This window comes from Colletotrichum karsti, assembly GCF_011947395.1.
Source record: "Colletotrichum karsti strain CkLH20 chromosome Unknown Scaffold51, whole genome shotgun sequence".
In the NCBI taxonomy this organism is placed as follows: Eukaryota; Fungi; Ascomycota; class Sordariomycetes; order Glomerellales; family Glomerellaceae; genus Colletotrichum; species Colletotrichum karsti.
The window spans coordinates 244,119-295,920 of NW_024065951.1; the positions used below are offsets into that span (position 1 = coordinate 244,119).

A 51,802-nucleotide genomic window follows, 5' to 3' on the forward strand; every position below is an offset into this window, starting at 1 on the left:
TACAGGCTGGCATCTGTGGTTACTCAGCTATCCAGGCACTCAGCCTCAGTCTGGGGTTCTACTCTGTGCTTCCCTGATCTTCCACGAAATCGACGAATGGCTGCGCTGGTGACAGACAGGGCAGCTTGCCATCTTCACCAAGTCCATGTCGCATCCGCCCAAGAACTAAGTCACCTTTGCATCTGTATTTGCTGCACTTCGTCCCTCTTGATCCTCCGGCCCGGCATCTCATCCAGAATCAACCAGGATGGCAACGTGAGGTGACCACAAGACCGGCCATACAAGCAACACTCTTCAGCCTGTATCTGACGCATGCGGCAAATCCCCAGAGCGGCCTCCCTTCCTAGATAATTAGCCCGTCACTAATAAACAATGCCAGCAGTAATTGCAGATAGAAGTGACACCCGACTGTCTAAATCGCCCATCATCTCTGGATACCTTCTTCGGCTTCAACGCTACCCCAGGACAACTTTCTCAGGACACATTGCATCTGCCATCCCATTGCCAGCCCGGCAATGACGTCCATCTGTCCCATCGGACCGAGCTCGATACATCGTCAGGCACCAACAGACGCCTGAAGCTTCATGTACCTCGCCATCAGTCCACTCCAACATCCCAACCCGAGTCTGAACTCTGTGCCGGCTACTGCCGAACAGTATTCCAGATACGAGGAAGCATCTCCCTGTCACGTTTCAATTCTCCAACGCCGCTACTGCTGCAGCCCGGCATCTTCCATCTTCCACAAGTCATGATCTTCGCCTCTGCATATTGTGGCTGTGCTTCCCCGGAGAGCCTCATCCTACGGAGCCGACAACCCAGAGATCCATTACTCAGATGTAGTCAACATGTTGCACTGATTACAGATCATGCAGACCCTGTGTCTCTGAATGTTCGGGAGTCACATCTACACAGTAACTAGCATAGAGCTTCATCGAGACGGCCAAACAGCAACTCTCCGCGGCGACGACGTCATTCGCCGACACCGGGTCCTTATGTAATCCTCCCGCTCTGACCTCTGACCAATGAGACAGCATCGAGATTGTGCCTCGGATGCTACTCGGGACGCTTACCGGCGGGGTGCGCTTCGGGGTCGGCACTTGGACGGCAACACTCCCATCATGATGCCTTCATTATTTCCGCCCAAACCACCCTGAGAACGAGTCAATCGGCATATTCTCAAAATGTATCGCCCCGCCCTGAGGACTTGCGCAAGGCAATGCGTCGCCAGGCGCGCCGTTCCCGCAGCGAGGTCTTTCGCCTCGTCGTCCAGCGGCCCGGTCTTTGACTGGGAGGACCCCCTGAACTCCAAGAACCTCTTGACCGAGGAGGAGCTCGCCATTTCAGAGACCGCCGAGCGGTACTGCCAGGAGCGCATGCTCCCGCGCGTGCTCCGTAAGTTCGCAAGATGCCATCCCAATAGACAGCTCTAATCATGTGCAGAGGCCTACAGGGACGAGAACTACGACAAGAAGATCCTCGAAGAAATGGGTGAGCTTGGTCTTCTCGGAGCGACGATCGAAGGGTACGGCTGCGCGGGCATCTCCACCGTCGCCGGAGGCCTCATCACGAAGGCCGTCGAGAGGGTAGACAGCGGCTACCGCTCCGGCATGTCCGTCCAGTCTTCCTTGGTCATGGGCGGCATCGCAGAGTTCGGCACGGAGGAGCAAAAGGAGAAATACCTACCCCAGATGGCCCAGGGCAAGCTCCTCGGCGCCTTCGGCCTGACGGAGCCGAACCACGGTAGCGACCCGGGCTCCATGGAAACGACGGCCAAACCCCACCCGACCAAGAAGGGCTACTACTCCCTCTCCGGCGCCAAGACGTGGATCACAAACTCCCCCATCGCCGACGTGCTGATGGTCTGGGCCAAGCTCCAGGAGACGGGCAAGATCCGCGGCTTCCTCGTCGAGCGCTCCCAGTGCCCGCCCGGAACCCTCGAGACCCCGGCCATCAAGAACAAGAACGGCCTGCGCGCCTCCATCACCGGCATGATCCAGCTCGACGACTGCCCCGTCCCCGCGGCCAACATGTTCCCCTCCGTCGAGGGCCTGCGCGGGCCCTTCTCCTGCCTCAACAGCGCCCGCTACGGCATCTCCCTCGGCGTCATCGGCGCCCTCGAGGACTGCGTCGCCCGCGCCCGCGCCTACGCCCTCGAGCGCAGGCAGTTCAAGAACAACCCCATCGCCAAGTACCAGCTCGTGCAGAAGAAGCTCGCCGACGCCGCCACGGACGCCGCCTACGGCACCGTCGCCGCCATCCAGGTCGGCCGCCTCAAGGACGAGGGCAAGGCCACGCCCGAGATGATCAGCATGGTCAAGCGCCAGAACTGCGACCGCGCGCTGCAGAACGCGCGCGTGCTGCAGGAGATCTTTGGCGGGAACGCCGTCAGCGACGAGTACGGCATCGGGCGGCACGTGGCGAACCTTTTCGTGACGCAGACCTACGAGGGACAGAGTGATATCCATAGTAAGTTATACGAGAGAGGTGGCTGCGTTGAGGGTTTGGTGCTGACGTTGAACAGGTCTCATTATCGGCCGTGCCATCACAGGCATCCAGGCTTTCGTATAAGTGATGAGGGGCTGGCTTCGATGTACTCAATATTTGAGCCGGGAGACGGATACGGCCTGTTTGAACATAACAAAATGACCTACTTCATGAGATGTCCCAGCGTGAGAAAGAACAATGTTGCAATCGTCGAGCTTGCAGATGCTTCAAAAAAGAAAAATTGATCAGAGTGAACGGGAGCAAAATGAAAGGTCCATCCAGGATTCGAACCTGGGCTTACGGAAGGAACTGATGGTGAATCAGAATCCGACGTCCTAACCAACTAGACTAATAGACCGGTGATGATAGGCTGGTTGATGGTGGAGGCAGGCCGGCAAGCCGCTCTTGTGGGGCGGGCACGACTCACGATGCTCCCAGCGAGATCCCGAATCCAAGTGTTGCATTTGTGAGCTTGTTTGCGCGAGGTTTTTCAGCTTCTTCAGGTTGAAGTTTTGTGTGATGCTCTGTATAGTTTTGGAGTGGAATGTCGCGAGGTTCAACGTTTGCTATGGTTCATTCAACAACAGTCCTTTCCAACTAACGGCCGAGTTGCCCGTTCATCTCAGCAGATCTACCAGCTCGTCGTTCACATCATCTTATTTCTGTAATTTTTATCTCGGTTATTCCTTTTCTCACTAGTTAGTGATGTTGAAGTCGCTGTCCGTGCCGTTTCCGAAGTCTTATGTCTAAACCTATTTCCCTTTACCAGGCTAAGAAGAATCCTGAGAAGACTACCTGTGTGTATCCCGAGGGATCGCCTGGCCTTGTGAACATTTGAGAACAATGCGGGAAGGTGATGTGATATGCTTTCCTCCTCGTGTGGATGAAGTCGAGGATGGGTGTGTGTGAAGCGCGTTCGGAGATGAACGAAGCATGTGGTCTTTAGTACCTAGAAGCTGACTTGCGAGCGATGTGTGGATGTGATGATCGGTTTTGTTCTGTTTAACTGAGTCGCTTTCGTATGTTTATTCGGATTAGGAGTGGCATGGGAACTCCGACGGTTGTTCAGCACAGTTACGGCTACGACGTAAGTGAGTATTCTTACTGCCTTTATCTCTCCTGGTGTTTATCCCGAGGAGATGGACACAATAGATATCACTTCATTGGAAAAAAGACATGGTGGTTCCGTTGGTTGGTCGTACATGTGCCTTGTCTCCATTCTCTCATACGTGAAGGGTCTAATAGATCTGATGGCCAAGCTAGGTGGAGAGGCGTAGTCTTACTTATGAAGCTGGTTAAGGGTTGCTTGATGATATCTTGCAAATTGTTGGAGTGGAGGCTGAGCGAAGGCCAAGTTGAGACTATCTCGCGATATATAGGATTGACAACCGGGTCGCGTTTAGAAATGTGTAGTTCACGCAATGGACATGTACCTCTGTCCCTCAACTGGAGTGGGAGACATGGCTCACACAAAAAGCTCCCACGGTGTATGGCGAGACGGATGGCTGGACGACCAAGAATGCCCTGAACATCACCGAATTCTTTAACAAAACGTCAATGAAGATTCCGCCCCGTTGACATTGTGGGAGACGTCACTTATAGAGAGCGGTAGAAGCGTGCAGACGCTATAGGAGAAGTTATGTAAGTTTCTCAACCCCCTACGCATGAGTTCCATATGGGCAATCAAGACATTCGATGTGCCGGTGTTCCTCCGAAGCATGCTATCTCATTAAGAGTCCCGATGTCGTGCATGACTGGCCGTTCCTTCAAGATATCCAGCCTAACAGCTACCATTTAAGTTTTCGAAGGGCTTAACGGGCGTGATTTGACTCGTACATCTTATTCCTCTTTATCGAAACAATCTGAGTGTTATGTGCAGTATGGTATCAGATATTCCAAAGAGTCAATGGACGTGATTTCACTGGTGAACCCTATCCCTCCAAACCAACTGAGTTCGGGTGTTATATGCAGTATAACATGAGTCCCAGTCTGATCACATTCCGTCTCATAAGCGAAGAACGCTCCTGAACTTGGGTAACCCCCCCCCTTTTCGGTCGTGAGTTGCCGTCGTCTGATATGGCAGCCGTCCCGGCCGCGCTTATTGGGCACGTCGTCCCGAGAGCTTCTTATGCAGCGGGCGAGGTCTAAGGTCTAAGAATGTTTTGTCTGTGTAGCTAATAGCGTTTTCTTCTATTTTTTTACGCAGCTTGAGGAGAGATAGCCTGCTTGTATGCATGACGAGAGGCGCGTTTGGATGCTGGTTCTAGATATGCACTGGATAGTATGACCCGGCGACTTCCCAGCATTGAGAGTTTTCCTCGTTTATGTAACAGGAGGGCTTGGAGGATTCTTTAGCTGGTACCTGTGTAAGTGCATGAAACCCGAGAAGACGATGGCGCATTGCAACAGACGACGTCCCAACTTTAAACGGACTTAATCGGGCGAGATGGTGCCTTTTTGATTCATTTCTCAAGACTTTGGCGTGTTCTCTGTAAAGAAAGTCCATACTTCAAGGTGATTTGCCATTATGGTTTGTTTTCGTGCTTGCTTATGACAGTAACACCGGGGAAGGTGATGGGGTGATGTTGAATGCGATCACGAGAACGACAACGAGGATATTGGACACCGCCGGGAATGGGTATCAAAACTACGACAAATAGGAAGGGAATATTAAGGGAAATGAAGAAAGAGAAGCTTAAATCGTTCTAGACGACATGATATCTGTAGTCTTTACCTGTACCACGAGGACTGGTGCGTGTGGTCAGCTTCGACGATGGCTGGTCCGGTGCAGAAGCATCACTCATCATAGAATGCTCCAATCCTTCTGGCCCAGCAGAGCTTATTCAGACCGGAGTCCAGAGCTCCAAGATCTGCAGACGAACCGCTTCGAAAATTACTCGATAGGGCTGGCTGCGTGCCCGGGTCCTCCGCATGTAAGGATTCCCTTGGCGCATGAGAGACAGTAAAGCGTCACTCAGTCTTCCCATTAAAAATCGGGAATATTCCGACGAAGTGAAAAAAAACCAACCACTTGCAGAGATTTTCTTCCTCTCTTCCAAGCCTGCGCGAACTGGGCCGCGGACGGAGTTAGCCTCCAGCCATGATCCCATCCCCTCCCCTCCGTGCCGCGCCGCGAAGGGTGGGCGGCGGCGGCGGCGGCGGTCTTTTCTCTCGGCAGCCCGCTTGGCGGGTTGATGCGATGGGGGTTCATCCCAGGCGCGGGATGGTGGAAAGAAAGGGGGTGCGGGTGGGTGGACATGGGGGTTGGGTTGGTTTGCGATGTTCGGTAACCATTCCACGTCATGTTGTGAGAGATTGCTTTAGAGGGGTTGGAAAGCTGGTTTAGGGACGTTGGATGGAGATGGATGGCATCGTCATATGGACTGTTGGCGATGAGGTGGCATGGCATGGCACGGAGGCGAAATGGAGACCGGTTTTGACTGCTTGCTTGCAGTATGGTACCATAAGAAAATGAACTGCTGGTCTTTCCAATGGAAAACAACGTTCAAAAAGGGAAGGGACCTTGGGATGCCAGGACTGATTCATGAGGATGGACGACAATGACCTCATTGCATGTTTGGGGGTCTTCCCGCGTCGCGGAAGCAGCAAAATGTTCTGACGATCCAGGAATTCAGGGAAAACCACCGAGTAAAAAAAAAAAAAGCGTGGTTGCGTGGCCGGGATGGAGCTAGACGATTCGGCGGTGCGACGTCACGGATCGGCTCTGGTTGGGCTTATCACCGCCGTACCACTTGTACATCGTTATTTTTTCTGGCGGTCTGAGGGATGCGGCCATTTCGACTGCCGCTTTGGAGAGGTGTGATACTGATGATGAGGACGAGTTGTCTTAATAGATGCCCTGGTGGTCACCACGCAGAGGCGGGCATTTACTAGAGTATTTTCATCACCGAGTGCGTGGTTGTGTTTAGCGGTTGCAGGGCGTGCTAGGTTGTACGGCACATCTCGACTGGATCTGATGGCGCGGTAGGTAATATGGAGCTATCATTTTTGTCATCCGCAAGAAGTATCTCCTCGCTTTCTTCGAGAAGAGGACGATGGAAGCTGTGGATGGAAATTAGAGACCGGTTCGGTTCAGGGGTTTTCGGGGTGTTGGTGAGGCGCGTGCTGGGTTGATGCTGTATTCAGCTCGGATGACGATCTCATTGGCCTGTGTGTCCGTCTGTCTCCCCTACCTACCGTGATACGTGTATCCAGGTGAAGGGACGACAGAGAGAGAGTGTGTTCACTGCCCCCCCCGATGCAAGGCAAGGAGGGTAAAAGGACGACGACCGAACGGCCGGGCTACGGGGCTCTCGGGTTCCCCGTGCCCCGCGGCTGCGCTAGCGATGGCGGCTTACGGATACACCTGATTGTATCTGAGATTTGATGTGAAATAATATTGGACGGTATCGCTCTGTTCGGGATGGAGAAGTTTGAGTGGCCGTGTTTTGAGGATGGTCTGGATTTGATTTGGCTTGTGGGTTGATGTGCCTTGGTAGGGGCTTGTCGACTATTTTGAGACCGGATACTGACGAATACACTCCCGCATTTTCGTGTGTACAGTATACTCTTTGATTGCTGGCGTACAGAAGTCAGGAGTGACTGCGACGAGCAAAGGGCGGTGGGATAGTGAGGAGAGACTGTGAGGCCCAGTTACCAAGAGCGTTCCGTACCTTACCGTAGTGTTGTAATGATGGCCCCCGCTCCGCAGGAGTTTCCAGCTGCGCAGGGGTCGAAGAGGCCGGCTTCTGAGGGGGGTGGAATGCAGGTCGTTGATATTAAGGTGCGGGCATGATGGGATTTGGCGAGGGGTGATTGTCACACGTACATACAGATACCGTACGGACCGCGGGAGGCTTCGATTGCGGCTCCCTTTCGAGCTTTCCCCCCCTGTGATTGTGATTCAGGCAGAGAAGCGCCTGGACGGTTCATCTCATTATGAACATGCTGGTTTGTTATGTGAGGCAGATGAGATGAGATATGCATAACGTGCGGCGAGTGAGAGTGATGCCGCAAGTTGGCTGAGCGAAGCAGGGAACGGGCACGCCAGCATCAAGACATGAAGCCACTCTGCGGCCGCCAACTCTGTGATATTGGAAAAAAGGGCGCGACGGGAGACAGTGTCGTAGCCGTTGGCTAATTAGCTGCGTCTCCTGAGGCTCAGTCGAGTGAGCGATGGCACCCGGGGTCGGTATGCAGACATGCTATGAATAGCGACACTAGGACGACGATGAGAATGGAACCGCATATGCATGTACATACGTAGTGTACAGAGCAGGTACCTTGAGGCGCGCGGGGTGGTCCGTCTTATGTGGAGGTCGGCGTACGTACATACAGATCTTCAACGTCTGGTTGAGCTGATGACAGCAAGTCTTTGAATACCGAGTTTTTACATAATAAATCGGGGTGACGAGGACGGCATTGATAACACTGCCATTGTGGGTTTGTTCATCCCCACGACGATGTTGAGGATTCAAGACCCAAGATCAAGTCAGGCAGGGCCTCGACAAGGGGCGTCAAGGGGGAGTTCCAAAGGGCTTCTTTATCCGTCGACGATGGCGGTGGCTTGTCCGAATTTGACCCAGTCGACCGGAAACACGGCGTCGACCGCGTCTTGGGGCCTGGGCTGGGCGGGACTCTGTACGAATAGTGAGTGGCCACGGGACCTGCAATATCTGTTGGTCGCCGACGTGAGCGACACTGACACTCGGGAGAGGTTTGTATTCTGTACATAGGACTTGGCAGGTCCGGTGCAGGTCTCTTGTCTTTTTCTACCTTGCCGATAGGAGTCAACTAGCGAAAGAGCTTAGCTGAGTTGGCGGAGGTTGGTGTGAAGATCGCAAGCTAGGTGACGGCTGGCTTGCCTCCCGGGAGCCCAAATGACGGATGACCTTTTCATCTCTGGATACGTGTATTGGTTCTCGGACCGGAATGTCGACGACGCAACAGACACAGAGAGAGAGAGAGGGATTTGGAAGGTGAAGTGAGGTTTCTCTGGTGAAGACGGAAGAGCTCATTTCCAATTTCCAGCCCCCCAAAAAAGACCCAAGGGACAGTGGACGGCCAAGCCCCATTTGACCCGGGTTTATGGCCAATCACGACCGTCCATATGCCCCTTCATTTGGTTTTTGCGGGTCTACAAGTATCTCCCTGCGACGTTAATATGGGGGGGTACCTTGGCTGATTATCAAGACTCATCTTGCAGCTGCCCTCCACGTCCCTGCCACAGCGCCTGCCCTGGTCGCTCTTGCCTGGCACCTGCCTCTGCTGCTGATTGCTGGTGTACCGTGTTGCTGCTTGCTGGCAGGTGCACCTTCTTCACCTTCTGTCTTCTGTCTCCTTCCCGAGTAAGGCACCCAGGTGCCGGGTACGTACTTCTCTCCCTCCTGAGATTGCCCGGCTGGGTCCCGTCGTTCCCTGCTCAGGGCAGTGTCCACGACGGGCCTTCAGTGGCTCTCAGTGGCTCTCGTCGACTTCTCAGTGGACGCACCGGGTCCTGTTCCTGTCGCTCAGCGTGCCCAGCCCCTGTACCTTGGCCCGGTCTTCTCTCGTAACCACGCAACAACGCGCCCTCATCGTCAAAACCTCTCTCCCCCAGCTTTTTCCCTCCCGTCACATTTGCCAGTCGTCCACCACCACCACCATCACCACCACAACCACCACCAACACTCCTACCACCAACTCCTCCTCTCGCCAGCGTCAAAGGAGCCATGCGTCACGTCGCCGCAGAGACATGCCCGATCCATTGAATTACTTCCCTCCGTCTCGACTTTCAATCCGCTCCGACTTTACCATTGCTCCCGCTGCCATCGCCGCCCAGTCTATCCCGACCACGACCAACAAGGCGACGCAGTCAGGAGCACCTTTCGACGATCCTCTCCTCCATCTCCATCTGCATCCCCATCTCTAATCTCCCGCCCTCTACTCTATCTCTCCCTTTGGCTCTAGCCTCTCGCAATCGAAAAGTAGTCGACCAGCACAGGACGGGCTCATTCGACCACCCCAATCTGCTCCTAGCGACAAAGATACCCAGACGAACGAACGAAACGAACCGAACGGCCGCCTTTCCTGTCTTATTATTCCCTTCGTTTTTCAGTCTTCGAAGCATGTGCTGAGGGCCTCGCTCAGCGTTTTTTTCTTACTTGTGTCGACCAAACCGAACGAAGCCATAGAAACGATCAACATTCATCACACACCTCTCCTCACCTCCTCCACTCCCGACGACGGACCGGGGACAGACACCAAAAACGACATCGCCCAGAATAGCCGTAGCGGTCGACCCCCGTCACATCCACTCCTACTCTCCCTCCGTTGTTTGTCCTCCCGAGCGTCTCGAACCCCGGCCGACCGACCATGCCCACGTATCTAACCCGCGAGAACTCCCCCATCTACTCGCCCAACTCGGACTTTTTGGATCTCGACCCAAACAACACGCTCGACCTCTCCGGTCACAAGCACCACCCAATTAATGGGCTAACACACTCCCTGCCGCTTCGTCCGTCGCGCTCAAACAACCTCCATGATAGCTTCGACGAAAGCTCCACCTCATCGTCAACACACGCCTCCGACGTCTCTGATTCCATACCCACACAGATGAATGGGACGAGACCGACTAGCATGAGCTCGTTGCCCAACGGCTCGGCAGGGGCCGGAGGAGGCCAAGACTTTGATTATCACGACGCCGACTCCCGACACGATTATCAAAACAACCACGCAGACTACATCAACCACAAGCACCCGCTGCAAAATGGAGGAACCGTCGCCATGCCCGACCGTACGGCGCCGCCGCCCCCAATCAGGGTGATAAGGAAACCTGCCTCCGAGACAGACAACTCGAGTCCGGATGCGTACCTCACGCCCCCCTCAATCGCGTCGCCCGCAGCCGGTTCGATCGATCACACAATAAAGACCAATGGAACCAGCTCGCCCAACTATGCACCTCCTCCGATCCCATCCCAGAGCAACGCGAATGGCTCGACGACCCCGGTACCCGCCGTCAGCACCACGTCGCTGTCTCCCAACCCCAATAACAACCCTCAATCGCCGCAGCGATTCTCTTCTCCGCCGCTGTACCAATCCGCTGGTGCGACGCCCAATGCATCCACGTCGACGGGGCTGCAACCGCCAAACGGCGGCCTCAAGCATCGCCATACCCTCGAAGTGCCGGGCTCCCAGTCCAATCGCGGTTCCAAGGATGGCTCTGATGCCGCCTTCTCGAGCGGTCGATTCTCCCCCACATCACACACGAGTACCACGCAAAGAGTGCGTAGGGCGTCGCTCAATCTGGTGCGGAGAGACACTCGCTCGATGCAATCCGACGCGCCTCGCGATGAGGTCGTTCCCGACGACGATGCCCTCCGCTGGGCCGAACATTATCGGCAAAAACGTGCGAGCAAGAGGAAGAGGAAGGAAGAGGAGGATGACGACAGGGTAGTGGTCGGAACGAAAGTGGACGAACATCACGCAAATTGGGTTACTGCCTACAATATGCTGACGGGTATCCGCGTTTCCGTGTCTCGAACCAATGCAAAGCTAGACCGGCCTCTGACGGATGCTGATTTTGACGCGAAGCAAAAGTCGACTTTCGACATGTAAGTCACATCCTTCGAGCAGTGCGCCGAGATATGCTAACCATCGCAGTGCTGGCAACGAGTTGGTTCCCTCGGCGAAGTACGATTTCAAATTTAAGGATTACGCGCCGTGGGTATTCCGACATCTGCGCAATTTGTTCCGCCTGGATCCCGCCGACTACCTGATGTCGTTGACGGGCAAGTACATTCTGTCGGAGCTCGGGTCTCCTGGAAAGAGCGGCAGCTTCTTCTACTTCTCCAGAGACTACAAGTACATCATCAAGACGATCCACCACGCCGAGCACAAGTTCCTGCGCAAGATCCTCAAGGACTACTACCATCACGTCACCGAGAACCCGAACACTTTGCTGTCACAATTCTACGGTCTTCACAGGGTCAAGATGCCGTACGGAAAGAAGATTCACTTTGTCGTCATGAACAACCTCTTCCCTCCGCACCGCGACATCCACACCACGTTCGACTTGAAGGGATCTACGATTGGTCGCGACTATAAGGAAGACGACCTGGATAAGAACCCGAGAGCGACGTTGAAGGACCTGAACTGGCTGCGAAGGCAGCGGCATCTTGAGCTGGGCATCCAGAAGAAGAAGCTGTTCCTGGAGCAGCTGCAGAGGGATGTGGTGCTGATGAAGAAACTCCAGATTATGGACTACTCTCTTCTGATTGGTATCCATGACCTTAGCCGCGGCAACGAGGAGAACCTCCGTGGTAAGACCCTCCAGGTCTTCAACCCGGGTAGTGGCAACTCGCCGGAAGACGGCGAGCCTCCCTCGGTGCTTCTGCGAACTCCATCCAAGCTCGAGAACGCTCGCAAGGCCAGGGAACTGAGGCAAATGATTCGACACGAACGACCCATTCCCATGGGCGAGACGGCAACACAAATGCCGAACGAGCTCGACGAGGGACACAGCCGTTCGGGGTACATCTTCAACCAGGACGACGGCGGTTTCCAGGCAACCCACGAGGACAACTCGCCTGCCGACGAGATCTACTACCTCGGCGTCATTGACTGCCTGACCCACGTAAGTCGAGCGTGACCATCCGCTGATCCATTGCTAATTTGTCATAGTACGGAATGATCAAAAAGATTGAACACTTCTGGAAGGGTCTCACCAGCGACAGGAAGCAGATTTCGGCTCTACCGCCCGAACAGTATGGTGACCGATTCTACAACTTCGTTGAAGGCATCACGATGTCGCCAGAAGAAGCGCGAAGGGAGGCGCAGCGGAAGGATCAGGAGCAAGCCGAGGCCGCAGCGGCCGCAGAGCGACAACGCGTTGCTAGCTGGAGCTCGAGCCTGCGCCGCCGATCCACGACGGCTAACATCCCGCCGATGCCGAACTACCAACCGCCTCCGACCCCACCCGATGGCGCGACATCGCCGGAAGCCCGGGAAACTGTTGAGCGAGCCAACCGGGAGGCTCGAAGGACGGAGAGACACGGGGCTTCGGAGGCAGCCGTGCCTGAAGTGGTGTTAAGCACCAAGACTGGAGAGCGCCGCGAGTCTGGCGGCCAGGGAGCCCCTATTCTGCCGGTGGTGGAAGAGGCGGGAGAGGCCTCGTCTCTAGGTGGCCGTAGCCGGGATGGCGACGACTACCGACCGGCAACCCCAGCCAAGACGAGCATGGAACGCAGGTTCGCCGGCCTCCGCGACTACGCGCCGCCGACGCCGCCCAAGGGCCACCACCTCAAGCCCGAGAGCCAGGACAGCGGTTACGGAGCGCTGCCCAACGGCAATGGCTCCACGATGAGTCGAGAAGACTCGCTCCGGCTGAACGCCCGAATCAGCAAGGAGTCGCTCAACAAGGACCTGCCGCCGCTTCCCAAGGAGGCTGCTGGGGAGAGCCAATTCCGTGTGGGGCTTGCGTAGGGCGCAACCTTGCTACGGAAGAAGAACAGGGGAATACGTGTCGTTACGAAGGAGGAGGATTCGAAAACAGGGAACGAAGCAGCTGAAGCAGCGGAGGGATCAACAAAATCACAATTGCATCAACGGGGTCTATGACAATTCTGCAAGCTCGTTCAAGGAGGTCTCACAGCGACCAGAGGCAACAGAGAGCCGAGACGAGCCACAGAGCTTTTTACTAGTGTTTTCTCACATGGATGATACCACCATTGCATTGAGCATGCTTCTTTTTTTTCTTACTTTTCTTTATCAGTTGTTTCTTTGTTTCTCATACAGATACATAAAGGTCATCACGTAAAAATCATTGTCAGTGACGACCCGAGGTGGACAAGGGATGATGGAGCTCATGGGAAGGGAAAGACTAGTCAACTAAAGGGTTATTCAGAGGCGCTTTCCTCCCATGTCACCGGGTTGGTTTCGCCCAGGTAGCAAAGTAGAAGAGTTGGTTCTCATTCGTCTTCGTGCCCGGTGTCTAGATACAGCCCAGCGTGGGGTATGTGTCCAGGTCGACGGCTTTTGTGTGTTGCTCATGAATATTCGTACATAAAATTACAAACGTGTCCCCCGACCCGGGTGTGGTCTATATTGTGTTGTTACATGGGATATGGTATCAAGTTCAAATTGCCTGGGTCGTTGTGGTGGTCTGCCGTCCGCGTCTTTTACTTTCGTTTCGACGCCAGCATGTCCTGCAGGTCCATCTTGCTCGTGCCCTTTGGTACGCTGGAGGCGTCGGTGAAGGATGTGGTCACGTCCATCTTGACGGCGTTCTCGGCCTCGAGCTGGGCTATGCGCTCCTTCTTCTGGATGTCCGCGACGCGCCACTGCTTGAAGTATTTCACCTGCGTTGCGTCGGTGTTAGTCATTCGGGTCTCTTTTTGGTTGTCTTTTCAATTGATTCACTCCTCGTCGTGTTGTTCGATCGTTTTTCCAAACAACAACAACGACAAAGAAGAACCACAACCATCAATCTCGAACGTACCCATGCGGCGGCGCAGTCCCTCTCGAAATCCGTATTCTCGGCGCCGCAGGCCTTGCGGGCCTGGCGGTCGTCCTTGAGGGCGTCGACGATGTTGTTGCGGTCGAGGCAGCCGAAGTAGGCGTCGCGGGCGTCCCAGCACTTGCGGCGCTCGTTGCGCTTCGGGGCGACGGCGCCGGAGCGGACTTCCTCGGCGCGGCGGTCCTCGTCTGATTTCGCGGAGAAGAAGCCCATCGTGTGTGTTTTGTCTCTCTTGTTCGGTGGAACGGGGTGAGAGAGGTGGCTTTCGGATTCGAGAAGCGGTGTTGGAGGAAATTTCGATGTCAGGTGTTTTTCGTTTTACTCGACTTTGGTGGCGACGGAACGGGGACTGGTATCTAGCTTGAGGTAAGGTAGATGACGCTGCTGGTGCGAAAGAAAGCGACGGAGGGGGGCAGAATTTCCTCGGGCGGTGAAGAAGCGCTTGCTCTCAGTTAGACGGCATAGGTAGCGCGGGCAGGGGTTCCCGTTGCATTCGCGCGCCCTTTTTTTCAGCCTCAGCCTTGCCTCATGCGGACATAGCGTCATTTTTTCTCGCTGTGGCTCCGCCTTGACGTGGCAGGAGCTCTCTCTCTTGTTTCTTTAATTGCTGCTGCTACGGCTACGGTTGCCAATACCTTACCTAAGGTACCTAGCTTCCCTCCCCCGGGTGTGGCGCAAAATATCTGGCCTTGGACCTGACGATCTGCTTTTTTGATCCTCCTACCTACTACACAGGTCAACACTGCGACGACAACTTTGCTTACTTTTCTTACTCTTGAAATTCTTAGAGAAAAGGGATTTTTTGTTTTTTTAAGGCAGTTGTTAAGAGACCGGGTTCGGTTATTGCCGTTATTTGAAGGCACGAGCACACGCAGCTTGAGGTGCATTTGCGACGGCCGGTAGCGAGATTCGGACTGGCGCATCCGCATCTTAATCCCCCGGTCCCGTCCGTCCACCTTACCTTACTCTCTGCCTTCTACTCCCTGTCTGGAAAAGGGAAACTACAGAAACAACACACCCACGATTCGCACAACGAGCCCGAAGAATATCGCTCGCACCACCACCTAGCTTCCCCAAACACAACACAAAATCCGACCTCGGTGCTTCCGCGCAACGACAGGACACCACCGCTTGAACTAGGACGACGACGACGACGATGCCCCGCCGTCGCAAGCCGCCCCGGCCGGGCGCCCTCGCCGACCTGCCCCCCCTCCGGATCGCCTCGCAAATCGCCGCGCTGCAGGGTCTCTACTACGCCGCGGCGCTGGTGCTCATGCTCTTCACGGCGCTCGTGGCCGGCACGGGTTTCAGCATGGAGCTGGTGTTCGGGTGGGAGGGCGTCCGCGGGGACACGACGCAGGGATGGCTGGGTGCTTTCGTCTGGGTTCTCGATGGGGGGCTTTGCATGTGAGTTTTTCTTCTCTTCTTGTTCTTGTTCTCCTGGTTCGTGGGAGTGAGTGCTTCGGGTTGGATGTGTTAGAGAGAGAGAGAAAGACACGAACAACGGCTGACGCAGACACGACCACAGGGCCGTCGCGATCATCATCCTTATAGGCCGCTCCAAGCTCGTCCCCGACTTCGCCCTCACGATGCACGGGATCCACCTCGTCGTCACCTCGCTCTACACGGGCCGCGTGCCGCGGAACATGATGTGGTGGGGCGCCATGGCCACCAGCGCGGCCGTGTGCGTGGCGCTCGCGATCTGGGGGTCGCAGTACCGCGAGCTGAGGCCGATATCGTTCGGGGGCCACGGCGGGAACGCCGCGGCGGCCGCTGCTGCCGGGAATGCGGAGGCGCAGAACGGTGGTGCCGTCGGGGACGAGGAGGAGGGAGGCGTCGGGTTCGGGAGGGGTAGAGGGAGGGGGAGGGGGAGGGACGGGGAAGGAGGGTATGAGATGGTCGGGATCGAGAGGAGGGATTCTTGATCGCGTTGAGGGATGAGTGGTATCGGCATTGGGCGGCGTTTTCGTGCTTTGATGGGGTTTGTATGATATTGTTTGTTTGGCTGGTGATGAGAATAGACATCCTTCTCTGGTTCGAAGCTCCGTGGTGGCTGGTGAAGGAATGGTGTCCACGTCGAGGATCTGATTCAGCGACTACGTTTACTCACGACGGCGTCGGGGAGATGGCGTGGGAAGTTGCCTTCGAAGCTCCTCTTCGAGTCGAGTTATGGGAGGGAACATCGGAATGAGCGACTATCGTTATTCTATTCGTACTGCCTACCACACCTCACAGCCCTCGTCGTAGAAAGGTATCTGCTTGCCTTCCCCTTGTGGTCTTAATCTCAGCAAATCGACCACCATGACCAGAACTACAAAAGAACGGCTTATTAAAGCTGACCACAAACTCATCTAAATCCCAGCAGAGGACGGACGACACAAGTTATAGTGATACCAAGCGCTCAATCCATACTTCCGGCACCAGCAAGTCATGTTCTGTCCTATGTCCTGGTGGAGATCCTGTGAATTGAAAAAGGAGTGTAATAGCCACTGGTACGAGGGGTTGATAGCAGCCAAAACCGGGTTGGAAGAGAACTTTGGGATAATTCAACAGTAGTTTCGATATTATTCCGCGCGAGGCTTGGGTAATAACAACAAAAGCTAGGAACAGAGCTAGAATAATGAGCGTGATCGGTTGATCCGACTCGGTGACTAGATGCTGGGATTACTTAGAGCGAGGGTAAGTACATAGCTCACGACACCAGTATCAAGTTCAGTCACCTGCAGCCCGTTCACAAATCAAAATCAAGATCAAGACCGAATCTAGAGGTCCATCTATTCCGGCCGATAAACCTATAAAATAATGCCATCTTACAAACTACATCTCGACACCTCCAACTTCGGAGCCAAACCGCACATGCCCATTCCCCGCCCCTAGGCCCCGGCAACCACGGCAAGGCCGTCGTAAATCATCCTCTTGACCTCGTAGAAGGTGCTCCGGTGCTGCATCATGGTCGCCGCGTCCGCGATACCCACGCTCTCCACCTCCACCTTGCCGGTGCTCGTCTTCTTGACCGCCACCGCGCCGTTGATGACCAGCGTACCCTCGCCCCTGAACTCGGCCGTGTACCCGGCCGACTGCATCGCCCTCCTCAAGTCCGTGAGCCTGAGGTCGCCGACGTGCAGCGGCTGCGCGACGGAGCGTACCGCCGACGTCATGTTCATCGGGAGGAGGTCCAGCGCCGGCACGATCTCGACGTCGGCATCGTCCTCCTCCTGGGGCGCGTCGGCGTCGTCCGTCTTCTGCCGCTTGTTGGCCCCGTCGTCCTTCTCCTTGGCGAGGGCTTCCGCCACGAGCTGGCCCGTGATGGTGACGACGCTGAGGCCGCGGACGTTCTGCCACTTGAGCTTCTTGACGAGGCTGTCTGTGAGCTTGACGACCCAGGCATTCGTGTCGACGCTGGCGTCGACCCAGGTGCCCATCGACGGGGTGTAGACGTCGACGACGCTCTCCTCCGAAGCTCCGATCTGAGCGGCGAGGGCCTTTTTGCAGTCTGCAGCGAGGGCCGTCGTCTCCTCCGTTGTGCCGCCGACCAGGATCAGCTTTCTAGGCTGGATCAGTGGTATCAGCATGTTCAAACTCCTCTTGTCGTGCAGTCCGCTGAAGTCGACGTAGGCGATGCGCATGTTGACCATAACCTTCTCCGTCGTCATGATCAGTTTGGACGGCCCTTGGATCTCCTCCTCGACGGTATCCTCCACGTCATCGAACTCGTCAGCGACATGGCCTTCCGAGGCCGCCGCGTCTTGATCGTCGCCGTTCCTTGCGTTCTGGCGCTTGTTCGCTCCCTTGGAATTTGCGTCTTCCCACTTGCGCTTCTTTCCTAGGCGGTCCTCGTCGTGGTCTCCCCGTACATCGGCATCCGGTACATCCTCTTCCTTTTCCTCGGCTCTGAGATAATCCTCAGGCCGGATCACGTCTCCAAACTGGTCATCGCGTCTGCGGCGCATGACCAAAGGAAACGAACGTTCGCGGCCTTTCTTGCCTCTCACGTCAAAGTCGTATGCGCCGCGCTTCTTCGTCAGAATATTGATGCCCAGATCCTCGTCCGTCAGAACCACCTTCTTACGCGTCGCCTGACCCATGGTCGTTGAAATGTTGAGAGCCTTTCCCTGTTGCTCATTGTCGGACTCGCCCGAGTCAGAGGAAGATTCCGATGAGACATCGTCGGCAGCGTCCGCTGTTGCTTGTAATGAGGCTCCGCCGGCCCCTTGCTGAGTCGCCTGGAGCTGGCGTTGTGTTGCGAGCCATTGTTGGTAGATGGTAAGTTCGTCTCCTTCAAGCGCCTGGCGCTTAGCCTCTTGAATTTCGAGTTCCCGACCGCCGCCGTATACAAGCTCAATGCTGTCGCCGCTGTGGGACTGCTCAACCGTGACACCATCTCGGCGTTCCGACCACCAGTCCCAGAGCGTTCTCGCAATAGATGGCCGTTCCGCGCGAGACTTAGGCGGCTTGTCTGTGAGGATGACCAAGTTCCTTGAATCCTTCGCCAAGCCCTGTATTAAATCTTTCGAGAAACCCCATTCCAAAGTGTCATCGCTAGCCAGAATGACCCTTCCTTCTGCCTGAACGTTGCCGCCGCCGCCAGAGAGCAGCTTCTCGATTTGCGCCCGGCGCTCGACTAGTTTCAGATACCTGAAATCAAAGGGCACAGCCTCCTTGCTCTTGCCATCCGCGCCATTCGCTTTACGTTGACCGTCCGCAACCGACTCGAATTCTCGGACAATGTTGTCGTCCATCCACTCCAGCATGCTTCGCGCATATCGTAATGTGCTCGACATGTTCCGTCCAGCGAGGTACAATTTGGCCGATTTGAGGCTGCTGTCCTCAGCCTCGGAGTCAACGCGCCATGCGTGCTCGAGGAGGTAAGCAATCTCCAAAACTCGAGCACTCGAGTCCACGGGAATGAGACAAGTACCTCCCCTGCTGACACAGAGCTTGATCATGTCTACGAGCTGTTCGTCACGCTTCGCGCGGCCGCCCGCCTGTGCCACCTTTTCCGCGCCGCGACTGCTGCATACCAGGGCAGTCGGCTTTCGCAGTTGCTCGATAACTTCAGCACCGCCGCCTCCAGCTCCGCCCAACCAAGCAGCTCCGGCATACACATTCTCCCTTGCCTGATTCCAGTCCACAGCATAGACAATCGATTCCAGGCCATGCTGGATGTGCCATATCGTTCCTCCTAGACTGTGGCCTGCGTTGTATGCCGTGATCATGAGACCATTGAGAGGCGGGGAGAAGGGAGAAGGAAGTGGTTCGTGGGGTTGCGAGTACTTGAGTGGTTGAATCAAGGAGAAGTATCGAGTGATCTCTTCGGGGGTCGGAGCTTGCAGGAGGAAGTCATTGTCGGCGGTCGGCTGCTGAGAGTAGGAGTAGGCAGCCTCGCTAAGAGAGCCGTGGGGGATCTTTGTGGCGGCGAGAGGGGTCGAGGCATAGAGGTCTTGGGTCAGGGTACGACCTAGATCAATGACGGGTCGCGTCGCATAAACCGGGATTCTCGTAAATAGCGGGAAGTTCTTGCAGCAGTGCGCGAACGCAGCCAAGTGCGACGTCGTGGCATGGGTCAGGAGAATGAGGGACAGCGTCGGGATCTGTCTGCGATTGAATTAGTTTTGAAGACGCGGCGGGCGGGCAGAGGAGGAGTACTTCTCAAGCTCCTGCAGCTTTTCAACGTCGAAAGATTCGTCCCAGCCAAGATCAATGAGAATCTTGACGCCTCCATCGAGTTCTAGGATCGACTGCGACGCCGACGACTCAGACAGAGCGCCCTGCAGCGGGCAGAAGGTAAACATGGTTGCTGTCTAAGGCAGAGAGTCGCGATGCATCGTCCGGACTTTTCACTCCAAATCAAATCTAGTGGATGTCGATTCGAGATTTGATGGTCGACGCAATAAACATGACGCTGGCGCGACAAGCAGGAACGGTGGTCGTGTCGTCAAATCGACTCTTGGGCTTCGAGAATGGAGGATTCAGTGTCGCGTAAAGGAATCCAAGGCAGCCCGGCTGTTCAGGTACCACCAGTGCGATGCTGCAGGGTAGGAGAGGTACGTACTCACGACAGGAGAGCAAATGGCAGGGACCAGCGGCAGCTTCAATGCATCGACGGGAGAGGTCCGTCATTGTGGATCCCGGTTTCTTCGATGAAGGCGGAGCGGAGCTTGGTTGTTCCGAGGCCCACCCCGGGCTAGCTCCGTCGAGCTGCATGAAGCGGGGCAGACCACAGCGGTGCAACGTGCTGGAGCTTCAGTAAACGGCCCCGCAAGGTACCGTCGGGTGGATGGACCTTAGTGGACATCGGTATGGAAAAACGCGTCGGAAAGTTATCGTGTCAATTTGGTCAAGATCCCTGTCGATTCGTGGTCGACCCGTGTGCTGATCGAAAGGGGACACTATTCGAGCTGTCACCTCTCTTTTGGACAAGTTGGCTGGTCCTTGAACGACGACAGCAACTCTCGACACTTTTGCTGGAGAATGGCGCACTCTTAGATGCGTGCGCACTTTTCGATACCCTCCGAATTCCCTGTCCATCTCGACTCTTGAATTTCACGGCGTACAACAGCTCCAGCTTCCGTCCCAACCCATTGGTAGCTACCCGCAATTAATTCGAACCCCGAGCATCGACATCGAGCATCGAGACCGATCCAAGCAGCCCACCAACACCACCACACACGGCTTGCAAACATGTCCGACTTCAGCCAATTTCACCACCTGGGCCAGGGAGAGCAGGATCCCTCGAACCCCAACCGATCGACGCAGCCCGCACCTCCCCAGTTCTCCCCTCCCATCGCGGGGCAGCCTCAATACCAGCAGGGAGCTGCATACGGAGCCCCTCCCCCGGGACAACAATACTATGGCGGCCAACCACCCATGGCCGGCTCCGCGCCTCCTCAGGGCTCTCCCTATGGTGCTCCTCAAGGTCAACCGTATGCGCAGAGCCCGGGCTTCCAATCCCAGGAGAACCTAGCGGCACAAATGGGCGGCATGTCTCTCGGGGATGGTCACAGCACCCTCAGGAAGAAGAAGAAGGATCGCCACGCGTATCACCAGGTCGAGGCGACGGGCTCCTCGCAAGCCTTCAACGGAATCCCTCCCGCCGGCACCCCCGCTACTAGCTTCCTCAATGCCGACCCGTCCCAGGCTCAGTACTTCAACCCCCAGATCACCCCGGCGATGAACCAGTTCCCGGCTGCTGCTGGCCAGACCTTCTCGCCCGCGAACCCCGCATCCCAGGCCGAATTTGCGACGCGGAACGGCGCCGATGCCGCGGGACCGCCCGCCGTGGTCCAAACCGGCGGCCACCAGAAGCTCTCCCTCGACGACCTCCCGAGTGTTCCCGTTTCCCGCGATTCCCTCCAACAACACTACTTCTCGAATGTGTACCCTACCTTTGAGAAACACCTGCCGCCCCCAGCTACGGTTTCCTACGTTGCGTACGACCAAGGCAATGCCTCGCCCAAATATGCGCGCTTGACGTTGAACAGCATTCCCGCGAATGCCGAAGGCCTCGCTCTGACCGGTCTGCCGATGGGATTGCTACTGCAACCGTTGGCACCCCTGCAGCCCGGCGAGCTCGAAATTCCTGTGCTCGACTTTGGTGATGCTGGTCCCCCGAGGTGTCGCCGATGCAGAGCTTACATCAACCCATTCATGATGTTCCGATCTGGCGGCAACAAGTTTGTCTGCAACCTCTGCACATATCCCAACGAGACGCCCTCCGAATACTTCTCTGCCCTCACTCCCCAGGGCGTAAGAGTAGATCGCGATCAACGACCTGAGCTTACGAGGGGCACGGTCGAGTTCGTTGTGCCAAAGGAGTACTGGACCAAGGAGCCTACAGGCCTGCGCTGGCTGTTTGTGATTGATGTCACCCAGGAGTCCTTCAACAAGGGTTTTATCGAGTCCTTCTGCGAAGGTATTCTTGCCGCGCTGTACGGTGGCGAGGACGCCGAGCGTGATGAGAATGGCGAACCCAAGCGCATAATCCCCGAGGGCTCAAAGGTCGGATTCGTGACGTACGACAAGGATATTCACTTCTACAATGTCAACGTAAGTTGCTCTTTGCTCATTCTCGGTCCAAAGGTCAGTGACTGACAGACGTAGCCTTCTCTGGACCAAGCTCAAATGATGATCATGCCGGATCTCGAGGACCCCTTTGTTCCCCTGAGCGACGGCCTCTTCGTTGACCCCTATGAATCCAAGTAAGGCCAACGAATTTCGTATATCGTTGCGTGTGACTAACAGGCTTAGGGATGTTATCATGTCCTTGCTCACCATGCTGCCCACCATGTTCTCCAACATCAAGAACCCTGAACCTGCATTGCTCGCCACCCTTAACTCGGCTGTCGCTGCCTTGGAGAAGACGGGAGGAAAGATCGTTTGCTCTCTTGCTGCACTTCCCACATGGGGCCCGGGCCGCCTGTTCTTGAGAGACGACGGGAAGCACCCCGGCGGTGAGATCGACAAGAAGCTATTCTCCACCGAGCATCCGGCGTGGAAGAAGGTCGCAGAGAAGATGGTCGCCAGCGGCATCGGCGCCGACTTCTTCCTGGCTTCCCCGTCTGGTGGGTACCTCGACATCGCAACCGTTGGTCACGTCGCCGCCTCAACAGGCGGTGAAACTTTCTACTACCCGAACTTCATCGGCGCTCGCGATAACACCAAGTTGTCAATGGAGATCAAGCACGCAGTAACGCGCCAAACCGGCTTCCAGGCACTGATGAAGGTGCGCTGCTCAAACGGACTGCAGATCAACGGCTACCACGGCAATTTCATTCACCACACATTTGGCGCCGACCTCGAAATCGGTGTCATCGATGCCGACAAGGCCATGGGCGTCACATTTTCCTACGACGGCAAGCTCGACTCGAAGCTCGATGCGCACTTCCAGTCTGCGCTGCTCTACACCACAGCATCCGGCCAGCGCAGGGTACGCTGCTCCAACATCATCGCGAGTGTCTGCGACAACCCGCGAGACTCCGTCAAGTTCACTGACCAAGATGCCGTGGTTGCCATCCTTGCCAAGGAGGCAAGCACAAAACTGGCCACGACCTCGGCGAGTCTGAAGGATGTCCGTAACCACCTCACCGAGAGGACAATCGACATCCTCTCTTGCTACCGCAAGAACTTCCTTACCGCAGCCCAACCAGATGGCCAGCTGGTCATGCCAGAGAGGCTTAAGGAGTTGTCCATGTACATGCTCGGCCTCATCAAGTGCCGCGCCTTCAAGGGCGGCAACGAGAGCTCCGACCGCAGAGTACACGAGATGCGCATGATCCGCTCCATGGGCGCCATGGAGCTCAGCCTGTACCTGTACCCCCGCATGATTCCCCTCCACAACCTCGCCCCCGAAGACGGCTTCCCCGACGAGTCGGGCCACCTGAAGGTGCCCCCCGCGATCCGGACGTCCTTCTCCCGCGTGGAGCCCGGCGGCGTCTACCTCGTCGACAACGGCCAGCAGTGCCTGCTCTGGTTCCACGCGCAGACGTCGCCGAACCTCATCGCCGACCTCTTCGGCGAGGACAAGACCACCCTGCAGAGCCTCGACGCCTACACCTCGTCGCTGCCGCTGCTCCAGACGCATCTGAACGCCCAGGTCCGCAACATCGTCGAGTTCCTCAAGACGATGCGCGGCTCCAAGGGCTTGGGCATCCAGCTCGCGAGACAGGGCATCGACGGCGCCGAGTACGAGTTCGCGCGCATGCTGGTCGAGGACAGGAACAACGAGGCCCAGAGCTACGTCGACTGGCTCGTGCACCTTCACAGGAGTGTTCAGCTCGAGGTATGATTCCTTCCCCTTCTCACCCACGATTTTATGAATTCGTCGCTAACCGATCACGTAGCTGTCCGGCCAGAGGAAGAGAGACGACCCGTTGACGGACGCCAACGCCCTGGCGGGCTTCGCCGGCCTGAGGCCTAATTACTGGTAGTGAAAGGGCGAGAAGGGCGAAAGCGGAGTGTCGGTGTGGGATTTTTTGATGTTCGAGCGTCTTCAGAAACTGCATATACATTTGGTGTCGGCGGGGATCGAAAAAAACAATAGTAAAGGAATACCTCCAGCTTGTGCTGACCGATCTACATCCCCCACTCGGGTCTTCCAAAACGTGAAGCATCTCTACGCCCTTCTGAGAGCCGCAGAGGGCAGCGGCGGGTGATTGATCGCGCCAGAAGCGTGACAGAACAAATGTGCCCGGGCAATTCTGGTCAACGCACAACCAAGAAACATCGCGGCTGAGCTTCTTGGATGACTCGGCGTTAGTACGCCGCCGCGGTCACGAAGTGGCGAAGGCCGCCATCACGCGCGCCAACTCTCCACGTATCGTTTGTCTCACGCTATTGTTTTGTGACTACCAATGCGAACTGCCCAGGAAGCGGTGAGTGACCAACTCAAGAAACATATGGGCTCGTCGACTGATGGCTTGCCGACGAGCACAACAAAAACTTGAGACTTCTAGGTGTTGGGGCGGGTCATCGTTTCTGACGTCTTCTCTGCAAATCTATTTCCAAAGCTGCTTTGCATATGTTCCGTCCCAGCGGCTTGGAATTCGAGCCAAGATGACTTAACTGACGTACTGCAAGACTCGCCTCGAACCCATGTTTTCTGTTTCCCCAGCGGTGTGATGCCGGTCCGAAGATCATCACAGCATGACAAGATTTGAAAAAAATGCACTTATCAAACTCTCACCAGGGGACCCAGATACTTTCTAACTTGGGCCTGCGTCCCCAACGTCCGTCTGCTGAGGCAGTGAATGACGCCGCCGTCTCTCAATAAACCGCCGACCTCAAACATCCCCCAAGAACGGCGAATGTAGTCGAGAGACACCGATCTCTCTCGGCCCCCAAGTGTCAACAGGGTTGGGAAAGGGGGGCCAGGTCTCCATCGCAGGATGGGGCGTGTGGGCAGAAACCTGTCATCTGACGGAAAAAGAACAGAGCTGCCTAGGTAGGTAGTCAGCGTCTCTCGTCTCCCTCCGAACCAGAAAAAACCAAGGAAAGATGATGAAAAACACACACACCAATCCGTCGGGAATTCTGATCAAGTGAGATTATGAGATGTGATATCTGATATACGACTCAAAGAAAACACTGGGCGGGCCTACCAAAGATATGGACGGACTGAGACCACCACCACCCCCGACCCCGACTTAGCTAGCGAACGCGCGCCGGCGACGAGGCATCGGGATAGAGAAACATTTCAGGTGAACCACGGATCCTACCGTTCGGCCAAGCTTTCGCGCGCTATGGGGACTAATTACGGCATCGATTGTTTCCGCCGGTGAGAGCTCTCTTTTTTTTCTCCATTTTTCGTTTTTTTCTTGGGGGCGCGGTGATGTCGCGCATGGGATGTCCTCTGGCTGAGACAACTTGTGGGCGTACAACAGGAGAAACAATCGCATTGCGTTCGTCCCCTGCCACCCCCGTCCGCCTCCCATTGTTTTGTTTTCTTCCCGCCCGTTCATTCCTCTGCATTAGACTTGGGCTGGCCTGCTTGCTTGCTGTGTGCCGGGTTGGGTATCCGTACATTTCCCAACGCGGGTGATCGTACACGACCGCCGCCGAGGCCCTTTCCGTGTAATCAGGCGAGAGATGAGTGGTCGTGCTTGAACCCAGGGCGCTGAAACATGCAGCCTACCGCCCAAACCCTCACCCTCACGCCATCATCATCATCATCGCCGTCGCCCCGTTTCCCGAATCCAAGGCACCGCCCGCGGTTGAAGGGTGGTGGTGGGGGGTCGTTGATGATGATGTGCATGATCTGGAAGGCGGTCGGTATGCGATGATCGACGCCCAGGCCTTTTCCCGTCAGTCGGATAGCAGGTCTTTGACCGGCAGGATGGGCGAGGAGGGGTGTGGGGTTTGTTGCTGCTGCGGTGAATCCCTGATGTAGATCGGTGCGTTTTGCTTTTCGCTCGCGAGGGGAGGGGGGCTTTGTCGGGGTTCCCTGTGAGGCGGACAAGGCCTCGGGCGTTGTCTCAACGACCTGGAACGCCGTCGTAGGGCGGGATCGGCGTCCCGGACGAGAGGCCGTGGACGGCGTGCTTTTTCTTTTGCCCTGTCGCTACAGCATGCCAAAGGAGGAAACTCTCACGGCGGCCGGGTGGGTGGAGTTTCGCTCACGGCATGCTGCTTTGGTATCCTGTCGAGGGCGGTGAGCAGCGGAGACGTTTTCCGCGTGAGAATGCCCGTGGGTTTTGGGCGTGTCCGGGGAAGATTTCCGCTCGAGAGAAAGGGTTTCATATGAGGTGACCTCGATTTGCGCCCAACGGCAGCTTCCCGTCTCGTCGCATGTCAACATCCGTTGGGCCGTTACACGGCCGGGACGGGATCCTTGAGCAAAAGGTGGCGTTGAAGCCAACGGGAAAAACGGTAGGAGCCGCACATGGGATGAACCGCGTCGAATCTCGCCGTAGGAGACGACTAGCATACTGGGCGATCGCAAGCTTAACCGGGACCAAACTCCAAGAAGAGGCCGGATCACGAATGCGAAAAAGCAACAGTGGCCTTTCAACAGATAGGTAACACGCCCTCCCGAAAGAAGAGCGGTATGATGCCCACGATCTCCCTAAAGAGATGGTCCTCGCGAGTTGTCTCACGCATCTTCACTTCGCACCGCCCTGCCCGCGGGTGCGGGTATGGCCGGCGTGTACGTATGGGCGTCTATGTGTACCGACCACACCGGGGAACGAGAAGGGAGTTGGCTCAGAGATGCCGCGACTAGCATGATTGGATGAACCATGCAAGGGCCTGGCGAGACAGTCGTCTGGATGGTGATGCCCTCTCCGGTTCCGCGTGGTCGGGCTCGAGTGGCGCCAGCCCCAGTTCAGGGGTCGAAAAATATTCCCTCTTTTTACCCGCAATCCGCCCTTTTCGTTCCCCTTGACATCCTAACCATGGACTCGGGATACTGGGCTGCTTTTGCTCGTTTCTCAGAAGCTGGAATGGTTCAAGGAAGCCTCGACGAACCTCGGATTTCCCGCCCCCTAAAGGCCGTAGTCAGGTTTCCGTGTCTCAGCCGTGGGGCCGTCACACAGATGCTTCGCAGCAGCCAGCCTTCAGGCCGAAAGGACTGAGAACCGACGGTCATCTCTTCGTAGTCGCGAGCCTTCCGCCTGGGTGTCCCTCTAGTCATGCAAAACTCCGAGCCGGTGATGTTGGGAAGTGGGTGGGGGCGGCAGAGTAGAACCAGTGATACCCTCAGCATCGAGATGATCGCACGTCCCTGGTCAAGATCTGGCCTGGGGAACAGGGGTGAGCTACTTAGATTTTGGGGGCTTGTCGCTGTTTGTGCCGAGTCTTGCCATGGGGTTATGACGAGGATATCAAAGGACCATTGTTTGCGCCTAAAATCATGTCAGCTCCCGAGAAAAAGCAAGCATGCGATGCCTCGTTAAGACAGACAAACCCTGTCGAAGATCACTCCTGATCGCCGAGCCCCCCCGTGCCCGTCAATCTGCACCGGACCACTTCCCGTCGCTGATTATTGCCGAATGACGAATGAAGAGACTCGCGCGAAATGCTTTCTTCTCCCTCCCGAGAACTGCCCTTGATAGGAAATTGCAGCCTATGACTTGCGAACAAGGCTATGCGGTTGCTTTTTTCTCGATCTGAAGTCCCGCTGCAGCACGTGTGGGCAGCTCCGCGCAGTGTGGGACAGTCTGAATACGAAGAGGGGGAGACAGACTGACCTGCAGTTCCATTCCACCACCGCGGATTCCGAGTCTGCCGTTGACGCTAGGGCAGTCTCTTAACAAGAGATAGCTGAGAATGACGAGTGAGGCCGCCGCAAGGCGCTCACGGAAGGCTTCATGGTTAGATAACTGAAGTTAAAATCGCATGATGACAACATGTCCGGTATGAGGCTTGCAACTCTCGGCGTGGTAATGTTGCGTTGGTCTTGGGGAGGAACTGCCTAGAGTCGAGGACGCCGGCCAGGAAAGCGCAGCTGTGTCACTGACTGATTTGACATATCCTGACGAAAATGAGGCGGGCTGCAGGGGCCGTGACCGACTCCGCGCATGTTGCGAGGCTTGAGGGACGATGTTTTCTCCCTGCGTTCAACAGCCTCATTGCGAATTCAAACGCTGCTGTTCTTGGGACGATGTAAGAATGATGGAATGCTTGAAGTGCTTGAGAAATGTGTCCAGATTCAGACTGCGAGGGGAATAGATTCGACCTGTAAAATGACCAAACGCCGTCCAAAGTTCCCGGCACACCTTGACCTGAATTACCTAGACCCTTACCAGGCCTCACAGCCAGCCAGAACGCCGCCTGCCGCGAGTCTATCCGCAAACAATGCCCACCAAGGTATGAACTAGGCTCCCGTGAAGACTCGGAAAGAAAAGCAAAACATCCAAAGAGAACCATGACATCCGCCCAACAGAACGGTCAGGAATTCGCTGTTGACGCCCGACGTTGTAGATCTGGGGTCCCTAGAGATCGAAAGGAGCCTCAGCCCGGCGTGTGTAGGGTGAAGAAAAAGAAAAGAGCGTGGGCCGCTAGACTGAGAAGCTGACCAAATAATGCAGAATTCAGCTCCCTTCCCGGGGGTTGCGAGCCAATAGGAAGTCCCGGACAGGGTACCGACTGCCCGATGGCGTACGGATGCATGGGTTGCAAGACACAAACACCCTTTGTTTGTGGCCTTTTGTGAAGACATGACAAGTTGCGCCGAAAGACAAATCTCTCCTCCCAGGATGCGCCGCCTCAGCCAGCCTGACGTACGTCCCGGTCTCACTGATTCATGTTGAGTGCTCCCCCGACTGAGACAGGTAGCCCGTCAATGATGCGCCAAGAACGTGTCGGTCAAGAACCGTCCATGATGGCGGAGAAGGCGTAGCGCGGGTCGGGTTGGCTTCGCACTCTTGCGATCTCGTGTTCAGCAAAAATGTCGCTGAAGATCTTGAAATCGCTCTTGTGACTGGAAGAGCTGCTGCTGGAGCTGGATGACGATGACGAACCGCTGCTCTTGGACTTGCTTTTCGACGAGCTGCTGCTACTCCCCTTTGACTTCTTGGCGATATCGTCGAGAATGCACTTGGCCGTGCATTGTCTGTCGTCCTCGAAGGCAAACATGACAGCAGAGAACTGTCCTCTTAATTCCGGATCGTAGAGGAAGACTTCTCGCCACAGTTCCGCCAGCTCCTTGGGCGGGTTGCGGTAGCCATTGCCAAGACCAAAATCACCGATGACAACGTGTTGATATCCATTGTAGACGCAGATGCGCAAGGCCGCCCGCATCTTGTTCCTGACCATCTCCCGCTCCTCTGCAAAGGAGTACTTTCTTCCCATGTCAGTGAGCTTGGGCCATCGGGCCGGCGGCATGGAAATGACTGGAAAAGACCTCCAATCCTTCATCTCGAGTGACTCGATTCTGTCTTGAAACTGGCGGAACCGGACTTAAGGACGGGAAGTTAGCGCGTGAGCCAGAACCACGGATTTGGAGAAGGGGTGCTTACCAACATCCGGGGAATAGATCGCTCCCTCCATCGGTATGGGATAGTTGGACGACATGTATGTCTCCGGAGCAGGGTTGCCCAGGGTCCACGAGAGGTTGCTTCGACGACACAGCCGCTCCTACACCACATCCATTAATGCCATGTTGCCAACACATTCGTGCCAATGCTGCCGTACCTCATATCCAACGACACCAGTCTCCCAGTCTCCTCCGGGACGCTTCTCGTTCGCGGCACAGATGAAGGGAATGCGCACTCCCTCACTTTGAGCCCAACCAATGGCGCAATCGACCGGATCTCCGTGCACGACATCTAGAGGCGTCAGCTTATGCATATCTTGATACGACAGTTGGACGTACAGAATCTGGGAAGATCCGAGCTCATGAAGCTCGGGCGGCTGATCGGGAGTTGTTGCAAGGGCTGCGCATAGAGGTAGGAGTACGGAGGCCATTCTTCGTGGAAGTGCTTGTTGACTTCTGGAATCAGCTTCTTCTTGGTGTCAGCGGCCACCTCCGAGGGCTTGATCTTCAAAGGTTTTGAAGACGGCATCTTGTGCGCGTAGGATTGGTCCAAAGAACACACGAGAGAGGTTTGTAGAGAACGAAGGAGTAAGTTGATGCTTCTGATGGAAGATGGGAGGAAGAAGCTTGGTGATGAGGGATGGGAAGTGGCTTGATACGGGTTGGATGGCCGTCTTTAAGTATCTTCTTCCGATGTGAAGAGATAACGCAGCGTTGACAAAGCCCATCCCGCGTCGAGCGGCGCCGACGTGGACGGGAAGGGGAAAAAAAGAAACAACTGGCATACATCTCAAGAGTGCCGTTCGCAGAAGATGCTGGTTCGCCTCACAAGCAAGCGAGAGCGGTGAAGGATGAAGGAGGGGAGTGTAACCAATACTTGCCGGATCTCAGTCAGGTCTGCGACATTCCAGGATAGTGTATAGGAAGGGCGCGTAAAGAATGGGTGGGTTCGCGGGTGGTTGTGATGAGATGTGTCTTGCTTATACAGAAACCCGGGTCGTGCTACATCTAGCTTCCCGTGGTCTTGGTTGGTGGAATCCGATCGAGATACTACTGCAATCTGCCGCAGTTATACGAGATCTTCCTGTCTCCCAAGATCTCACTTGAGGCGTTCTTGCGAGCCGGGGGGGAAGAGTATTGGGGACAAGCAGTGCGACTAGAGTCAGACACGTTGGCCGAGGAGGGAAACATGGGAGGGCGGACGGAAGCTAACGTAAGTAGGGGACTCGAGGCCAAAGCAGGGTCATTGTGCAGGCGGGTTAGGGAGAAGAGAAAGCGAGGGCTGACCGTGTTGTTTGCGATAATAAGCAACAACATGTGCTTGGAAGAAGCAAGAAAAAACCCAGCTTCATGGTTCTTGGATCTCCACTAGGGAGCGGCTCTGGCAGGGGTTGACTGACACAATGAAGAAGAGAGTGGAGGTGAAGAGAGTGAGGCAAGACGGGAACGACGTCCCAAGACCCTTGTTCGGATAGTTGACCGATTTGGGAAAGATAGTGAACATGATGATGCGCACTTGATAGTCTGTAATTCGACAATGTTTGTCATGTAACTCATGATCCGTCCCGTGCTGCATCGACTAGCGTGTCATTGGATCTGGCGGCCTCGGGCATGGGATTGAGATGAGAGGACAGCATCGGGCCCCAGAAAATGCTCTGATCCCAAGACCACGTCCTGGGATTGAGAATCAAGGGCTGCATTATCCCGAAGTCGTCACCCGTCGCCGGTGTTTGGTGTCTCGGGAGTCGAGGACCGGCTCAGCTGAGCCCGGAGCTGCATCCACTTGGGCCGGGCGCTTGCAACTGGTCGTGAAGTCGGTCCGCAAACCTGGCCTGGGACCGTCCATGTTTGCGCATTCCATTGATCGCTTCTCTTCGCCATTGAACCGTTTGTTGACGCGAGGAAGAGAACAGCAGTGTAGGAGGTGAAGAGAGGATGTTGTTTGTGGTCAGGACAGGTCAGAATATGTGAGTCGGGAAGGAAGCGATAAGGAAAGGCGAAGGAAGGTACCTACCTGCCTTACCTAAGGTGCTGCTGACTGAGGTAAGCTGTCTTATCTTATCTTGCAACGACGCGCCTTCTTATCTTATCCCATCCCGCTGACTCAGGCAGGGAAGGTCTCCACTTGATGCCCGATTGGAGCTTCCAATTGGAGCATGAGCATGATGCAGCTGTTTTTTTGAGGATTCGTATGTCACCGCGACCTTCCACACTTTCGTCGCGAACACCACACCACTCTCTACGCGAACCTCCCGACTGGTGTTGGCAGCATAATCCAGCCGAAAGTCATTTCAAGTCTTTGAGATACCCATGCAATGATCAGGTGATCGCTTTCGTCGTCCAAAATGAGAAGATATCTCGCCCCAACGGCCCCGCGCCAGCTTGAGAGATTCCTGTCACCTACAACCGCTCTCCATAGACGACAGGTCTCAACAGGACCACGCCGTACAGTTGCTCAGTACCTTGACTGGAAACCAGAAGCTGAAGTCAAAGATGTCGTCGTCAACGGATACGTTCGGTCTGTCAGGAACATGAAAACAGAACAGTTCGTCAACGTTGGAGATGGATCAACACGGAAGCCCCTTCAGGCCATGGTATCGAGAAGCCAAGATGAAAGGTGAGCGGCCTCAGCTATGCCCACTCTTTCTGTGTCTCGGAAGCGCTGATTGTTCATTGTCGAGTAGCTCAAGTCTGCGAGTCGGTGCTGCAGTCCGCCTACAGGGCTCGTGGATACCCTCCAAGACTGAGGGTCAGAGTCACGAGTTGAAAGTCGACCATGTCCAGGTGCTCGGCCCTTCTGATGCCAAGGTGTGTCATTGAACGTTGAACTTATTGGAACTCATCGTATGATTCTAATCTTGTTTGTTCGACAGACATTTCCCATACAGAAAAAGTACCAGACTCCGGAATTCCTCCGCACAATGCCGCACCTTCGACCAAGGATTCCACTCAACGCCAACATTCTGCGCCTAAGATCAGAGGCAGTCGCGACGTTGACTCAATTCTTCGCCTCTCGAGACTTTGTTCAGACGCACCCGCCTATCATTACGTCCTCTGATTGTGAGGGGGCCGGCGAAGTTTTCAATGTCACTACAGGTCCAGCCGAGACATCATCCGCGGGCAACGAAAGCAGAAAGAAGCCTGAGTTGTTCTTCCGTTCGCCCAAGTATCTCACCGTCTCTTCCCAACTCCACCTCGAGGCATTGGCTCAGTCACTTGGCCATGTGTGGACGCTCTCTCCAACGTTCAGGGCAGAGCAAAGCGATACTACTCGGCACATGAGCGAGTTCTACATGCTGGAAGCCGAAATGAGCTTTGTCGACGAGCTTGACGAGGTCATGGATCTGGTGGAGGATATGCTGCGCGGACTCGTCACGGGCTTGCACGGCACACGAGCTGCTCAGGAGCTGCGTGAACGGCGGCCTCCTGGTCAAACACGCACCGCCGAGGACGACCTGGTCTCGATAGAAGAGGTGGAGCGCCGATGGTCAGGAATGATGCAAAACCCAGCTTCAAGGTGGCCGCGCATCACCTATACCGACGCGATCAAACTCCTCCAAGCAGAGGAAGACCGATTCGAGCTCAAACCAACCTGGGAGGGAGGCCTGCATTCGGAACACGAGAAGTTCCTCGCCAAAACCTTGGGTGCTACCGATGAGGCCGGGGCGTACATGCCTGTCTTCGTCACCCATTACCCTCGCGAGATCAAAGCCTTCTACATGCGGAGATCAGCAACACCGGGCGGTAGCTTCGACCCAGCCGGTGCTACAGTCGACTGCTTCGACTTGCTGGTGCCTGACTTATGCGAGATTGCGGGCGGTTCCATGCGTGAGCATCGCTTGACAGAGCTATTGGAAACCATGGAGGCTCGTGGTATGGGCCCCCCATCCGGCAAACAAGCACCCAACACCGCCGGTAATCTGGATTGGTATGTTGACCTCCGCCGTTGGGGTTCCAACCCACATGGAGGGTTCGGTTTGGGCTTCGACAGACTTCTAAGCTACCTCGTGGGCGTTCCAAACGTCAGAGACGTGGTGGCTTTCCCACGCTGGTTTGGTCGGTGCGACTGCTAAACCCGCTGTTGCGAATGCAGGCTGTTTCTTGGAACGGCGCTTCGTTAAGCTTTGCCTAGCTTGGATTCTGGAAGCCGGCTCAATGAAACAAACTCGGCGTGCAGTTACACAGCGATCGACCGCCGTGTGCTACATCCATCGCTGAGTCCAACCCTGAGTCACCTCGTGGGTGTGGTACACATGCAGCGTCCCCATCAAGGCGTCGCCCGAAAACTGGGCGCTCATTTCCATGTCTTATCCCCCGGTGGCTTGCAGATGACAGATTCAAAAGTCTACGGGATAATTACGCGAGGTTTTACGACAGACGGGAGATGGTGTTCACCTGCTGCGTCTGAGACTGTCATCTCAGCGACGACATTGTTGACCGCCAGGAAAGAAAAAATTTCTTTCCACGCATTGTGGCTCGGTTCTAGACGACTACACCTCGAAATATTGGGACAGTCAGTCTCGTCAGAGAAGAGGTCAATGATATGGCTTTCGCCTTCAGGCAAATTCACTGCTCACGGTCTCTCTTACCAAAGAGACCGTCTTGTACAACATCATCTGGGACAAGACCCTGTACCATTACTTTGTGCCTTTACAATACACCAATGGATGTCTCGATTCCTTCCGCTGACCAAAACATTCATTCACCACTTTTCAATCAGGACTTCGCAGGTGCCCAGACAAATAGGGTAAGCACGAGTCACGAGCAATCTGCGCGTCGATATTCAGACGTCGACTCGTCGGCAACCAACCACATGCGAGATTGTCGTGACACGGCCGACATTCGATTGCACAATGATCAATGAGCAGGCTTTCCTTAGCGGAACTCAGCGGCCATCGACTACTACTGCACTCTGAGAATAGGGATAGCTCTCTCTCTTTGCCTAAAGGTTGATGCCTACAATGGGATGCCGTTCTGCCTTTTGAGCTATCCATAGGCGTCATACTTTCGACGATGGCAACAAAGCAGACTGTCGAAATTGTCGACAACCTGATCAAAAGATGTCCTCGTTTCATTAGGAGAGACATATTGTACCTCGGCGCCTGCATTGAAAGGCTGCAACGCTTTCGAAGAAACACTCGGGTTGGTATTGTTTCGTCGCTCCAACGGCCTTCACTCGGAAAGGAAGTTTTACTCAAATCCTACAAAGCCCGAGGGTAGCTTACAGCAACTGACTTTTCAGAATCGATGCTCCTACGTCGGCTACTACTTACACTGCTACTTGCACCATGACGATAACGCCAGCAGCAGCAGGAGGACCTATCAGTGGCGAGAAGTTACAACGAGGCAGTGAGCGCGGCTTAACTCATGGTAAACAAGCTTAACATCAATGGCGTTGTCATTGCCAGGACTTTGTCTACAGTATTCAGTGTCGCAATACCGGGTTGCTCGACACACGATCGTTTCAACAAGTCACTTTCTTTGACTGGAACCTTGTTGCCAGTCGGGACTATACAACATGCCCAATCTCATCCAGCAGTAGCGGAGCATCAGAATCGAAGTTACTTCTTCGCAGAATTTCGACTTCTCGACAGAGGTACACAACATCCAACTGCAACGGCGGCCTTGTAGGCAAGGATTTGGGGAGCCGCGATCAGGGCGCAGTACTTGCTCGCATCGGTGACGAGGTCGCCGCCGGATTTCCGACAGTCTGGAGACAATGTCGATGCCAACTGAACGATACTACCGTCTGGAATGTCATGCGGGTGCGCGAATACGGTATCAGCGATTTCCACAGCCACAGACCAAGTCATCGCATCCGTCCCATTTGGTTTCCAGAGAAAAGCTTAAACCCACAGCGATCTCCCGGCACGGGGCAGCTTGCGTCGTCGTCACCCAGGCTAACCAGAGTTTGATTGAGCTTTTGATTAAACGTCCGGATTTTCGGCACAAAGGAATTACGGCACAACGGCACAACGGCAACACAATACAGGACGAAGATCAGCCGCGACGTACGAATCCTCAAACGAAACGTCAACACACTGGACATGGCAGTGAGACCTGAATTGCCAGTGCCACACCAAGCGCATCTCTCGCCAAGGGATGAGCCCCTCTTGGTCCAACTCTTTCGGCCCCTAAACACCTTAAAGTGGCAATGATTTTGAGGACAAGCCGCCGCTTTGAATTAAACATGCTCACGCCAAATCTGCCAAGGACCTTGGAATATGCTTGGCAGCAAGCGCAAGTTGTCCAACTACGTCGGCGCGTATCTTGGATCGGGCAGCAGTTCCAAAGCGAACGCCGAAGGCAGTGCGCGGAGCGGCACCCGGTCCCCGGCTGTGGAAGGTTTTGGCGAACGGAGCAGGCCGCCGCACACCCACCTGACACGGTGTCACCATCCGTGTACGGCTCACGGCCAGAGTCGGTGATAGTGACTTGATTGGAAACCGTGCATCGCGAATTATCCACTGACATGACATCAATTCATGCAATGTTTCTGGGCCGTCTCCACCGCCTACAAACGATTCACTCTCTTGCTCCCCTTCGGAAGCAGCAGACCTCTATTCCGTCTTCCGAAGTTCCGCACTTGCGGCACGCTTCCTGGACGTTGGAGCCCACCCGGCACCCGACAAGACGACGAGATCAGCAGAAAGCTTCGCCTGTTGCAGGACCTTCAGACTGGGGAATGACGAGGTGTCCTCATCCGCGGCAATCGAATCCGGCACCTTATTGCTTATCAACCATAACCTTGATCAGGCCCTTGGATAAACCCGCTGGCTGGAGTCCGTTCATCCCCACAATCCGGCCGTGAGAACGGGGGGCATAAGACTCTGTGCAGCACTAGTTTCGCCGTAATCACTCAGATATTGGCTCCGTGCCGTACATTCACACCAACATGAAGGATACGAACGACCTCTTAAAGTGCTTTATCCGATTTTGCCGGCCCGCATGCCACGCCACGAGGTATCCAGGATGGCGCTATCGATAGCGCTCCGCCGTCAAATTAGTGCGGATTTCTCCATCCCTCACAATCCTAACGCCGTCAGTGCCTGCTGAAGGCCGCGTCAGCGACCAACCGGGAGCTCTTCTTGGACAGGAAAACCCTCCTTATTAAGCCGCGGGCAAAGCAATTTCTCCACCGCGGGTGAAGCACTCCCTTTCGGACTCAAGCAGGGGATAACAGTTGAGGCTGTGGAGCCTACGGCGGGCGTCGAACGAATGATGCATCGACATGGCGTGGTGATGACACGGAGTGTCGAATTAAGCTTAAGCACACCCTCGGGATTACCTCTGCAAAACTGGCCCTCCGAGCCAAGGAAACGATCAATCTGCGCGGACTCACGGCCCATGCGCCATTTCACAGGCGAAGGAGCGTGGTAGACCGTAGAAGGCTTCCATCCTGGACTTTGTTGGAGTTGGCTTTCTGCGCTTCCCGGGGTGTCTTTGCAAGGAGGGTCCTGAGGGGGCCGTTGGCGATGCGATGGCCTGACGAGCAGGTGTTCTGGTGTCCGGATCTGCCCATCTCGCATTCCATCTCCAATCCTCGAAACAGTCAGATTCGCTTCTGGAGAGTTATGCTGGACTTTCGCTAATCCCACGGGATTTAGAAAATGGCGTCGCAGCAGACATGGAGAGTCTCGTCTCCCTCAATAACGAAGTTGCGCACCGTCTGGTCGCAAGACGGGATTTTGATCTTTCAAAGGCGCTGTTGTCGATCGGCGCCGAGTCTACCCCCTGGCTCGTCTCCAATAAAAGGTGCAATTCACCACCTTTTTGAGTTGTTGACAAACTGCCAAGATGCATGCGACAAGCCTTGGAGTCCTCGGCAACCATGCTTTACCAGTGGCTAACGAGTCGATCCGTCTAAGATGTCAGGGCAACCGACAACAATATCCCAAGAACGCCGCTATTTAGCTTGGACGGCCGCATCGGGACCGACGCGCTCAAGTAACGCTCACATGAAGGATCCTCTACGCTGCTGTCTACGATCATCATCTCCGTCACTGGTACTCTGTAAGCGCAGGTGGATGGGAAGTCAGCACTGCCTCAATGCCAATGCTTCGATCGGGCGGCCACCAACAACGCAGGAATACGATACTGCATTCATTAGGGCCAAACCAACGTGCCAACGACCTGGTACCTTGGTGCAGCCCCGTTTGCCGGGGGCCGATGCATCCGGGCATTAGGTCCGCAGAATTGGTCGTCCAACGGCACCGTTTGGTGCCGCTTAAGCGGAACCCCCTTGCCAACCGCCGCTCGCCTCGTCCCCGCATCCCGGCCACCTGCCCTTCAGGAGTTGGCACCCAAGGGAACTTTGCAATAGACTCGAGTCCATCCAAGCGGGCCTAGACTTTCTGTTATGTGTCGCGAAGGAAGAACTCCTAGTCGTCGGATAACAGGACCATGAGTTCTATCAAACTGGATCCTCACGATGCATTCGCGTCCGGCTTGACATCCAATATAACAGTTTTCGAGACGCTTGCTGCCGTGATTGGATCCGAATATGGCGCCACGACGACCGAAGTATACGGTCTATTAGCAAAGTGCTCGCTCACCAATACGGGTTTATGATGCGGCAGGCAACCGTGCCCAGGCACACACACTCATCACAGTTTGAGGACTGGCATCTCTAGACGACAGATTAGAGTTGCAGAGTCAACCAGTCTTTGACGACTTCTCAGGGCCGCTAATGCAGTTAGAACAGGGGGCGCACACCCACATCGATTGCAGCCTGTTCATCCTGCCTGCACTTCGGACACCGTCCCGTCGATGAGTCGCATCATGACAGAAGCCCGCAAACCTTGGGTCTGTGACCTGCTGGCCGGAGTCTCACGCTTCTTCCACCAACCGGGCTGAACGTGATCCTGCTATTAACCGTCATCCGCTCGGTTAATTATTGGACCGCTACAGACCTCGAACTCTTGAGGAACGGGTATCTGAGGAAGTTGAGATTGCCAAGGCCACATTACCCAGCATGGGAGTAGAAATCCAACTTCGGCCGCTAGTCGTATTATCCGACGTCCAGCAGAGTCGGTTTGTTGGTCTTGGCCTGGCCCAGATGGCTCGCACACCAGCCCGTCTTACCCTCTTTGCGTCTTACGAGAACGACGAATACATGGGTATCGTCTAAAACCAGAGGGGAGGAGTCGCCCAGAGCAAAGGGATCCGGTGCCAAAGACTGAAGCCGCCGACGGCCCGCAAGCAGGCGATTCTCATCGCCACGCGAAACCAGGCAGCGGCCATCGTCGACGAATCGTTGGCCTGGAACCCAAGTTCATCTTCCACAAGTTTGCCGCCATGTTCGTACCAGGTCGCTCCAGGCAGCACGTCAACGGCTACTGTCTCGCATGCCGCTTGAACGGTAGCACAGTGTTGCCTAGGCCGTCCCGCCGAGATGGCTCCAACTTGACGCAGCGATCCTTCAACCAAGCATAACTCGACTTCCAGCCTTGATCCGCAACACCACACCGGGCTCTCGCATGCTTCTAGCCTTGTCAAACAGTATGTCTCGCAGCGTTTTGATCAGAAAGTCGGTCTAAGCTCGGGCACCTCTCACTCCCGGCATCGAGTAGGCGATGCCCAAGTTGCGGTCTGGGAAGCGACGGCTGCGTACGTGATCTCGGCTCCCTGTCTCGCGGCCAGTGACACAAACGGTATCAGTTGCCCTTCTGCAGGAAGCCAGAGGTATACCTGTCTAGACGCTATGGCGGACCAGCTCAAATCTGAGGCTCCTGATCCAAGCGTGTTGTGACGGCGCCTGGCGGTCAACGGCGGTGATGAAGGCCTGGACGCAGACGCGTTGGGCAGCCGGGGAGCAGTTCGTTAACGACTTTCAGCCAAATTAGACGAGTACTACTTACACGTGGAGTGAATGCTGCCGGGCAGCCTCTGGAACTCTCGTGAGTTGACTGAGAGAGAGTGGCGTTCCGCGGACTGAGGAAACGCACTTCGGAGCTCAGCCTCTACGGCGATGACTTCCCGAGACTAAGCTATCCGCGCGTACCGCTGATAACGCGATGGGGATAGCTGCATTCCAACGGGAGAGACAAACGCTTGGCATGAGGCGGCGCTCAGCTCGACAAGTTCTCCCTGGATCGAGCGCCGACTCTCTGGTGGTCTCTCGTCGAGGCAAGATTAATCGTCCGATGGTGTGCGGCAAAGAAAGTCAATCTCGTCACCCCCTAATACCAGAATCATTGATGTTGGAGCGGTGCCAACTAGCACGCAACAGCAGTTCGTGTCCTAAAGACGTCACAGGTATCTTGCGATCAGGAACTGACCCGCTATGGAGTTTCGTTGCGTGTTGGAAGATGACTAATCGTGGAAGAAGTCGAGTTTATTTTGGCATTCCCGCTTACTGAGCGGTGATATTCCTGCCAAGATGCAGATGTTGCAGAGTCGCCAATTATGCCCAATAGGTTATGATTTAAGACCTTTCTATCTGGTCTCTGGCAACAGCCTCACAGAACGGAGATCATCGGTCGCTTCCAATAAACTCTAGCATGACCCGTCTATTCTCGTCCTCGATGCGAAATCTTGGCATCCTCTGGACTGACGTCTATCCTTATTTCTCCAAGGCCCATCGTTTCAAGGAGACATCCCTTCCTCCTTTTTTTACACTTTCATTTAGGGTTTGCTGTCACGGCACATCCTTTTTATGCGCCGAGTCATGGTGGGGGGAGCCAAGCGGTGCACAGCATTCCAAAAGAAACGGACGGAGCCCCGGCTGGGCCGTGGACGCTGGGCAATGTTGAGTCGGGTTGGAGACAGCTGAAAAACGCTGAACGGGTTGTTTTTACTCTTTTTATCCGTAATTCACCCTCGGTCGCCCAGTTGGATACGAATAGTGGAGGCTATTGTCAGCTCTGAACGGGGTGGGGGAGCAAGGGGAGGGTGTCTCGAGCCGTCTTTGCGGCTCTCTCTCTCTCTCCCATACGAAGGGTTCACATGTTGTTCGTATGGGGTCTTGGCCCAGGCTTGCGTTGTGTCATCTTGATGTCGAGCTGAGCTTCGGACGCCGCGATGCTTCTTTTTCGGGAAAGTCGGACGGCGGGCAGCGTGGCGACAAGGTGCGGAGGAGGGTTCGTTGGTCGCAACTTTACGAGAAAAACCATGACTGGCAACATTCCCCATACGACATTTGTTGTCGGAAAGGTGTTCAATTCTGCGGGGACCCTGAGAAAGTCTGTCTCCTGGAGGCTGGGGGGAAAAAGCGTATTCGCACGTCGTTTACAGGCTACAGGGAATCATGAATGGTTTTGGGAGGCTGTCTTCCCTCCTGCAGGATCGATCCCACATCCACACACACACACACCACCCTCTCCAACTCTTGCAGGGCTGGTGTCAGAATCCCCGATGCGAATCAGCGTCCAGCGGTCCGCAGTCTCGAACAGGCAGACAGTTGGGATGGCGGACAGGCACCTTCTAGGCAAGCTCGGGCGAGAAGGTCGTGCTGGGCAAGCTCATCGAAGTTTCTTCTTGCTGCTGGCTGCTGGCTGGCTTGCTGGGCTGACGCTGCTGTCATCTTTAAAGGGCTCATCTGACGGCGGCGGCGGCACAGTCATGGTCTCGGCGCGCGTGGGCGTGGGCAGCCCGCGATTGATCAGCATTGCCCGATTGAGTATCCGTATGTCCTCTCGGCCTATTCGACACCCTCTGCAGCGGGTCATCATTTTGAAACCGCAGATGCAGATGCAGTGAGGCTCTAGTGAGCGTGTTGAAGGGCTCTCCCACCGGGTGCCGCAGGTTAAGCAGCTTGTTTCCGGGATACAACCACACACACGCAGACGGCGATGATGATGATGATGCTGCTGCTGCGCTTACCGCCATCGCCATGTTCGACAAGCGATCGGGCGTCAGCCTTTTTCGACCTTGGGGACCCTGTCATGGACACCCGCGCGGCCACGGCTGGCCCGAAAGCGAAGAACCCGAGTATATTCGAAGGGGTAATGTCGCGATAATCTTAACAATAAGCTTTTTCCCACCCCGTGGTCGCTGGTCGCTGGTCGCGAGTCACAGACGCACAGTTCACCGTCAACAACGAACAAGAGAGCGAGTGCCACGCACACACATACAAAAAGACCGCCCGTCTGATTAAGCATCTTACTCGGGACGGAATGCAAAAGCAGAAAGGTTGGGGTTGGGTTGATGGCACACTCTATCTGCTGCGGAGGCGAACCTTGGGGAGTCCACTCGCAGGCCGCACACCCCGTTCTACCTACTGAAGTAAGCTGTTTGAAAGGCGACGACGGAATTCCCGTCCATTTTATTGATCTCGGCAGCGTCATTCGAACCGGCAGAATCCCAGCTTCAAGCTTCGGCGACGGAAGCAAAGGGATCGATGTCCTCGTCAGGTTCTGGCTTCCCATCGTTTTCCCACAAGGCCTTTTTCCACCTCGGACCCGGTGCCGCTCCAGAGTCCGACAGGCTCCATAAGGACGGGGGCCAAGACAATTATTCTCGGTCGCTTTCTCTCTCTCAAGAGTCAAGGGCGCGCGAGCGAGGCGGCGGCGGCGCGAGAGGGTACGGATACACCCCCCCTTTTGCCCCAAGACCGGCACTCACTACGACCACACCCCCCTCTCTCATCTCAGCCAGAAGAGGAACAATCCATCGTCAGATCCCAGAGGAGCCGTGAGGTATGCCAAGAATACCAAGACGACGCTAGGAGCAGTGGCTGACAACGCTTAAATTCATGCTTAAACCTGCTCGTGGTGCGGTGGCGTCCGCGCAGCTCTGTGAGCTTGCCTGCTCTCATCAGCTGGCTGTTGTTTCGCGAGATTTCAACCAATCCAACCAAGTCTCAATCCGAGCAAGCCGCGCACTCTTTTAATTCTTCTCTTAGTTCCAGCACCACCCGGGGGCGCTGTTCGTCTGAGACTAGGCTTGTCTATTGTCAATCTGCCATCGTGACTGGCCGGGCAGGGGGGTTCATTGGCGTTCTTTTTGGATTTTTCCCTTTTGGCCCTCCAATTCGCTCAGAACCCACACGACAGGACGCGAAAGGGATAAGACGCTCGCATGTTCGGCTTTCTACGAAGGCGGCTACGGTCTCCGCTTCGCACATTTTTTTCCCCCTCTCTCGCGGACGCACGAAACGAACGCTTCGCTCACACACGAACATTTCGTAAAGGATGACAGATACGAACTGCCAAATCAAATGTTCCAAGTCCGTGTGCTGGGGGGGAGAGGGGACCCCCCCAAGGATACGAACGCACCAAACATATTGCTTCGCCCACGGGAATGCCAACCCGGTCTTGGCTCTCCCCCAGTGTCCAGCTCTCTCTTCTGCAATCTGCATGCCTCGTTCGTCGTCGGGGCCTGACTTGAAGGCATCATCCCAATAAACTGATGATGATCACCGCCAAGCCAAGACAACCCCCCTTCCTCTCGGCAGGCAAGCCCAGGAAGGAGAAACGGGCGGTGATTTGTTTTCACCGATTTGTGTCATTCTTGATTACGGGTGGGAGATATGGGGCTCTCCGTTCAATTTCACAATGCCGAATTGACGGGCGAAGATCTCTGCCCCCTCTCCAAGGGAAAACCTGCGCAGAATCTAGAGTGGGAACGATATGCGCGTGCCGCAGGCCGAGGACCCAGACATTTCAAATTCGCTCTCGACCTACCAAGTAACACCTGCCAAGTCAGAATAGACTCGCGCTCCCCAAGACTTTTTCTCTCGAGAGAGGGGAACATCCCGGTCGGCCTCGCCCATTGGGGAATCTACTTGTACGCAGTACACGCCGCAGTCCGCGCAGCTGTCAGAATGCCTCCCTGGGAAAACCCCCCGAGACGAAGCAATTCCACTTCCAGTTGCCTATTATCAGCGGTCGTTTTACTCGCCCGGCCAGAGAGACGACGATCGCGACGGGAAAGGGGTTTAGACCCATCGCGCAGCATTTCGGGAGTCTCCATGCCGTGGCCGTCTGTCCGTCACTGGAACGACTCGATCCCTCGAAAGTCGACTCGTCGCTGACTCGATGCTGACGGACAGACGGCGCAGTCACAAAAAACAAACACACGCCCCCCTCCTCCGTCCGTCGTCGTGCCGGTCACGCTTGCACGGCTCACGGCACCGCATAGTGAATGAAGGGCAAATCGGCAACGTCTTCTCCTTTCTGTTTCTTACCTGCCTGAATCCTACTGGTGCGCTCCGCAGGGCTGATGGGGTGATTTTCCCCTTCTCCCAAACAAGCCTTTTTTGTCACTGTGAATGATTCGCGGCGCCCGTGTGTCGGCTCCCACGATCCGTACAGTGAGCTGGCCGGCGCGCCCACTCCCCGGGTTGGAGGTCGGCTCTGCGATCTGGGAAAGAGTTGTTTCCAGGACCTTTTGGAGAGTCGTCGCGTCTGCGCGGCCCGTGGTCCATGAGCTTCTTTTTGACGGTTCGAGATTATCGAAACAGGTCGGCCGGTTGGGAAAGATGACGACGAATCATCGTCCGGGCGGTGGCTTCACAATACATTCCACTACCGCAATTGCGCAACAGAGACAGACAGAAGATGCCATGTTTCCCGAGATTGAGCACGCGCGTTCGCGAGCTTCTCTTAGGAAATTTACCGGCTGGTCGGCGCAGCTAGAGTAGAAAGAAAGAAGGGGGGGTCGCACTTAAACGGGTAACAGGCACACCTGGCCGGGAATCCCGTTCGTCCTATTTGGAGGGGGGAAGGGATGGAGGGGGATGGACGGGGGGTGTGGGCAGGTCGTTTATCTGACAACCTTAATACCACGGCGCTCTCTCTCTCACGGGCGGGCGTATGAAGGTACTATTACACTAGGTACGTGAGGGTTGAATAAGTTGCTGCTGCTGCACAGATTCCCCAACGGCTTTCGCTCGTGCCCGTGTGCGATGCGTACAGTATAGCATATGCCGCATTTCCCGTGGACGGGATGGATAAATCGGCAAGCCTTTCGACAACGGGGAACGGTGTGTCGAAGAAAGAGTTCAAGTCAGGAAAACCCGGCACTCTGGGTCCGCGGGCGACGACGAGTTTTGGGAGGCACGGGGTAAACGGGCTGCGTCAGTTTGTCCGATGGACGGATGAGAGAGAGTTTTGGATTGTTGGCTTTGATGATGAGGGTGATTGATGATGACGGGTGCGATGGTGTACACGTGCATCATTACAGGAAGTGCGTGTGTGATGGTTGGGCAAAGGCAATCAGAACCAAGTCGCACACGCGTGTCTTTTTTGTCGAGGCCTTCGTCGGTATCACGATGGTAATGTGTCTGTTGAGAAACCCGCCCAGACGGTGGTGGTGGATAACGGCGGCGTACAAACGTGTCAAACACACGCACACACGTACCAGAGTTGTAAAGCGAAGCACAAGCACACACGTAATTTCCCTTTTTTCGAGTTCGAGTCTCGCAAGAGGGTGAGACGAGAGACAGAGTGTTCCTTTGCACATAATCTCGGTTTGATTTCCTTGTGAACCTCCCCCTACCCTCTCGAGTCCGGTTCGGGAAGGTCAATTGATGGATTGGGAATGTTCGTTGGTGTTGCCTTTTGATTTGATATTATGAGTTGCGTTGGTTGGTGGTGATGATTCTGTGTTGGTGAGGCCAAGGGGGCGTGGAGTGTCGCCCGAGGATTTGTCCTCGGCGATGGGGGCGATGCATGTAGGTAGTGCTGTTGCTGTTGATCCCTACGAAGGGAAGTCCAGTCCCCCTTTTTTCGTAAACCTTTTTCCGTGACATCTGGGATCTTCCCTCAGCGGTGCTGACGTTCACGAGAGGTGTAAGGTTTCCGGGGTAAATTTCTGTGTACGGGGGCTGTGGGAAGTTTATCCAAGCCGTTGGGGTCCCCGAACCACCCGGGCTCCTCGTATCCCGTTCATCTTCACGACACATCTATCATCTTCACCGTGACGAAGTGGACTTGACCTAAGGGACAGCTCCGTGAAGAGATGGGCACGACGGCGGAAAGTATCACCAGGAACAGCATCACACATAGGCCGACGGCAGGTCCGGGACGTTTAGCTACGGTGGAAAAAACCCACGCCAAGCGTGGCACTGCGCGAGCAATAGTCTTGTCAGAGTTTAAACAACAAGTCGGAGTGCTCCGCGCGCGACGGGATACACGCGGGTGGGCGAAGAAAGGGGTGAAGCAGAGAAGAGCAAGGTCGCGATACCGGACTTGATGAATTTAAGCTTGAAAAAAAAGTATGATGGGCTGTCAACGGCGGGAGATGGACGGGGGATGCATGGCGAGGTGGGGGTTGGTGATCGGATGGGACGGGGTTGGAAGGGAGATTTGTCTTTTTGGGTTCTCGAGGTTCCCTCGGCCGCCGATGAGGGCTTGTGTTGTGCTGTGACGGGATGTGATGTGTGTTTGCGTGGCGTGGGACCTTGAAAGGAGTCGTGATGTGTTTCTGGGCGACGGCGCACGAAGGGGGCTTTGGACTCGGTGGTTTTTGTGTATCTTTTTGGGGGTCTGGGATTGTTTGTTTTAGGGTGCGACGAAGACGGGAGGGCGAAGAAGGCTCGATGCCAAAGGCTGTTGATGTAGCCTTGAATTACTAGGTTACCGAGGCCGAGAAGGAAATGCCAGCGCCGAAAGCTTCGCGGAGGGAAGCATCTCATCCTCTCAAGTCTCATCTCATCATAGAACGTTATTGCATGTTCCACGCAGTCGGGGCCACGTCAGTGCAGCACCGCTATCGCCGACGGGGGAATCTCGAGCAAGGAACCCAAACGGGGATTATCTGGGCGCACGTCGGACCTCTCTCGTGAGACCAGCAAACGGCTCATGACGTCCGCTTCTGTGCGGCGAAGATGAGAAATCCACGGGTTCGTACGGAGGACCGGCGAGACGCAGGCAGTGTCTCTTCGCTGGCTACGCCCCTTTTTTGGCCGTCTGACAGGGAGACTGGGGCACACTTTGAAACTTTGCAGTACCGCGAGTGTACGAAACCTAAGTCGTGGTGGTGATGGAAACCGCCGCCCTTCCTACGTGCAAAAACCCGAATTCGGGGGAACGTTTCGCGGTGTGCATCTTTTTTTTTGACATTCGCTTTCTGGGACATGTGAATATGTGGTGTGTGTGTGTGTGTGTGTGACTGACGCCACGCTCGAGTTTGGATTGTGTTCACCGTTCGGATCCAAGTGGTCGGTGTGTTTTTCTGGAAAGGGAGACTGCGAGAAGATCGGGCGGCGGCCGCGATTGCTTGCGTCATGCGAGATGATGGGATGGGATTCTTCTTCTTCGGATTGGCAAACAAGTTGGGTACCTTATTCGAGTACAGTATTCCATGACTTGGGGAAAGTCTGTCTGGAGGCAACCCGTCAGCGTCGGCGTCGGCGTCAGTCAGCCGCGCGGATGTGTCCGTGGATTCAGTGTATGCATTGAATCTTGAATCGAACACCTAATAAGAGAAAAGAAGCATCAAATCATCCCTTGAAGGTTCTGTACCTCGCCCGCATTGATCTGCGGATGAGGTACACGGATACCGCGGCGCGGCCTTGAGGCTGAAGGACGGAGATCCCGCGGTAGCATAAACGGAGGTTGCTATTTCTGGCGTCGGGGCGTTTCTGCTAGAAAAAAACGGACGGCCTTGCCCAGTGCCAGTGCTACGGTATATCGGCCATGGGTTATGTGGGAGAGGAGGAGGGAGCCGTCTCCATTTTCGGGGGATTAAGACTATCCGTATTAACCATAACGAGATGACAGTTATGGACAGCGATTGTGTATTTTAGGTTTAAGAGGGGGTGGGTTGCTTGCTGGTTGCATAACGTCCTTTTTCAAGGCGGATGCGATTCCGTGGCTGAGGCTGTTGCGTCGTGAAGTGTACCCGGTGGGGGACCCGCGACGGCGAAGGGCGAAGGCGATGGCAGCACGGGACGGGCGTGTGGGCGGCCGTTTTCTTTTTTAGACGGAGGCCTGGACGGTTGTTGTTGATGGTGATGCCCTGGGCGATGATGTAGATGGTGGGCCGGGCAGGTTTTGAACCTGGATTATCGCGATATTGCGAGCTTCATGAACGCCAAGCCAAGGGGGAGGGGCGTGTGATTTGGCACTGGAACTGGGGCGATGAGGCGAGATTGAGTTTTTTTTGCGCCTCTGCCATGCGCGTTTGACAGCTGGCCCGGTGATCTGGAGAGGAGAGCATATTGCCCGAGGACGGGGTTGCGATATTGGTTTTAGGACGTTTGCTAAAATAGGGCGTCGCGATGGAAGGGAGGATTGAGTCGAAAGAAGGACGAATTTGGTGATTCCGGGTATCTGGATGGAACAAGAGACCTTAGGCAAAGGGAGAAAGAAGTGAGGGAGGGAAACCGGAACCGAGCGGCCGGGTGGCGGTGGTGGTTGGTCCGTCCGTCCATTTCGTTTTCGACGCTGGAGATGCCGCCGCCGCCGTTGGAAGTCTGCAGGAGTGAGTGGTGTTTGTCCGATGTGGTGTTTACGGGATGCTTGGCACGTCAAAGAAGGGGCATGGCATGTATCTGTGCTCTGAGGTGCGAGAGTATGGCGGTCTCGGTCTCGGTGTGTTGCGTTATGCCGTCAGTGGTCTGTATATTTGGACTCTTTGGAAGGGAGAAACATGAAGGAACTGTGCAATGTGTCTCGATTTCTCGTTTAGGACCTTGAGTTGGAACGCGAGGGATTGTCATATCTCAGTGACGCCTTCAATTTCTGCGGCTCCAAAGACCTCTCGCCCGATGTTGGACGAGGGAACTTCTGCCAGCGCTGATTTCCACTAAAAGGTATACCCTAGAACACCATCCCTGCCCTCACCAGGCTGAGCGGTGCTTGGCTCCTCGCGCATCTGCATTCCTTAGCTCCCTCTTGTCAGAGTTTATTTCGTACCGAGTACGTTAGTACGGATAGTAAAAATTAAGGTGTGAGAAGGACACGTTTTCTTTCCTCGCTCTTTGTCAGTGTCTGATCGGACTATTTGCGCCGGCGTGCTGCTTTCGGAATAGAGGCGCGACTTCGCTTACTGATGGGCATGGAATCTTGGTTGCCTACTCCGTAAGCCGATTACCTTTTGATGGACGCTAGTGAACAGGTGCGCGCGATGGGAACGTGGGCGGAGAGGGAGAGATGTGGTCGTAAGATGGTAAGACGGAGTGAAAAGCTTGGTATCATTCTCTCCAAGTACCTAGAGTAAGCGCCGACGGGGATGGATTGTGTCTGGAGGCAGGGCTGATTTAGACAGACCATAAGCTGAACGCTGGATGCTGAGAATATTGAACCCATTTCTTCCGCCGCATGCCTTGACGAGGTCAGAGAGAGACGAGACCGAGTGAGGAATCATTCCGAGTCGTGACTACCGTGTCTCGCGTAAAATAACACGAGGTTTTACATACAAAAGTCACCGGGCAATTCTTATTGTATTTTTTTTACGAGAAAGCAAAGTAAAGCCGCGACACCTTTAAAAAGAAGCACTAAATTGACGTTGGTTCTGACTGCACTGGACTTGGAACCCGGGCCTGCTTTGCTTGGCAGGACTTGGTTGCAGGTTACGACGTATTGCTTTCCTGAAGTGTGTACTAGCAACAGCCATTGTCACGACGGACAGCCTTGAAGTCTTGGGTTTGCCGGCTCGGCCTGGCCTGTCAAAAGACGGCGGGACCTGCTTATTGGGCGGTTTTGGAGGAGGTTCGAACGGCAAACGGCACGGGAAGGTGGTCTTGTCTTTTGGGGGACAAGGATGGCAAGGATGCTTGGTATTATGGTTATCAATGATGGCAGGGGGGTCCGGTTGGGTGAGGGAGGATGAAAAGGAAGGTCGAGGCAGTGAGGATTCATGGATGGATGGGTGATCGACCCTGCTTCTGGACTGCTTGACATCGGGTTGTTTTGATTGGATGGGGGCCGGAGATTCCTGGGTAGATTACGGATTTGATTTGATTCGATCATGGGTTTTGGCGAAGCTTGTCGGTCTTGTCATATTTCGTCGTTCCATGGGGCCATGGGGCCATGGGGCGTATGACAGGCCGTAGGATTTGGACGGATGAGCATGCTCGTGGATGATGTGATGATGTGTGATGCGACGTGGGTGGGTGTCGTTCTCGGTTTATGCTTCTTCTGCGCCTCCGAGATACCTGGACATACTGGATGGGAGATAGAGTGAGCCGACATTACGAACCCATTCATGCCAACGTGCGCCCCGTGGACGTCTTGGCCTGGCCTGAAAAAGGTACTGGCTATTGGCGCCAAATTTGGGGGGCATGTCTTGGCCGAGTGGCTGATGCCGTCTACTTCATCTTACCTTTGGGGCCTCTCGGGTCTTGGGTCTTGGGTCTTGGGGTTGAGCCAAGCATCGCCGGAGGCATTATTAACTGCGCAGGTGAGTCAAATAAGATGTCTCTGGGCGGGACATGCGGGAGAGTTAGACTAGTTATTTGTGCAGAAAATGTCTCGACGGTTCGCCCTGCCCTGCGCCTCGGGGGTCTTGGGACGTCCACATAGCCTTGGTATGTGTCATTTCGCCAAGGCCGCCGCCGCTCTCTGGAGTCTCTGGAGGTCTCTGATGGATGGCGGATTTAGGGTTTTGACTGGTTGGCTCGTCGGGAAGGGGTTGGGCCTGTTTGATTTCCGATTTATGATTTTGTTAGTCTGGATTTTAGGCTCTGGCCTTTTTTTTCCTCATTTATCTGGTAGCGTGGTATCCGCGTATCCGTGGGCGTCTTTTGTGTGTGCCGTTGGTTTTTACTTTTTTGTCATTAGGTGCATGGTGAACAAGGTTGAGTTGATCCTCGGCAGAACCTTGGCCTTCGTTCTCGGTGTGGGAATTGAGATGATGTACCTTTCCGGGATGTGGAGGAGGAGGAGCAGCCAGCAGCTGAAGGCGAGAAAAAGGTTGGTGATTAGGTAGAGATTAGGTGATTGTAGTCAGCAACCAAAGGTCCCGTATTTTGTTGTGTCTCGTACGTCGTGTCGGTCCCTGAGTGAGTCCGAAGGGATTTCGGTTAGTCTTGGTTTAGACCAACACCCATCCATATGCGAGCCTAGTGCTGGGTAGTGTACTTGTAGTCGTTGGCCTTTTGGGTTCTTCTATTTGAGTATCTGCGCGGCGGAATGTAAGCTTGTTCTTCTTTATCTGGGGCGGTTCCTTGTTTCGGTGGTGGACGAACTGTTGCACGACTCGCACGAGACGAGTGCGTGGGTTGTTTCGTCGCAGTGTTTTGTTCTCCGGGTTCGAGTTGATGGGAATTGCACTCTATCGGCGATCGGACTTGATGCATTTTCTTTTCTTTTCCCTTTTTGCCTCGCTCGGGAGGAAGTTGAGGGACTAGGAGACGACGGGATTTCCACTGAGGTGGATGGGTCTTTGGGTTTAGGCGGGTGGACCCGTTGGATCTCGAATACAGTGGTGGTGACGTTTGTGTTGTGTCCGGCGGCGGGAAGGACGGAAGAATAAGGTCTTTTTGGAGCGATTTGCACCTTGTTCAGTGAAGCCGAGCCTGAGAGAAAGAGAAGGGATTATTTGGTCAGCAGAAAATACCTTCTCTAGTGGGGCCGACCGGTGGCTGTTCGGCTTGGCTTTTTTGGGGGTGACGTTAAAAGAACCTTCCTTGCCTGCATTGACCTGAGGTACGAACGGGTACGTACCTTTCGGGCTTGGAGGGTTTCTTGGCTGCGGTGATGTGGACGGGCGACAGGCGACAGGCGACGGATGAGCAGGAATGCCCGTTTGAGTGGAGAATACCCGTGGACGATTGTCAAAAAGGGGACTGCGTTTACGGCATATCGTAATCGTTCCTTCTCTTCTTCTCTGTCTGTCAAGTTGCAACGAGTTGGAGACGCTCTTCTCAGAATTGCAGCTTTTTTTCCTTTTTGGGTCGGGCCAATGACGACACGCCCCCTCCTGCCGTAAGCAAACGCCCTGACTCGGCCGACCACAAGGGACGATCCAGGAGGTACGTACCTCTCACAGTCAGCTCAACTGGACACGGATGCCTGGGCCCCCCTCCACTCTAAAAAAGCTTGGTGCAGCGACTGTCGAAATAAGCTTGAATTATTTTCGAGAAGGAGGAGGGAAGGAAGCTGGAAGCTCCGGATACGTACCGTCACAGGTACCTGCCGCCTGCAGCAGACGCACCGCACCTGCCTGCACCTGCCTCACACCTGCCCACCAAAACGACTTCGCCGGGCAGGTGCGAAGTGACAGATGCTCCGTCCTGCCATCATCAACAAAATCAAGAGAATTTTACTACGCACAAATGGAAATGCATCCAAAATTGAAATTTTCTTCTCTTCCGTAGACATTCGTAAAGCATCATTTAATCACCGGTCAACAAGTGCCGCGATATCCACAAAGCTTTCCCGCCGTCGTGCATCCCATTTGTTCCATCTCATCCCATTTGCTCGCCGTCACACCCTCCACCACCACCACAAACCATCCCAACTGCC

At 55.2% G+C, this 51,802-nt stretch overlaps 8 protein-coding genes across 8 annotated transcripts; 5 read left to right on the forward strand and 3 right to left on the reverse strand.

The window, feature by feature from the left end:
• Positions 1-1,181: 1,181 nt before the first annotated feature.
• On the forward strand, positions 1,182-2,568 carry CkaCkLH20_11826 (uncharacterized protein; the record flags this gene model as incomplete). The annotated part of the gene is made up of 3 exons (XM_038894540.1): positions 1,182-1,392; positions 1,441-2,466; positions 2,522-2,568. 3 exons carry the CDS (start codon positions 1,182-1,184, stop codon positions 2,566-2,568), a joined length of 1,284 nt encoding a protein of 427 aa, XP_038740185.1.
• A 7,269-nt stretch (positions 2,569-9,837) lies between these two features.
• On the forward strand, positions 9,838-12,945 carry CkaCkLH20_11827 (phosphatidylinositol-4-phosphate 5-Kinase; the record flags this gene model as incomplete). Its single annotated transcript, XM_038894541.1, has 3 exons — positions 9,838-11,075; positions 11,125-12,097; positions 12,145-12,945. 3 exons carry the CDS (start codon positions 9,838-9,840, stop codon positions 12,943-12,945), a joined length of 3,012 nt encoding a protein of 1,003 aa, XP_038740186.1.
• Positions 12,946-13,640: 695 nt separating this feature from the next.
• Positions 13,641-14,191, reverse strand: CkaCkLH20_11828 (uncharacterized protein; the record flags this gene model as incomplete). Its single annotated transcript, XM_038894542.1, has 2 exons — positions 13,641-13,820; positions 13,961-14,191. The coding sequence occupies 2 exons, from the start codon at positions 14,189-14,191 to the stop codon at positions 13,641-13,643; spliced, it is 411 nt and encodes a 136-aa protein (XP_038740187.1).
• A 943-nt stretch (positions 14,192-15,134) lies between these two features.
• On the forward strand, positions 15,135-15,903 carry CkaCkLH20_11829 (uncharacterized protein; the record flags this gene model as incomplete). The annotated part of the gene is made up of 2 exons (XM_038894543.1): positions 15,135-15,385; positions 15,507-15,903. 2 exons carry the CDS (start codon positions 15,135-15,137, stop codon positions 15,901-15,903), a joined length of 648 nt encoding a protein of 215 aa, XP_038740188.1.
• Positions 15,904-16,851: 948 nt separating this feature from the next.
• On the reverse strand, positions 16,852-19,770 carry CkaCkLH20_11830 (cleavage and polyadenylylation specificity; the record flags this gene model as incomplete). The annotated part of the gene is made up of 2 exons (XM_038894544.1): positions 16,852-19,573; positions 19,625-19,770. 2 exons carry the CDS (start codon positions 19,768-19,770, stop codon positions 16,852-16,854), a joined length of 2,868 nt encoding a protein of 955 aa, XP_038740189.1.
• Positions 19,771-20,659: 889 nt separating this feature from the next.
• CkaCkLH20_11831 (Sec23/Sec24 trunk domain-containing protein) lies at positions 20,660-23,904 on the forward strand (the record flags this gene model as incomplete). Its single annotated transcript, XM_038894545.1, has 4 exons — positions 20,660-22,024; positions 22,079-22,176; positions 22,226-23,756; positions 23,818-23,904. 4 exons carry the CDS (start codon positions 20,660-20,662, stop codon positions 23,902-23,904), a joined length of 3,081 nt encoding a protein of 1,026 aa, XP_038740190.1.
• A 4,873-nt stretch (positions 23,905-28,777) lies between these two features.
• CkaCkLH20_11832 (uncharacterized protein) lies at positions 28,778-29,976 on the reverse strand (the record flags this gene model as incomplete). Its single annotated transcript, XM_038894546.1, has 4 exons — positions 28,778-29,370; positions 29,431-29,548; positions 29,606-29,739; positions 29,787-29,976. The coding sequence occupies 4 exons, from the start codon at positions 29,974-29,976 to the stop codon at positions 28,778-28,780; spliced, it is 1,035 nt and encodes a 344-aa protein (XP_038740191.1).
• A 1,816-nt stretch (positions 29,977-31,792) lies between these two features.
• Positions 31,793-33,520, forward strand: CkaCkLH20_11833 (asparaginyl-tRNA synthetase; the record flags this gene model as incomplete). The annotated part of the gene is made up of 3 exons (XM_038894547.1): positions 31,793-32,064; positions 32,132-32,255; positions 32,321-33,520. The coding sequence occupies 3 exons, from the start codon at positions 31,793-31,795 to the stop codon at positions 33,518-33,520; spliced, it is 1,596 nt and encodes a 531-aa protein (XP_038740192.1).
• Positions 33,521-51,802: the final 18,282 nt, after the last annotated feature.